This window comes from Microtus oregoni, unplaced genomic scaffold (genome assembly GCF_018167655.1).
Source record: "Microtus oregoni isolate MIOR12 unplaced genomic scaffold, Mior012 000071F_ref0000514, whole genome shotgun sequence".
NCBI lineage: Eukaryota > Metazoa > Chordata > Mammalia > Rodentia > Cricetidae > Microtus > Microtus oregoni.
Genome location: NW_024543978.1, coordinates 1383052 through 1454010, shown reverse-complemented (window position 1 = coordinate 1454010; position 70959 = coordinate 1383052). Strand labels below are relative to the sequence as shown.

Sequence of the window (70959 nt, the reverse complement as noted above, 5' to 3'; positions counted from 1 at the left end):
TCACCCTGACCATGACCAACATCACCATCCTGCTGCAGCAGGTCCTTGAAACCTGTCTCCCACATCACAGCCTGGTTGATGGGCAGCTGACTGGCTGAGTAGTCCAGAAGACATTTTTACTTTGGGAAGTTGCAAAGAAAGTCCCCTCATCTGGAAAGTTACTTTTCACGTTGAACAACAGTTTTTTAAATATAGAAAGTGGCTGTTTGGGCCTCATGGGTAACAACGAGCGTTTCCAGAGGTATCTGATAGAATCTGTACTGAACTAACGGTTCCTTTATTTGCTTTGGGAGGATCTTGTTATGTGGCTCAGACTGGCCTAGAACTTGGGGAACTCCTCTTGTTTCAGCCTCCTGTGTGCTGGGATTTCAGTGTGCACCACCGTATCTGGTTCCCCATTTGATTTTTATGCAGATGTAAGACAAGATCTGAAATCCTAAAAGAAAAAGATGTTGTTGGGTGGGGAGTGAGGCACAAAGAGGAGAGAGAGATTGAAACAGGCAGAAGGTGTGGGGAGAGGGAGGGAAAGAGAGAAAGCCACTGAACTAGCCACTAAGAACACTGTTGAGAATACTGCATAGGAACAGCAGACCACGACAGTCAGCACCTCAGGACTCAGGAGAGTGGTGACATGTGGGTCTTGGTCTTCCAGGGATCCTCCTCCTGCCCCATCTTGAGCTGGGAAGTGCTGGGCTGGGGGCCAGTAAAACACTCTGGTTCTGATAGCGCACTCCGTTTTAACTGGTATTATCTCATCAGCAGTTTTACTCAGCCGATTGGCAGCACCCCAACCCGGCCACCAGCAGATGCCCCAGCTACAGACATGCAAGGCTCTGCCTAAATCTTCCATCTGTATACCCAGCCAGTGTGGTCCCCATTCTGAGCCTCTTCCTTACTAAGTCCTCCAGAACACCCCACCCATCCAGGTTCGGCCCTAGAAAGGACATCAAATAGGCCAACTGTGGACTCTATCCCTGGGAACTTGGGTGCCACTGGCTACAGGTTCAGGTGTCTGACTGGAGGCTGTCCCCAGTGAGGGCTGTGGCCCAAAGCCTGTCTTCTGACAGGAGAGATACTCCAAGCCTGTCAAGTCGAAGACCCCGAGGCCTGTTCTTTGTCTGTCACCATCACCTCATAAGACAAGCCTCTGACGGGGACAGACCTCACATGTACTACACTCCAAATTAAACTGTTAGTGTGCCCCACTCAGAACCCAAACACAGGACCTGCCTGTCCATCAAGGTGACAGGGCCCTCTCTGCTTTATTGTTTCTTACCTGAAAAATGACTGCAGAGTGTAAACGCGGTATAAAACTCTTAGAGACCGGCTAAAGCTAGAACAGCATGTAAACATCAGAAAGGAGCTGCGGTGATTTCTCACAACAGAGGTCTGGGGCCAGGAGGGAGGTGGTGTCTGTTGGGACATTGGTTGGAGGCAGAAGTCCAGATTCTATCTTAGAGGCTATAGACGCTGCTGTTCGTCAGTTCTTGTGTCTGAAAGAGGTGGGCAGGACACAGTGAAGTATCCAGGGTGGAGCCCACGGTCCTGGGGGAGAATGAGACCAGTGTAGTCCACTTTTCCCACCGAGCTGGGAGCCCTGCCAACACCTCCTGAGACTGGAAGGGGCTGGTCTTTGAGGGCAGAGCCCACATAGATCGGGCATCAATAGGACATCTGGTCTTGACAGTATCCTTGTAGTGATAGTTTGTTTATGTTTTAACAAATAAAGCTTGCCTGAGATAAGCGGGCAGAGCTAAGCCACAAGAGGCCAGGGAGTGGTGGCACACACCTTTAATCCCAGGAGACAGGCAGGGGGATCTCTGTGAGTCCAAGGCCACCCTGGGCTCCACGAGATTGAATCTGTGATCCCAGCACTTGGGATCCCTTGTCTTCAATCCCAGCACTAGGGAGGTGGAGACAGGAGTGATGTGGCTGGGTGGAGAGAGGAATATAAGGCAGAGGAGACAGGAGCTCAGTGCAGTCTGAGGTTTGGTGGAGACAGTTGCCGTGTGAGGACACAGTCTGAGGGCAGGATCTCCCCTTGGGTCTGAGCACTGGTAGAGGTCAAAGGTCTCCCTACTGGCTGACTGCTCTGCTTCTCTGATCTCCCAGCTTCCACCCCTAGCATCTGACTCCGTTTTTATTATTAAGACCAATTAGAATTCATGCTACGTATCCTTTTGTTTGATTCAGGCATACTTAGATCAAGTAATGCTCCAGGCTTCTAGTTACAACTCCTCAGGTCCCTCTCTGCCAGGCCAGTTGGGTTTGATTTCCTATCACTTCCAAGGGAAGAAAATTTGCCTGCGTTCAAGTTCCTGGGGTAGTGTGTGGGACAGACCTCAGATGGCTCATGCCAGGAAGTAGGAAAGACACTGTGGCCTTTCTCTAACAAAAAAACAGCAGACACATACAAATTGAGGAGCATTCTATAGAGTACTGACGTGTCCCCAAGACTATCACTTTTTTAAGAGGGACGCCCCATCGACCTTCATAGCCTGGAGGATATGGGGTGTCTGAATGTCGCGTGGGGTCCTGGGACAGAAAAGGACAGCAGAAAGAAGCCAGTGGCACTCAGTTCCCACCATGGTGAGACATGTGTGAACGTGTCACATATAAATGTGAGGGCGACTATGGGCTTGGGGACTCTGCACCCCTAATCTGAAACCATTCTAAGAGTGGAAAGTGTTCTTGAAACGGGAGGGAAGTATGGAACAGATTGCTCCGTCAGCGGTAAGTCTCTATCCTATTCAGGTTCACACTAAGTCCTAAGAGTGAAGAGCTGGGGCAGGTGCCCTCCGATTTCTCACCGCCTCAGGGAGTCTGAGGTAGAGCCTGCAAAATGCTTACATCACTCCACTAGGGGGAGCTACGCGCAACAAATTGCTTCATGAGGGCAAAAGTCGGCTCCGGGAGAATGTCACTAACAAACGCCTTTCTTGGATTTCTCGGATCTCTGCTGCCCATGCATTCCGAGGGTGGGTGGGTGTCAGAGCAGGCCTTCGTCAAAGCCACGGCAGCTATCTGAACGAAACACTGGGAGCGTGAAACCCTCTGCAAGACCGGCAGCCGACTCTTCTTCCTCCAGCCCCCTGCCCCACCTCCCCAGGGTTACAGACGGGCAGAATTCCCAGGCAGCCTAGGGCTCTGTGGGGGTTGAATTTCATCAGGGCCCCCGGTCTGCATTGCTGCAGCCACCCTGTCCCGGTGCCCATTCCCAAGGCTGAGCTGCTGGTTGGCTGTGGCCATCGAGCCTCCTTACAGTAATCGTGATGATGCTAAATGCGTAAAGACTGCTTTCCCGGAAAACTGCTGACATGCTTGTCTCGGAAAGGGAGGGTTGGTGAGAGACGCCTGATGGCTCAGACCTTAATCAATCTCTACTCTCGCAGCTAAAATAGTTGTGATTTATGAAATTCTGCAAGTCGGATCTCTGCTGCCCATGCATTCCGAGCAGCTAAGAGGCACGCTCACTGGATACCGTACTGCCTGGCGTGGTGTATCTGCCTCCTCCCACCTTCTCTGATTTTTTCTGTTTTCCCTGGTCCCTCATTCTCTGGGTTCATTCTGCGTCTCCCCTAGGATCTGCTACACCCTCGCCTGCAGACTCCAAGGGACCTCATCACCTTCACCGTCCAACAGACTCTTGGGCGGTGACACAGATTCTTACAGCTCAGCGGACTCTGGGCCTGACCCCTAGCCTGAGGTCATTCTTTATGCACAATGAGATGTGAATTGAGGGGAAAAGCCATTCTCTCTGACTTCATTTATGGAGGACAAACGCAATTGTATTGGTGTGTTGGTCAGAAATTGACCGGCGACACCAGCTTCTCTCCAGTTTATGTTCTGTAAGGCAGTGCGCATGCGCGCGCAGGAGCATGTTGGCGTGTTGTACATGTGTGGAGGCCACAGGTCAAGTTCAGGGGTTTTCCTCTGTGTTCTCTGCCTCACTGTTTGAGACAGGGTCTCTCACTGAATCTGGAGCTTGTCGAATTGGCAGCGTGCTCCCTTCCAAGTGAGCCGCTTCTCCTGGCGCTTTAACGTGGGTGCTGGGAATAAGGACTCAGATCCTTATTCTTGCAGGGCGAGTACCCAGTGGAGCCATCTTTCCAGCCCAGTGATGCACTTTATTTGAAAGGTAGGCACAGTCACAGAGCAATGGACGAAAGATTGGAGACATGCCTTTCCACACACTACATGCTCATGACAAATGCTGTCTTTAGTGTGAATCTAAGGTACACAGTGAGAGAATGAATTTGCTTCTGACAGAATTTAAATATAAAGCCAGTTCTGGCCACAGAACTGACGAGGGGCCTGCTGGTGAGAAAATCAACTTGACTGTCTTTCTGGGAAGTAAAAGAAAGTTCTAAGGGTTCGTTTTGTCACGGTGCGCCACAGTTTCAATAAAATCCTCAGAGATTGTCCCCAAGGAAGTAAGCTTCTGCCTCAAAATTGGCACATAAGACCAGACACTGAGTTTTTAACATTCAAAACTTGGACTCATCCACACGAGTTAAATAAATTATGGTAAGAAGGTGTGTAGCTACAGTGTTAGGGACAAATATTAACTGATATGAAGAAATATTCAAAACATACCAAACGAGGGGACAAGTGGGGATAGCTCAGTGGATAAAGGTGCTTGCTGAGGAAGCCTGCCAATCTTAGTTCCAGCCCTGAAACCCATGTTCACACTTGTGTGAGATTGTCCTGATTACCATAATTGATTTGAGAAGACCCATCTTAATTATAGGTGGGGCCATTCCCTGGTATTTATAAGTAGAGAAGACACACTAAGAGGCTCATGTGAATTGGTTGCTTCTTCCTTGTGCACAGCTACTTCAGGCTCCCACTGCCTTGACTTCCCGCCACGACAGACTGATCTTGTGTTACCTAGGACTGTGAACCGGAATAAACTCTTTCTCCCTTGAGTTGCTTCTGCTGGGTGTTTTTATCACAGCAGCGGGGAAAGTAACTAAGACTCCAACTAAAGGAGAACAGAATCTCAGCTTTCTCCACACGGGTTCCTTACAGCATTGCTCACAACAGCCCAGAGGCGGGAGCAGCCCAGCGCCCGACAGTGCGTGAACAAGACAACACGGTCTACCATCCACACAGAACATCTCTTGGCTCTGAGAATGAAGGGTGTTTTGACACCTGCTACAACACAAGTGAACACTGAGGGCATGGTGAAGAGGGGAATAAGCAGGGCACAAAAGGACAAAGGATACAGGATCCGTCAACTTGAGGTCCCTGGAGCCACCAGATGCAGAGGCTGAAAGAAGAATGATGGTCCAGGTGCTAGGGAGAGGGAGATGGAGCCTGGCATCCAGGTGCTAGGGAGAGGGTGATGGAGCCTGGCGTCCAGGTGCTAGGGAGAGGGTGATGGAGGCTGGCGTCCAGGCTCTAGGGAAAGGGTGATGGAGCCTGGCGTCCAGGTGCTAGGGAGAGGGTGATGGAGCCTGGCGTCCAGGTGCTAGGGAGAGGGTGATGGAGACTGGCGTCCAGGTGCTAGGGAGAGGGTGATGGAGGCTGGTGTCCAGGTGCTAGGGAGAGGGGGATGGAGCCTGGCGTCCAGGTGCTAGGGAGAGGGTGATGGAGCCTGGCGTCCAGGTGCTAGGGAGAGGGTGATGGAGACTGGCGTCCAGGTGCTAGGGAGAGGGAGAGGGAGACTGGTGTCCAGGCTCTAGGGAGAGGGTGATGGAGACTGGCGTCCAGGTGCTAGGGAGAGGGTGATGGAGACTGGTGTCCAGGTGCTAGGGAGAAGGTGATGGAGCCTGGCGTCCAGGTGCTAGGGAGAGGGAGATGGAGGCTGGCGTCCAGGCTCTAGGGAGAGGGAGATGGAGACTGGCGTCCAGGCTCTAGGGGGAGGGAGATGGAGGCTGGCGTCCAGGTTCTAGGGAGAGGGTGATGGAGCCTGGCGTCCAGGCTCTAGGGAGAGGGTGATGGAGACTGGTGTCCAGGCTCTAGGGGGAGGGGAAGGGAGCCTGGTGTCCAGGCTCTAGGGAGAGGGAGATGGAGGCTGGCGTCCAGGCTCTAGGGAGAGGGAGATGGAGCCTGGCGTCCAGGTGCTAGGGAGAGGGTGATGGAGCCTGGCGTCCAGGTGCTAGGGAGAGGGTGATGGAGCCTGGCGTCCAGGTGCTAGGGAGAGGGTGATGGAGGCTGGTGTCCAGGTGCTAGGGAGAGGGAGATGGAGGCTGGTGTCCAGGCTCTAGGGAGAGGGTGATGGAGCCTGGTGTCCAGGCTCTAGGGAGAGGGTGATGGAGGCTGGTGTCCGGGCTCTAGGGAGAGGGTGATGGAGGCTGGTGTCCAGGCTCTAGGGAGAGGGAGATGGAGGCTGGTGTCCAGGCTCTAGGGAGAGGGTGATGGAGGCTGGTGTCCAGGTGCTAGGGAGAGGGAGATGGAGGCTGGTGTCCAGGCTCTAGGGAGAGGGTGATGGAGACTGGTGTTCAGGCTCTAGGGAGAGGGTGATGGAGCCTGGCTTCCAGGTGCTAGGGAGAGGGTGATGGAGCCTGGCGTACAGGTGCTAGGGAGAGGGTGATGGAGGCTGGTGTCCAGGCTCTAGGAGAAGGTAATGGAGGCTGGTGTCCAGGAGCTGGGGAGAGGGTGATGGAGGCTGGTGTCCAGGCTCTAGGAAGAGGTGATGGACACAGTATCTAATGGGGATAGAGCCTCAGGAGGGAAGGGAATTGCCCTGGAGTTGATGATGGTGAGGGTTTCACAACAGAATTAGCTGAGCACCCTCAGCTGTGCATTTGAAACAGACACATCAGCCTAGCACTATGTATCTTCCCGAATAAAAACCTACAGTAATGGTTTAACCACAACAAAACTCAAGCACAGGCACATGACCGATGCATTTCAGATCCTGATTTGCCTGCGTCCTGGAAGGGATACCGGTACCAAAGCAGAACACCTGGTTACGGGCACAGCAATGGTTCTGGGTCAGATTTCTCCACTCTTGGAGGCCCTGTCATCCATCTGTGTGGAGGAAGAAAGGGCACACACCACAGCTTGCTGTGAAGGTCAAAAACCAGGCTGTACATGCAACGTGCTGAGCCTGGGAGGCCGCAGCTCCCACTGCACAGCTGTTCTCGCTGCGTTCCATGGCCTGTCTGACCCCTGGACATGTGGACTCCAGGCCCTATGGCCTCAGTCTGGCAAGCAGGTAAAAGTCCGCATCTGTGAACTCAGGTCTTAGGGGAAACCAGGGAGACGATTCTAGCATGTGCTTCTCACCTGTCGTAATAGGATTAAGATAGAAGTCACCATCTGTAAAGGAACTTCCACATGAGTCGGAGGGGAGGCCTGGATATCGAGGCCCACAGGCCGGCAGCTGCAAGCATCTCCACAATGTGCTCAGCTAAAGCTGATGAAGCAGAATTCCCACGTGTGGGAAACTTGGGGGCATCTGTTGTCAGTGCTGGGGAAGGCCTGTCCCAAACTCCCCAGCAGAGCGAGAAGCATAAGGGTGAGTGTGGGTGACATGGGGGCCGAACGTAGAGACCCTTGAATGAGAAGTGCTGGGGTCCCTCGAGACTCACACGACTGCTTGGACATGGATGCAGCTCTGGGGTCCACCTAATAGGTCCACCCTGGCAGGCGCGGAATCTGCCTTTAAATTCAGGTTCATCTAACACAGATGCCTGGTGGATGCCAGTTAGCAGAACACTGCCCCAGATTCTAGTTAGAGGATATTTGCCCAAGGGGACACAGCCCCCATTAGCCCGAGGGGAGTAAGGCTCCCAAGGATGCCACAGCATGGATCAGCCAATAGGACGCCGAGGAAGGAGGATCTCATGGGGCTTCTGCAGGACAGTAGAGTTTCTGCCACTCTGGGTCTTGGAGCCTCTCTCTCCACCGGGTGTGCTGAAATTATTCCCTAACCCATCTACGTTATGTTCCCCTTGCTTAGGGTGACCAGTGAGGATCCTGAGGGCCACAGATAATCTAAGACCTTCTCGCTCCTCCTGAGTGATGAAGCTTCAGGAAGAGTCCTGGGAAGGCTCTGGCAGATGACCCAGGATAGCCACACAGTGTAGACACCCTCATTGGCTCCCTCCAGCAAGGTTGGAGTGCCTGGGCTCAGCCAAGACACCTCTGCCCTCTACTGGCTGATATGGGCACTACAGGGAAGGATTAATGAGAAAAGTTGTCTGAAGGAACTGGGGGCAGAGAGCCTCCAGGAGTCTCAGGGTCTTTACCAGGTCTGACAAGGCCCTACTCTGAGGCATTAAGGAGAGACTGGGGAAAGCTTACTGGGTCCCAGAACCAGAAAAGGGAACTAGAGCAGCCTACAGGGCCAGGATTCTCTGTGTCACTAACAGTCCCATTTTCTTAATGAATGACAAGATGGTAAAGCATCATTTTCTAGTTGGGGAAACTGAGGCATTGTAGAACAGGTGCCCTTGTGGGTTCTGGATCGAAGCTCTGAGGCCTGTGACAGGCTTGGCAAGGAATGAGAATAACAATAGCAATAGACCAGGGATGAAGCCAACCCTGGGGCTGCTGCAGTTAGGGGCCATGTTCCATGCCATGCTGGCAGCACAGGCCTAGGATGCCCTGGGCAGGATCTGGCTGACTCTGGAGTCCTTATTGTGAAGACCAAGTGTCACACAAAACATGCAGATTCTAGGGGTCACTGTAGGGTTATGGATGGCAGAGCCGACCCCCACGGAGTTCACTGTAGGCCACGCAGAGCTCTGAGCCTCCACTTGATCAAGACAGAGCCCGTATGAGTCCTCCACTGGCACATCAGAACACAGGGCCCACACTGCACATGGCTATCCGTCCCTCCTCTGTGAACAAAACTGGTTTTAATTCAAGGTTTCCCTGGGTGGCTGGGTAGCTGCTAGGAGGGGCATGGGGCCTACATGTGTTGCCTATCAATGCATTCTCAAAATCCAGGACCCACCATGTTCCCAGCTTACTTCTGGAGCTGCTAGGTACTGCCTTGCTTCCCTTGGCCTCCCTGAAGTCCCAGAGTTCTGAGCATCCTGTATCCTGCAAAGGGAAGTGTTGAGGACCCGTTCCTACTAGCCCCTGGATTTCCAAACTATCAAAACATATCTGGGCCAGAGTCCAGCCTCTCTGGGACACCACCACAGCATCCAGCACCAAACCCCAAACCCCAGCATCCAGGGGTAATGCGAGGCCCATGTGGCCTCCCAGCGCACAGAATCCAGGGGATTTAATTAAAATTGCTTCTTCTCTCACAGTTCTGGGACTAGACCCCAAGGCCTCATGTCTCTAGCACCGAGCCACACCACAGCCCGAAAGACGTTTCTAGCAGACCCCTAAATGTCAGTTTCTACTACCATTCTGCCGGCAGTAGGGTGGAGTCTATGGAGAATGATTGAAACCCAACTTGGAAGGAGAGGTCCTGTCTCACTGGATCCCGGCTGAACCAGGATACAGGGATGATGTCCCTGGGATGGATCTCCAGGGCAAGTCAGCTGTGGATCTACTCCAGACTCCCCTCCTTCATCAGCCCATGAGGCTCGTTCTTGCCCCGGCCTGGAAGGTGACTTGTGTGAACACTGCCCATGTCTGATTTGCCTTTCCTGACCCCTCCCTCTTGGGCAACAGGGATGTACACTATGAGGACGAAAGGGGGGCAGACAATGTCCCTTATTTATGATTTATGGACAGTTAGAGAGAGGGGGCCAGACGGGACCAGGACACCAGTGTTTCCTTTTGTTCTTTCTCAGCTGTCAAAGACACCGTCTTGCATAGGATGTGTGTACTTATGTAGAAGTTTCCAGCACACACTGGGACGAATCAGTGTGGTGTGTGGGGTGGGGGGAAAAGGGAAGAGTCCTACCCCAGGCCACCTGAAGCCAAGGCTGGCAGAATGGAGCTCCTGAGGTGTCAGGTATAAGGCAGGCAGCTCGCGCTGAGCCCAAGGAAGAACTGATATGGGAGTATCAGTAATGGCAGTCACTGAGATGCCCACAATCCGAACTCCTGACGAGCACATGCTAACTGGTCACCACATAACACATCAGGGGGCAACCCATGGGTTCTGAAGTGGATAACAAGAGGCAAGAGGGCCATCCCCACACAAAAGGAGGAGAAGAGGTGTCTCATGGGGAAAGGTGGGATGGGATGAGAATTCACTGAGGGCGAGATGATCAGACAGGCCCTGCTCCCGAGTCCCTGTTGTCCGTTCGGTCAGAGAACCAACACACGTGTATGGAGAAGCCATGCCAAAAAGGCCTCAAGCAGTTGGACCATTACCTTATGAAGTGTTCTGGACAGCGGCCAGGAGACAGCTCAGCCGGGTAACAGGGCTTGCTGCCTTCTCGCTTGCCGATGACCTGAGTTCCACTTACGTGATAGAAAGAGAAAACAGATGCCCAGAAGCGGTCCTCTGGTCTCCACACGCACGCTCTGTGTATGTCTGTGGGTGCAGGTATACATACATATATGTGCAAGAACGGGCCAGAAGTTGCTGCTGGATGGCTTCCTCATTCATTCTCTGCCTGATATACTAAGGCATGGTCTCTAGGCCAGCTAGGCAGTTTGCACTGGGATCCCCTCTTTCTGCCTCCTGGGTACATGAGATTCCAGGTAGGCCACCGTGCCTCCTCCTAGGTGCTGGGGATCAGAACCCAGGTCCTCATCCTTGCCCATCAAGTGCTTTACCCGCCGAGCCGTTTTCCCAGTCTCTGAATTCTCCACTTTAAAGTAGCTAACTGGGCTGGGTTTGGCGACACATTTGTAATCTCAGCAGTTAGCGGGTAGGCGTCTAAGGATCGGGGCCTTCAAGGTCATCCTCAGCTCTATGGCAATTTCAAGCCCAGCCTGGACTATAGGAAACTCCGTTCAAAACAAATACAAACCAAACAAAAAAGCCCCAGCAACAACATACACATGAAATGTTGAACCTGGGCTGGAGGCAATGCATCTCGAATGGAGAAGGGCTGGGCTCCGTCCCCAGCACCAGGTGGAAAAGAAGTGAACGTCTTGACTCTTATCTGTGATGCTGGAAGAGCAAAGCCACCCCTCTGTGGCTGATCTGGTGAGATCTCAAGTCACAGGGCTGTGGAAGGATAACTCATGGATGTGGGGTCAGGACAGGGCCAAGCTTCCTTAGCCCCAGACAAGGAGCTGGCCACAGTCCAAGCCTTGAACTGGTTCAGACACACAGCACCCGTCAAGTGACCTTGGAAGCTTGTAAGCGGCCTGCGCCTTGCGTGAACAGTTCCTGGTGGGTGTGACAGCAGAGCTGTGTTTGTATTTAAAGCATGCAAAAGAGTTGCTCAGAAATGCAGTGGGAATGGATGAGGTCATAGGAACCCAAGATTTGGCCACAAGTAACCTGGGTGGGCTGGGGGCGGGAGCTGCAGAGACTGGTGATGGCCGCGTGTGTTCCATGTGTGGGTGTTTAATGTTTCCAGAACACGATAAGGCAGGAAGCAGTGAGCACCACGCACAAGGGCTCAGGGGTTCTTCCTGGACCCAGGTCAACTCCAGGCTCCAGAGCGACCACGGAGGCATGTCCATCTATTTGTGAGGATTTTGTAAACAACCCCAGGCATCATTCTTAGGATTTGTTTTTTGGAACCACATTCCTGCAGCCCAGAGCATCAGAATCACCCCTTCCATAGTGATATGCTGTCCCTAGCATGGCTTCAGTGGCCTGCACAGCCCAGTTCATCCTCATGATTGCACCAGCAAGAAGAGAATCTCGGAGAGAAACATGAGATCAGGGGACCCGAGCCTCCCAGGACCAGAAAACCAAATGTTTCTCCTGGGACCTGGAATTTTCCGCAGGCATATTTGTCTTCCCATGTGACTCAGCCACATCCTCATCGCTCGGGATGACAGACCTCTTCTTCGGGAACAGGAGGAAGGGGCGGCTCTTTGCTTTATCGTGAACTTTTCCACTGAGGCCCAGGGGCCCTTGGGACCCTGCTCACCACTCCCCACAGACTTCCTGTGGGAGCCCACATGAGCTTCACCACAAGTTTCTGAGATGGCAGCTCTCAGGGACCATTTCCGTGCCCTCACTGGCACCTAGAAAAGGAGGGACGGGGACGTGTTGCACACACAAAGCTGAGACCTGCGTCTCCTTCCCCCCCATCAGAACCGTGGTCCAGATTCAGCCTCATGGAATTCCCATACTCACCCCCAATCCCCGGCTTCCATGCTGAGCCCTGGAGAAATGCCCGGTGCCCTCAGAGGGCAGCAGATGTCACTCAAGACAAGAATGGTGGTTTTCTAAGTGCTTCCTCTGTGACTTTCATGACAGATCATGGTGGCCTCCCAACACCTCCATTTTCCTGAGCAGGACCAGGGCTCTGAGTAATAGCAGAGGCCCCTGTGTAAAGTTTGAACTTCAGCCAGCCCAAACCAGTCCAGTTAGACCAGAGAAGCCGCTGGGACACTGCTAGCCTAACAGAAGGGTAGGGGTGGGAATCACAGTTGCCTCACATGGAGGGGTTGGGGTCATCTTCCTGCTCAAGGCTATATCCCTACACCCTGACCCAGAGATTCCCACACCCGGACCCCAAGAACCCCACTCTTTGATCTCAGGAAGCCCCATATACTCATTCCTCACAACTCTGCATCCTGAACCTGTGAAACCTCCCCCATATCCTTACACGCCAGGGACACCTACACTACTCCATGGATCTCAGACCATAATACCCAGGAAATCCCCCAGGTCCCAGCTAATGTCAGAGTTGAAGAAGGGACTGGAGACCCCAAATCAGAGCCTTATTTCTGTACAGAGCACCACTTTTACCTGGGCTCCTGGTTGCTGAGCAGAGTAGGGGCTGTCCACACTGTCCCCAGACATCAGACATAATGGGGTCTAAAACTTTCTGGTACAAAATAAAACTCCTGGGCACACCAGTCCCTCCATGCCCAACATAGCCAGGCACCCACAGGGACCGCCATCTCCCTATGGAGACAAACACCATGGCCAGATACTGAGCTTTCACGCTTGGTGTGAGTAGTTCTGCTCACACTGTCTGTGTTCCGGTAGCACACTAGGAAGGAGGGGCCTGTGAAGTCTGTCTCTGCTTGTGGCTGTTAGGAAAAAAATCCTGAGGGGCGGCTCCACTGGTACAAAGAAATCCAATTAAGTCACATCAAACCAAATTAAAATGCCCATTGTTTGATTAAGTACGGCACTCTCGGGTGACCAAGCACATGGCGGGGAGACAGGACAGTGGGGAGCACATGCAAACCTGGAACCATGTGTTTCTCCTCTGGGAACCCACTTAAATACCCTGTGAGAGTGGCATGCTGGGATTTGGAGTCCAGAGCAATGCAGCTCCCTGTAGTAATAAGGGCGGCGGGGCTGCGTTCCCAGCACTCCGGCCACCTGCTCAGCTAGCTTATGCCCCGAAATAACAACACACAAACTGTATTCATTTAAACACTGCTTGGCCCATTTCTATCTAGCCTCTTCTAGGCTAATTCTCACATATTAATTTAGCCCATTTCTAATCATCTGTGTTGCGCCCCTAGGTGCGCTTACCGGGAAGATTCTAGCCTATGTCCATCCTGGGTCGGAGCTTCATAGCATGCGTCTGCCCAGGAGCCAGGAGCATGGTGTCTCTCTCAGGCGTCTGCTCCCGAGAGGAGAGCTGTGGAGTCTGAGCTCACTTCCTCTTCCTCCCAGCGTTCTGTTCTGTTTACTCCTCCCACCTATCTTCTAACCAATAAAATGGGCCAAGGCAGTTCCTTTATTAGCCAATGACCTTCCTCCATCATTTCCCCTTTTTCGGTTTAAACAACAACAACAAAAAAGGCTTTAACTTTAACATAGCAAAATTATATATAACAAAACAGTTATCAAGTAAAAGTTACAATAATCTTTATCATAACTAAGGAAAACTATAACTATAACTAACTATTCTTAACTCCATCAAAGACTCCAGAAAGATATGATACTACCTAAGCAAACAAGAAAAAAGCAACTTTTAAAACTCTAGAAATGACAGAGACATCTTGCTGCCTGGACAGTCACCCAAAGTTCCTCTGTACCGTTGGGGCATCCATCTTCAGCCTTCAGGCCCATGGTATCCAGCAGACATTTCCATAAAGCAGGAAAATTCAAAGTCAGTTCAGTCACTATCTGTTGGGTCCTGCAGAATGTCTCGCAGACTCTTTCATGAATCAGGAACCCCGAAAGATCATCTCACCTTAGGCAAGTTCAGCAGTCCTCTCTCTGTGGGTTCTCTTTGTCCAGTTTATGCAATAGTCCAGGCAAGAGCAGTTTCTTGCCCAAATGGCTATCAAACTCCATAAGGTGCCTCTTCGATGCCCATCTTCCTCTTGAAGTACATTGGTGCTGCCAGGAGCAGAGTGTCTCATTGTCATGAAAAGTCCTCAGTTATTAAAACATTAAATGTCCTATTCTGTAATCTTTGAAAGGCATGAAGAATGTCTATCTAAAATATATATATCTATATAGCTAGAAAATCTAACTAACATGACTACAAACTTGACTATTATTAATGATTATCCATTAACAACCTATATACATTACATTTTTAAATGAACTACACAATCACAATACCTTAATCAAAATCAGAAACACTTATACATATAACAAAATTGACCTTAAATCTCTATCAATAAAGCAAAATTTATACTAATGCAAATTATTCATACCTATATCATATCCCCCTTTAAATGTAAAAGAACGTTTATAAACCATATTTGGGAACATGGGTGCAGTTTTTTCTCTCCAAACTGCTTCCTGCTGAATGGGGGCATCGTTAATTAGGTCTTTCACGGTATAACCTGTGTGCTAGTTTCATCTCAGTTGGCAGTTGAGCGAAGCAATTTTCTGAAGGTGTTCACACCAACCCTTCAGGAGGGCGTGGTCCATCATACCAAATCGGAATAGAAGAAATGAACAGCGTCTCATCCTCTGTGAAAACAAAATAAGAAACTCCTTTCCAAAGCATCATGCCCTTAGATCCCAATTTCAAAGTCAAGGCATCAAAATATCTATGTTGGATTAGTTCAACAGCATTTATAAATAAATATCTTTTAGCATCTGTTGCTCCTTCCTCAGCATTTAAATAATTTAAAGAGAGCATAATAGCATACAGTATCAAGATTCTCTGTGTATTTTCCATCTTTGTGCAGCTTTGTTTTAACCTCTATTTTGTTTATTTTTACTTTTAACTCTTTGCTTTTTGAGACAGGTTCTCTATATCTTTGACCTGAAGTAACTCTGTAGACCAGGCTGTCTTTGAACTCTCAGAGATCCGCCTGTCTCTGCCTCCCAGGCATTCAGGATTAAAGGTGTACACTACTACACCTTAAACTCACAGAGATCTGTTTGTCTCTGCCTTCTAGGCACTGGGATTAAAGGCATGTGCTACCACACCTTGAAGTCACAGAGGTCAATCTCCCTCTGCCTTCCAAGTGTTGGGATTAAAGGTGTGTACTACCACACACAACAACTCTCTTCCTTTTTTTTTGTTTTTTACTTTAAGAACTTCAACTTTTAGTCTGCATATATTTTTTTTTTTTTAATTTATTTATTTATTAAGAATTTCTGCCTCGTCCCCACAACCGCTTCCCATTTCCCTCCCCCTCCCCCGATCAAGTCCCCCCCCCCTCATCTGCTCGAAGAGCAATCAGGGTTCCCTGACCTGTGGGAAGCCCAAGGACTGCCCACCTCTATCCAGGTCTCCTAAGGTGAGCATTCAAACTGCCTAGGCTCCCACAAAGCCAGTACGTGCAGTAGGATCAAAAACCCACCGCAATTGTTCTTGAGTTCTCAGTATTCCTCATTGTCCGCTATGTTCAGCTAGTCTGGATTTATCCCATGCTTTTTCAGACCTAGGCCAGCTGACCTTGGTGAGATCCCAATAGAACATCCCCATTGTCTTAGTGTGTGGGTGCACCCCTCGTGGTCCTGAGTTCCTTGCTCGTGCTCCGTCTCCTTCTGCTCCTGATTTGGACCTTGAGATTTCTGTCCGGTGCTCCCGTGTGGGTCTCTGTCTCTGTCTCCTTTCATCGCCTGATGAAGGTTAATATTCCTGAGGATGCCTATGTGTTTGTCTTTGGATTCACCTTATTTAGCTTCTCTAGGAACATGAATTATAGGCTCAATGTCCTTTATTTATGGCTAGAAACCAAATATGAGTGAGTACATCCCATGTTCCTCTTTTTGGGTCTGGCTTACCTCACTCAGGATAGTGTTTTCTATTTCCATCCATTTGTATGCAAAATTCAAGAAGTCCTTGTTTTTTACTGCTGAGTAATACTCTAATATGTATATATTCCATACTTTCTTCATCCATTCTTCCGTTGAAGGGCATCTAGGTTGTTTCCAGGTTCTGGCTATTACAAACAATGCTGCCATGAACATAGTTGAGCATATACTTTTGTTGTATGATAGGGCCTCTCTTGGGTACATTCCCAAGAGTGGTATTGCTGGGTCCAGGGGTAGGTTGATCCCGAATTTCCTGAGAAACCGAAACACTGCTTTCCAGAGTGGTTGCACAAGTTTGCATTCCCACCAGCAATGGGTGAGTGTACCCCTTTCTCCACAACCTCTCCAGCAAAGGCTATCATTGGTGTTTTTGATTTTAGCCATTCTGACAGGTGTAAGGTGGTATCTTAAAGTTGTCTTGATTTGCATTTCCCTGATCGCTAAGGAAGTTGAGCATGACCTTAAGTGTCTTTTGGCCATTTGAAGTTCTTCTGTTGAGAATTCTCTGTTCAGATCAGTGCCCCATTTTATAATTGGGTTGATTAGCCTTTTACGGTCTAGTTTCTTGAGTTCTTTATATATTTTGGAGATCAAACCTTTGTCAGTTGCAGGGTTGGTGAAGATCTTCTCCCAGTCAGTGGGTTGTCTTTTTGTCTTAGTGACAGTGTCCTTTGCTTTACAGAAGCTTCTCAGCCTCAGGAAGTCCCATTTATTCAATGATGCCCTTAGTGTCTGTGCTGCTGGGGTTATACATAGGAAGTGGTCTCCTGTGCCCATGTGCTGTAGAGTACTTCCCACTTTCTCTTCTATCAGGTTCAGTGTGTTCGGACTGATATTGAGGTCTTTAATCCATTTGGATTTGAGTTTTGTGCATGGTGATAGATATGGATCTATTTTCATTCTTCTACATATTGACATCCAGTTTTGCCAGCACCATTTGTTGAAGATGCTCTCTTTTTTCCATTGTATACTTTTAGCTCCTTTATCGAAGATCAGGTGTTCATAGGTTTGTGGGTTAATGTCAGGGTCTTCTATTCGATTCCATTGGTCGACTTCTCTGTTTTTATGCCAATACCAAGCTGTTTTCAATACTGTAGCTCTGTAATAGAGTTTGAAGTCAGGGATGGTAATGCCTCCAGACAATCCTTTATTGTATAAGATTGTTTTGGCTATCCTGGGTTTTTTGTTTTTCCATATAAAGTTGATTATTGTCTTCTCCAGATCTGTGAAGAATTTTGATGGGATTTTGATGGGGATTGCATTGAATCTATAGATTGCTTTTGGTAGAATTGCCATTTTTACTATGTTGGTCCTCCCAATCCAAGAGCAAGGGAGGTCTTTCCATTTTCTGGTGTCTTCTTCAATTTCTTTCTTCAAAGACTTATAGTTCTTGTCAAGTAGATCTTTCACTTCCTTGGTCAGGGTTACCCCAAGGTATTTTATGCTATTTGTGGCTATCGTGAAAGGTGATGCTTCTCTGATTTCCCTCTCTGCTTCCTTATCCTTGGTGTATAGGAAGGCAACTGATTTTTTGGAGTTGATCTTGTATCCTGCCACGTTACTAAAGCTGTTTATCAGCTGTAGGAGTTCTTTGGTAGAATTTTTGGGGTCGCTTATGTACACTATCATATCATCTGCAAATAACGAAAGCTTAACTTCTTCCTTTCCAATACGAATCCCCTTGATCTCCTTATGTTGTCTTATTGCTATTGCTAGAATTTCAAGCACTATATTGAAGAGGTATGGCGAGAGTGGACATCCTTGTCGTGTTCCTGATTTTAGTGGGATGGCTTTGAGTTTTTCTCCGTTCAATTTAATGTTAGCTGTTGGCTTGCTGTAAATAGCTTTTATTATATTTAGGTAGGACCCTTGTATCCCTATTCTCTCCAAGACCTTTATCATAAAGGGGTGTTGAATTTTGTCGAATGCTTTTTCCGCATCTAGTGAAATGATCATATGGTTTTTTTCTTTCAGTTTATTTATATGGTGGATTACATTGATAGATTTGCGTATGTTGAACCAGCCCTGCATCTCTGGGATGAAGCCTACTTGATCATAATGGATAATTTTTCTTATGTGTTCTTGGATTCGGTTTGCCATTATTTTATTGAAGATTTTTGCGTCGATGTTCATGAGTGAGATCGGTCTGTAATTCTCTTTCTTGGTTGGGTCTTTTTGTGGTTTTGGTATCAGGGTAACTGTAGCTTCATAAAAGGAATTTGGCAATGACTCTTCTGATTCTATATTGTGAAATACCTTAAGGAGTATAGGTATTAATTCTTCTTGGAAGTTCTGGTAGAATTCTGCATTGAAACCATCTGGTCCTGGGCTTTTTTTCGAAGGGAGATTTTTGATAACCATTTCTAATTCTTCGCGAGAAACCGGTCTATTTAGATCATTCACCTGGTCTTGGTTTAGCTTTGGTATATGATACTTATTTAAAAAAATGTCCATTTCTTTTGTATTTTCCAGTTTTGTGGCATACAGGCTTTTGTAGTAAGATCTAATGATTCTCTGAATTTCCTCTGTGTCTGTGGTTATGTCCCCCTTTTCATTTCTGATCTTATTTATTTGTGTGTTCTCTCTCTGTCGTTTAATTAGTTTGGATAGGGGTTTGTCGATCTTGTTGATTTTCTCCAAGAACCAGCTTTTTGTTTCATTGATTCTTTGGACTGTTTTCTGTGTTTCTATTTTGTTGATTTCAGCCCTCAGTTTTATTATTTCCAGTCTTCTACTTCTCCTGGGCGCGTCTGCTTCTTTTTTTTCTAGAGCTTTCAGGTGTGTTTTTAAGTCCCCAATGTATGCATTCTCCGTTTTCTTTAAGTGGGCACTTAGTGCTATGAACTTTCCTCTTAGCACTGCTTTCATTGTGTCCCATAGGTTTGAGTATGTTGTCCCTTTATTTTCATTAAATTCAAGGAAGACTTTAATTTCTTTCTTGATTTCTTCCTTGACCCAGGCGTGGTTCAGTAGTTGACTGTTCAGTTTCCATGAGTTTGTCGGTTTTTTGGGGGCAGCGTGGTTGTTGCCTTCTAACTTTAATCCGTGATGATCTGATAAGACACAGGTGGACACTGAGATTTTTTTGTATCTGTGGAGGTTTCCTTTGTTTCCGAGTATGTGGTCAATTTTTGAGAAGGTTCCATGAGCTGCAGAGAAGAAGGTATATTCTTTCCTATTTGGGTGGAATGTTCTATAGATGTCTGTTAAGTCCATTTGCTTCATTACCTCCAATAATTCTCTTAATTCTCTATTAGGTTTCTGTCTGATTGACCTGTCCCTTGGAGAGAGAGGTGTGTTGAAGTCTCCTACTACTAGTGTGTGTGGTTTGATGTCTGCCTTGAGTTCTAGTAATATTTCTTTTACATAAGTAGGTGCTTTTATATTGGGGGCGTATATATTCAGGATTGAGACGTCCTCCTGATGAATTGTTCCTGTTATGAGTATAAAGTGACCGTCTCGGTCTCTTCTGATTGATTTTAGTTTGAAGTCAGTTTTGTTAGAAATTAGTATGGCCACACCTGCTTTTTTCTTAGGACCATTTGCTTGAAACACCTTTTCCCAACCCTTTACTCTGAGTAGGTGCCTGTCTTTGTGGTTGAGATGTGTTTCTTGCAAACAGCAGAATGTTGGATCCTGTTTTCGTATCCAATCTTTTAGCCTGTGCCTTTTTATAGGTGAATTGAGCCCATTAATATTAAGTGATATTAATGACCAGTGGTTGTTTACTCCGGTTATTCTTATTGCTTTTGGTAGTAGAGATTGTGTGTCTCCTTTCTTTGAGATGTGCTCGTGAAGGGCCATTAGATGCCTGGGTTATTGTAGGCAGTGTTGGCAGTGGTGGATTCCTTGGGTTGTGATTTTCCTTCTATTACTTTCTGTAGGGCTGGATTTGTGGCTACGTATTGTTTAAATTTGTTCTTATCCTGGAATGTCTTGTTTTCTCCGTTGATAGTGAACGATAGCTTGGCTGGGTATAGTAGTTTGGGTTTGCATCCATGGTCTCTTAGCTTCTGCAGAACCTCTATCCAGGACCTTCTGGCTTTCATAGTTTCCATCGAGAAGTCAGGTGTAAGTCTGATCGGTTTACCTTTATAAGTTACTTGCCCTTTTTCTTTTGCAGCTCTTAATATTCTTTCTTTAACCTGTATATTTTGTGTTTTGATTATTATATGGCGAGGAGATGTTTTTCTTTGATCCAGTCTGTTTGGTGTTCTGTATGCTTCTTGAATATTTAAATGAATATCTTTCTTTAAGTTGGGAAAGTTTTCTTCCATAATTTTGTTGAAAATATTTTCTGAGCCTTTGAGCTGTGACTCTTCTCCTTCTTCTATTCCTATTATTCTTAGGTTTGGTTTTTTTATTGTGTCCCATAGTTCCTGAATGTTTTGTGTTGAGAATTTGTTGGCTTTGCTGTTTTCTTTGATCTGTTCGTTTATTTTCTCTATGGTGTCCTCAGCATCTGAGAGTCTTTCTTCTAGCTCTTGGATTCTATTGATTATGCTTGTTTCTGTAGACTCAGCTCGTTGGCCTAGATTTTCCATATCCAGCTGGTCCTCAGTTTGTATTTTCTTCTTTGCCTTCATTTCAGTTTTCAATTCTTGAACTGTTTCCATTACCTGTTTGATGGTTTTTTCTTGGTTTCCCAGGGTATCATGTACGTATTTACTCATTTCTTCAAACTTTTTGTTGTACTTCTCATCCATTTCTATAAGGGCATTTTTTACATGTTGTTTAAGGGACTCTATTATCTTCATAAAGTCGATTTTTTCCACTTCTTCTGTGTTAGGTTGTTCAAATACTTCTGTTGTAAGATCATTGGGTTCTGATGTTTTCATGTTGTTTTTCGGATTATTGGGTGAGTTCTTGCCTTGGCGCCTGCCCATCTCCTCCTATTGATCCTATCCAATGGATCCTTTAGAAACCGGATCAGGTTTCCCTGCTGGCCAAGGGCTCCGCTTACAAAATGCCCTCACTCTCTTTTGTGGTTCCTGCTGCAGGCCAAGAACCCTCTCACCCCTCCGAAGGATCTTCAGGACAGGACCAGGCTCCCCTTGTGCCAGTGACCTGGCCAACCAAAGGCCTACCTCTTTGATTCAATTGTAGTAGGGCGATCTGCTCTCCTTATTGCAGCCTGTCCCAGCTGCTTGGGTCTGGCCACCGCTCAGCCGCGTCTGGCGCCGCCGCCGCTGCGCCTCTGTGCGTCTGGCGCCGCCGCCGCTGCGCCTCTGTGCGTCTGGCGCCGCCGCCGCTGCGCCTCTGTGCGTCTGGCGCCGCCGCCGCTGCGCCTCTGTGCGTCTGGCGCCGCCGCCGCTGCGCCTCTGTGCGTCTGGCGCCGCCGCCGCTGCGCCTCTGTGCGTCTGGCGCCGCCGCCGCTGCGCCTCTGTGCGTCTGGCGCCGCCGCCGCTGCGCCTCTGTGCGTCTGGCGCCGCCGCCGCTGCGCCTCTGTGCGTCTGGCGCCGCCGCCGCTGCGCCTCTGTGCGTCTGGCGCCGCCGCCGCTGCGCCTCTGTGCGTCTGGCGCCGCCGCCGCTGCGCCTCTGTGCGTCTGGCGCCGCCGCCGCTGCGCCTCTGTGCGTCTGGCGCCGCCGCCGCTGCGCCTCTGTGCGTCTGGCGCCGCCGCCGCTGCGCCTCTGTGCGTCTGGCGCCGCCGCCGCTGCGCCTCTGTGCGTCTGGCGCCGCCGCCGCTGCGCCTCTGTGCGTCTGGCGCCGCCGCCGCTGCGCCTCTGTGCGTCTGGCGCCGCCGCCGCTGCGCCTCAGTCTGCATATATTTTTAACACACTGTAAACCATTTAAAAATTTTCTTTGTCTTTGAATCTCTCTTTACTGTATATCTTTCTTTTTCTGACCACATGAGTCTTAAATTTACCAAGCAATATCAGTAGGATTAAAGGCATGGCTTTGGCAGCTAGATCCAGTCCATTCCTTAGCTTTCCAGCCTCATGGCGAATATACAGGCTGCAGCCATGTTTATAGCCACAACTCTATGGCGTTTCAAGGTCCCTGCCAGCCAGCGAGCTACAACAGACAACACTCAAGTCCTCTCTCGGTAGCTGGCCCTCCTGCCTCAAATAGTCAGAGTTTGCCCTGGCAGGACAGCCCAGAAAGCTGGCATTTTTAAACGGCACAGCTTTTTTCCTGCTATGGCTGAAAACCGAAAATCATGTGTTCAGCTTTTCGTCAACACCATTTAAGTGTTTCGTGGCAGGACCTTTTTTTTTTTTTTTTTTTTCGAGACAGGGTTTCTCTGTGGTTTTGGAGCCTGTCCTGGAACTAGCTCTTGTAGACCAGGCTGGTCTCGAACTCACAGAGATCTGCCTGCCTCTGCCTCCGATTAAAGGCGTGCGCCACCACCGCCCGGCATGGCAGGACCTCTTAATGAGCTGCAGGGTTTTGCAGCTAAAGCTGAGTCAGGAAGCCTCTATTAAATGAGGTGCTTGCTTGCCTCTAGCAAGCAGAGTAGATCCGAGAAATTGTCACTGTCAAGAAAACATACTTTACTCTTTCCCAAGCTTTTTCAGGCTTTCTTTGGATTCAGTTGTCCACGTGGGCACCATTTGTAGGTTGGGCGCCAATCTGTAGTAATAAGGGTGACGGGGCTGCGTCCCTGGCACCCCAGCCGCCTGGCTCAGCTAGCTTATGCCCCGAAATAACAACACACAAACTGTATTCATTTAAACACTGCTTGGCCCATTTCTATCTAGCCTCTTCTAGGCTAATTCTCACATATTAATTTAGCCCATTTCTAATAATCTGTGTTGCGCCCCTAGGTGCGCTTACCGGGAAGATTCTAGCCTATGTCCATCCTGGGTCGGAGCTTCATAGCGTGCGTCTGCCCAGGAGCCAGGAGCATGGCGTCTCTCTCAGGCGTCTGCTCCCGAGAGGAGAGCTGTGGAGTCTGAGCTCACTTCCTCTTCCTCCCAGCGTTCTGTTCTGTTTACTCCTCCCACCTATCTTCTAACCAATAAAATGGGCCAAGGCAGTTCCTTTATTAGCCAATGACCTTCCTCCATCAGCTCCCAGGCCAGGGGGGCTGGGATGGATGCCAGAGGCTGGGGCTACACTCCAGACTTAACAGTAGCATACAAGGATTGGTCCCTGGGCCTCAAGGCTGCAGAACAAGGGCTCTGCCCCCGAGCTCCACTCCCAGCCTTCGTTTTACGTCTTATTCAGAGTGTCCAGCTTGGTATTTAATTTACAATCCTTCTGCCACAGCCTACCAGGTCGCTGGTATTTTAGGGCTGGGCCACCAGGTCTGGTGTGAAGTTAACCTTGATATCTTTTATTTAAATCTAACAGAGTCATAAAACCACGACTTCAATATGGAAGCAGTACATGGGATGGCAGATATTCTACTCCTTTTAGCTTCTGCATCTTCAAAATAGGTTTGTATTTTACATCCACTGCCTGTGGTCAATTCAGGTACTGAATATTTATCATAAATACTGGACTGAGAGCTGGCAAGTCTGCTCAGGGGGTTAAAGCAATTGCTGCCAAGCCTGAGTACCTAAGTTCAATCCCTAGGACCCACATGGTGGAAGGAGAGAACCAACTCCCACAAGTTTTTCTCTGACCTCTACATGTGCACTGTGGCATTGTGCAAGCCTCCCACTAGATAGACAGACAGACAGATAGAGAGATAGAGAGATAGATGACAGACTAGATAGACAGGCAGATAGATAGACAGACAGACAGATAGATAGATAGACAGATAGAGACAGATAGATGACAGACTAGATAGACAGGCAGATAGATAGACAGACAGACAATAGATAGATGATTGATAGATGATAGATAGATAGATAAATGGATAGTAGATAGATGATAGATAAATGGATAGTAGATAGGTGATAGATAAATGGATAGTAGATAGATGATAGATAGATAGATAGATAGATAGATAGATGATAGATAAAGAGATGTAATGAAATTTAAAAAAAAAGAAATCCTAAATTAGACTTAGAATTCACGAAATTTATCCAACTGAGTACATTCAAACAGGCTAGGAAACAGCTTGGTCAGGAGAACGTTAGCCTTGCAAGCTTGAGGACGTGATCTCAACAGGCAGAACTCACGCTAAAGGTGGGGATGAAGGCTGGGCATAGCGGCTCTAGTTTATAACCCTAGCCCTGAGGAAGCAGAGGCCACACACCTGGGGCTAGCCTAGCTCACTTGGTGTGTTCCAGGCCAGAACCCAAGGCAGACAACCCCAGAGGAATGACACCCAGGGTTGACCTCTGGCCTCCACAAACATTTGCACAGGTGCGTTCCCATACATCAGAATGCACACCCAAGGCACACCCGTGCAATGCATGAAGACATACTTAGATGTTTTTAAAAGTGGAATGATCTTTGTTTTTAAAAAAATGCTGCTGTTTTACAACAGGGTCTCACTCTAGTTTTTGTGACATGTGACTGTGGCTCTGTCATTCCCTAATGCACCACGTCATAGGTTCTATCTATGCCAAACTGGAGTGGTTTCTGGTTGTCCAGGCTTATCTGCTGGTGTCCATGTTTCCCGGTGCTGCCACGTCCACAGTATGTGGATGGAGTCAAAACGTCGGAAGGAAGAAAGGAGGCCCAAAGCCCCTCCTGAGAACTGCTAAGACATGATGTTGACCCCAACCAGGAAGAGGGCATTGACTAGGCTCAGCAGTCTGGAACCCCCACTCCCAGGCCAGTCTGCTGCCAGCCTGAATGGTGGCCCTACCCACTTGGTCCTCATAGGGCTTCAGGGCAGTGGAGCATGGAGAAAGATCGGGTTCCAAGATGGTTGGGTATGAACTGTCTTTCTCCGGGCTGAAATCCTGGGCATGTAAAATGGCTGAGATGTTTTGCCCTCTGGCTATATTCAGGTCTTCCAGGTCATCCACGCCCTTACATGCAAGAATGTGTGCAAAACCCACGTGTGCCTGTGGGGGAGGACTCCACCCACCAGAGGGAACTGGAAGAGACTCAGGTCTTCCTTCCATCAGAGAGGAGCCAGAGAGGATGAGGTCTGTGTGGAAGCCAAGTCAGTAAGGGCTACAGGCCCTAAATGAGCCTGTCACAGTGACTCACGATTTTAATCACGACACCCAGGAGACTGGGACAGGAGAACCTGAGAGAAGAGTTCTTGGCCCCTCTAAGACCCTGTCTCAAGAAGAGGAGTCAATGGTGGCATTACCAGCCAGTTGGGCAATAGTGTCACCTTGCAAGTTGGGGGAGATACAGGGCCTCCATGCAGGCTGGACAATACGACCCTGGCAGGCTGGAACTGGGTATGCTTGGGCCTGCCCCTCCTAGACCTCCAGACCTGTACCAGCAGGTAGACTGGCCAATTATGTCTTGGGCTTTATTGCTTTAGCTGGTACTTAACCCTCCCTCACAGTTACCTGGCTTCCAGGCACTTTGAAAGGAATTTACCCAAGGTGGGAAGGGGAGGGATCTGCTCCCACCTAGGCAGACAGGACCAGGCTGTGCTTTCTAGAAGGAGTTGGTGAGTCTTACAGACACACTGCTTGGAGTCTGCTCCAGACACGAGCGTCCCTGAGGGCCATGTACCCTGACTGTAACACGTGTCACCAGGACAGTCCGGCACAAGTATTCCTGGCTGCCAGAGGCTCCCAGAAATGGTTGTAGTCGAAGTCACCAGAACCAGGAATTCTCCTTGTAGGCTGAGACCAACCCAGGAAAATGATCTCAAACATCTCCCCAGGGCAGAAACTTCCTTAGTTTCCTGGATGTAATTTTCCAGAGTTGAAACTTTCCCCTTAAGTGTGGTGGAAGGACATTCTTATAGCCACTGACAGTGCACACAGAACTATTTCTGTCCAATCAGAAGCCACACCCCATGCCAATCAGCCATGGTGGCACACACATATGATCCCAGCACTAGGGTAGATAGAGACAGGAAGATCAGGAGTTCAAGGCCAGCACGAGACTGTCTCAAAATCAGTAAATAAGTGATCGGCCAGAGCACCCGAAGTTCTGGTGCCGGCTGCGGAGGGAGGCTAAACTCTGAGAGCCAAGGCAGGTTTAGAATGCTGGGTTTGTTTCTCCTGTTTTGAAGGTATAGGTCTGGGGACATGTGTACAGCCCCCACAAGATAAGGAAAGTTCTGGAGGAAGGGGGCCCAAGGGGACAAGGACTCAGGGCGCTGGACACCTGTGGGGGGGGGGTAGCAGGAGAGTCGCACCCAGTCACAGAGGCACCAGGAGCCATAGATGTGAACACCCACAGAAACTTGTCTGAGGATGACTCTTCTCAGCGTGAGGTCCTCGGAATCCAGTACCCAGAGGGACTGGATACATTGTGTCACATAGCAAGCTCCAAATGAAGATTGTGCCAAACCAAAGCCAAGAAGCTGATTATCTTGCTGGACCTGAATGCCTTTTGGAATACAGGTGGCAAGATTTCATGGCAGGAGGCCTGCATGGCTGCCAGCCAACCGCAAGGAACAGAAAGTGCTATGTCTGGGATCTGGCAGAACCTTGGAGGTCAGTCTGCCCAGACTCCATCTGCCCAGACAGCAACCGCCCAGCAATCAGATGGTGCCACAAGGGTAAAGGTGCCACTCCTAATCCTTGGGAACCTGGTCAACACTGCTGATTGTCTTCCTGTCAGATGGGAAGGGGCTAGAGACACCAAGAACTCGGTTCTCTCTTCTCAGCCACTGCAAGGCCATTCTGTTTTAGGAGAAGCTCCTTATGACTATTCAAATACGTCACTATCAGAAAAGGGAAATGACCAACAACACTGCCATTGCCCCCAGAAGGAAGGCAAACCATGCCAAAACAGTGCACGAGAGCAGAACAAACTTTGCTGTCTAGACAGGCAAGAAGGCAGGAGAGAGGACGCTGATGGCCTTGGCAGTTCTCAGGAAGAGAGAGCTGCAACTGACTGAGCCCCCAGCCTGAGGGAAGGCAGGTTGGCGCACAGTTTCTTCTGGAATGGTCAGGTGGAGGCCGCCTTTCCCTCCCCGGAATGGAGGGGAAAGTTCGTGTAAATCCGGAGAGCTCTCTTTGGTTGTGAAAAATGAGCATTTGGGGTGGGGGGAGGTGAACCAAGGTCTGAGGATGTGTGAGCAACAGGGAGCTGGGTCACTCTCCTTGGTCTCAGACAGTTTCCTTCAGAACCTGCAGTGGGATATCCATATCATTAGTCATGATGAAATTCCAAACATTTTCCACCCTTTTGTTTATCAGTTAATGTTGCCTCCAACAAAACCAAAACAACCCCTGCTGAGGAACAGCGTCCAGGGAGGCCGTGTTTCGAAAGGCTCAGGCAGCTTCTGCTGGATCTGGTCCTCCCGTGTGAGGAAGCCATCTGGGGGGTGGGACAGGCAGAAGATGCTAGCAGCACCCAACCCTGACAAGACAGGTACATACAGCACAGAGTAGAGCCCCTGGAGGCGGGGGGGGGGGGGGGGAGATTGCACTGTGAGGCAGGAGGTCAGAAGAGATGAGAGGGCAGGTTTGAGAGTTCTCGGTGGAAAGTCACCAGCCCATGTGACCTGGTGTCCTTTGTGTGTGTACCTCAAGACGCAGCAGAGCTACACAGCTCAGCGCCAGAGGTCTGAGGGGGAACAGGTGCTGGGGATGATGCTGCAAGCCCAGCTGGCCCTCCCCAGCCCTAGAGCTGGCGTGGGCAGGAGACTACTCAGTTCTCCTCCCTTTCACCTGGAGACAGGGCCTGGGTCTGGCTGTCTTGAGGTTGTGGAGTCAGCTGCTCCCTTTTGATGTTAGACTGCGTTAGCTGCCAACCTATGCTTCCAGACTGGAGCACCCGTGAGGCCAACAGCTTCGGGTGGCCCTGAGGACCACATACCATGTGCTGCTGTTTCTCCTCCGTCTCTGCCTGCCTGATGTTTCTCCTCCATTTCCGTCCACCTTCCTCAGTTCCCACCCAGGAGTCCTGGGCTAGATAAAGGTCTCCTAAATGCCCTAGACTCTGCCTCATTTCTCACCTCTAAACTAGGCTGTGCCACAAACCAGTGCCCTGAGTCCACCCCTTCTGGTGCCCAGCAGGTGTCTGAAAGGAGCTATGATGCTCTTGATTTCATCCACTATCTGTGGTCCAAAAGTGAGTTCTGGGCACAACCTTCAACACATTGCTTGGACTTGCGGCTTTCTCTTCACTCCTCCCACCCTGTCATCACCATCATAACCATCTTCACCATCATCATCATCACCATCATCATCACCATCATCACCACCATCATCATCATCATCATCATCACCACCATCACCATCACCATCTTCACCACCATCATCACCACCATCACCATCACCATCTTCACCACCACCATCATCACCACCACCACCACCATCATCACCATCACCATCATCTTCACCATCATCACCATCACCACCACCATCATCATCATCATCACCACCATCACCACCATCATCACCATCATTGTTATTGTCTTCACCATATTTCGCCTACAAAGCACGAGAGGGTCTCTGTTCAGTATAAACAGACTTCAGCAGCAGCCTAAGGTCAGCCCCTGAAAGAGGCTGGGAAGGAGAGACACCCTTACTTCCCTTACCATAAGGGAATTAAGACTTTTCAGGTCATTTAGAGGCGTAGTTAATGAAGGTTGTGATGGAAATATTTATGAACCCTTTTGGGGTTTTTCCATTTCCCTGATTTGACAAGGCCGGCTGTGAGTCATTGGTCACTAGAGCTGAGTTAATCAGGCCGGGGCAGCAGCTCACACTCTCCTCAGTCAAGCATGAAACCTGCTGTCTGGAACCCACCCACCATCACTGACCGGTGTTAATGTCTCAGACAGTCAAGGCCAAGCTCCAAAGCAGGTGGCACCGTCCACGACATCTAAGCCACAGGGCCGCTGCTTTGCCAAAGCTTCCTAGCCCAGATACCTTGGCTATCCAACCACACTCCTGGGCTCTTCCTAAACAGCCCACATCTGCCCTACGCTCCTGCCGTATTTTGCAGTGTGACGTTATCATTGCCTTGAGTTTGTCTGTGTCATGCTCTTTCATCTGCCCGAGCGCTGTGGGAGACCCACATCCCCAGAGCTGAGGACCCAGTCCACAGTGAGGTGTAATGCCTATGGCCGCTATGGTGTACGACCTGGACCTAACCCTGGTGGCAGCAAAGCCCTTTCCATGTGTTATTTCACTTGATTCTCTTGAAACTCTATAAGGCCAACGTTCCTACTCTCTTCATTTTAAATGTGAAAATTCCAAGGGTTAGAGAACTTCAGACAGCAGCCTAGGGAAACACAGTGGGGAATCCCCCAAAGTCAGCACTGCACCATGGACCTGCTCATCCAGACCCTGCGCTCACAGTAGCTGTGCCCACCACCCCGGCCTCTGACGGTCACAATGTCTCCTGTATGCATTTCTCCAAAATCCATTCCCACACTCAGAGACTTCCAGAGAGTGGGGTCACGGGCTGGTGGTCTCTTAGGACAGGACCCTCGAGGGTCAGAGAGATGGCTTGTGGGCAAATGCACTTGCCAAGCAAACCTGATGGCCCAGCTGGACCCCCGGATTCCATAGGAGGAGAAAAGAAAAGCTGTCCTCTGGCTTCACATATACACCGTGGCATACATGCCAGGGCACACACAGCCACCACACGTACGTGGCATTCACTCACACCCACAATGATAATGGTGAATGTAAAAATTAAATATAGAAATCCAAGTTTCCCCCACCTTCGGGTTTGGTCAGGACTGTCTTCATCTCTAGGAGTAACGAATGATCTGTTAAATGGACTGGTTTACTCATCTACTTATCCCGGGAGAAATGCTTGGGCTGCCTTTTCACACTGGCTATTGTAAATATTGCTGTTGTGACCGGAATTGTGCAAATCTTCTTTTGTGCTGATGCCTTCAATGCTCAAACTCCCTGAGATCCGCCTGCCTCTGCCTCCCAAGTGGTGGGATTAAAGGCCTGAGCCACCACCGCCCGGCTGTCTACAGTGCTTTTTGCAGTATGTCCCGAGTGAGATGGGTAGAGGGTACAGGAATACTATTTTTAGCTTCTGAGGAACTGCTGTGCCACTTTCACAGCCGCTTCCCATTTTATCCCAGCGGCACCACAGGTGAATTCTAAGAAGGCCTCAGAGACAAATCTAAAGGTGCAGGCAACAATATCAAGAATAGGGAAATGAGATCGCTCTAAATGAAAAGGTGCCTACAGAGAAGGAGCCCATGAAGGGCGTGAGGAAAGGAGCTGCAGAGAAAGTATCTGCAAGCTGTGCATCTGGCGAGTCCATGTCCGACACACATAAGGAAGTTAAGCAAGACCCAGGCGGGGACACAAACAGATCGGTGAAAATGGGGGAAGGACATCTGTGACCAGTTCCCAGAAAGAAACACAGCCGGGGCAGGAGGGTAACGATAAAAGACTCACCAAGGAAATGCAAACCCAACTGGCAACTTGCCTACACCTGTTAGAATGGCAACCATGAAAAGACACAGAAAACAAGAGTTGGCAAGGACGTACACAAAAGAGAACTCTTGTATGCTCTTGGCTGAATGCAAATTCCTACAGTCATTATGGAAACTTTTATGGAGGTTCCTCAAAACAAAACAAAAAGCTAAAGCTGGTAACTACCATGTGGCCCCACCATTCCTTTCACTGAGTACATATTTGAAGGAAATAAGACCAATATATCAGAGACCTCTGCACTTCCATGCTTGTAGAGGCATTAGTCTCAGTAGCGAGAAATGGGGTCCATTTAAGTGTTCAACAACAGATGACTGGGTAAAGAAAATGTGGTACCTATAACAATGAAGTAGTATTTGACCAGAAAAGAGGAAATCCTGCCATTGCAAAGTGACATAAAATGAGCCCAGAGGCATTATGCAAGAGGAAATAGCCAGATACAGAATAATAAAATGAGTGGTCTCACTTATCTGAGGAATCTATAAAAGGCAAAGTCCTCCTGTGGTAGTTTCCAGAGTCAGAGGAGGGTGGAGCGGGGGTGGAGCTGGAAGGGTACAAATTTCCATTAAAATATGGGGGAAGTTTCTGAGCCTGCTACAACAGTAGCCGGGTCGTTGGTAACAGTGTAGTGTGGGCTTGCCCATTGCTAGGAGACTGGGTTTCCATGTTTCAGATACAGGCAACAAGTGATTCACAGATCTGTGGCGCCTCTTGTTTAGTCCTCTCACGATGTATACATGTATCAAAACACCATCTTCCACACATGTCAATACCTGCAATGTTTGTAAAGTTTTATTTTACTGTTTTATTTAAAGAAAGGAACACATGAAAGGGCAAAGGCTCGGGTTCCGGAAGAAGGCTCTACTTTTTCTGGATTCAATCAGGAAAACCCCCGAGGCCGCCCTGAGACACGGTCCATCCATGCAATACCACGCTGTCTTAGTTATTTTTCTATAGCTGTGATAAAACACCACGACCAAAACCAACTTGAGGAAGAAGGGGTTTATTATCTTACAACTCCCAGGTCACAGTCTATCCCTGGAGGAAGTCAGGGCAGGAACCTGGAGGCAGGAACTGAAGCACAGGCCATGAAAGGAATGCTGCTTGCTGGCTTGCTTCCCTTGGCTCTCTCAACTTTCATTCTTATGCCATTCAGGACCCCCTGCTCAGGGGTGGCACCATCCTCAGTGGAATGGGTCCCATCAGTTGTCAATCAAGAAAATACCCACACAGACTTGCGCACAGGCAATCTAGACGGAGGTACGTCTCAGTTAAGGTTCCTCTTCCCAGTTAGTTTCAGCTGTATCAAATGAGAACAACAAAGCCATCAGGACTGCTATGCTCAGGAGGCCAGCGCTCCTGGGGTAGTAGGGAGAGGGATGGAGCTGGGTTTGGAACAAGGAGGAAGTGCTGCTGCAGGGCTTGGGGAGGGGGCAGAAGCCTGACCTGTGTGTGAGAAGCAGCTCAGGAGGACCACAGACATCAACACCCAAGGTTGACAAGGGCTTCTAACCCCGAGACTGACATGCTGTGTTCTCAACCTCAGTTCCATTCTCTCTCCTGTTCTCCTGGGAGGTGAGGTCCACCCATCCAGAAGTTGCCAGTACCCAGCCCCACCCCTGTGAAATGTCCAGCCCCAGGAAAGGACTGGGGAGGGACTTCAGGTCTGAGATTCAGGGAAGGAAGGTAGTGTCCTCCTGGGGTGTATGGCTGGGCCAGCTTGGTACAAGCCTGGGGATAGCTCAGGGGGATCAACGTGGGGGCTGCAGCCATGGAAGATGAGATAGGCTGGTAACAGACAGGGAGGCACACGACTGTTGCTGGCAGAGGAGGCAGGGGCACAGATCAGGACTGGTAGGAGGCTCTGGGGACCTGTGACTTGAGAAGCCCCTCTCCAGGGGCTGACTGATGGGTGGTGCTGCTCCAGGAGATTGGGCCATGGCTGGTGTCTGACTCTCTCAGAGATGCCCTGAGAGCTGGTTATGGTGGCAATGGCTGGCTTCAGGGGTTACCCTCATACAGTTCAGCACCCCTGCATGGGGGATAAAGCCCACCTCCAAATACCCTTTCTTTCTCAGTGGATTTAAGACAAATTGGTACCAGACTGAGGGGCCAAGTTCGAAGTATTAAGAGACAAGGAACATTGACCTTCCTTCCACTTCTGTGTCCCATCCCCTTACTTCCTCACCTGTTCTTAGAAGACACCAAGTTTACAGCCTCCTAATGTCATTCCCTGGCCTCCCAGTATGGCAGCCTGGCTGTGGCTAGACATGCCTGTCCCTGTGATGAGCTCTGCCTCCCGGGAACCTTCATTACCCCACTGTGTACCCTAGTCCCTGTGTGGCTGCCAGGCCTCGGCACTGTGTGAAGCCCTCTGTAATAGACAATGCCAGGTTATTCTCCCCAAAGGCCATGGAGGTGATTCCCATCCCACCTTTGCTGATGTCTCCTTTACCAGCTCCTTCCGGAGCCCCTGCTCCAAGATAACAGCCCTCAAAAAGGTACCGTCTGCACTGATTGAGAAATCCACCCAACCCGTGTGTCCACACAGGGTCACAGCCATCCATGAGGGCATGGCGATGAATACAGAGAGATGTAGAAATACCAACAAGCTTATGGGGAAACAGCCTGCCTCTCATCATGACTTCAGACCTAAGTGTGGTGTCACAGCTCAGACCAGGGGAAAATATGAAAACTAAGGAAACAGCCCCCATGTTCCAGTCCTGTGCCTCAAGCTGTGTTATTATAGCACCATTGCAATAAATAACATTTATGAGATAAAGGCAGGAGGCAGAGAGGGGGAGAGAACCACAGGACCCAGCTGCTTGCAGGCAGAGGGGGAGGCTTCTGGTGATGGGAAGTGCAGGGCAGCAGAAGAGTGAGACAGATTGGGGCTGTGGCTAAGAAGATAGGATTTCTTGGAGGGGCATTGGGGTCTCCTGGAGATCTGACTGAGACTCTGGAGAAGGCACAGGAGTATGGTGAGGTGTGGCAGTGAGCTGAGGTGGTGGTGAGGGCTCCTGTTGGTCACCCAGGCAGTGGTGACTACCCATTAGACTCTACAAATGCTAATACTGTGAGCAGTGCCTCTCAGTAAGTCTACATCAGCTCTGGGGTAGACACCCATGGAGCTGTATACAGAGAGCTGGGATACTTACAGATATGCAGGTCCTTGCGTAGGCGCAGAGGATGCATGGGTAGGCTGAGCTGGGAGCCCACGGCTGGGCCTAGCCTTGTGAAGAAGCTGTGTACAGACATGAGCACAGAGGCAGAAGGTGGACGGGACAGAATGACTGACAGAGCAGAGGGCATCGTACCTTGGGTTTTAAGTGTAGACCTTAGCAGGGCCTGTGCAGAGGTCTCTCTTTCCAGCTACTCAAGAGGCTGAGGCAGGAAGATTAGAAGTCCAAGGCCAGCCTGGGCTAAAGGATAGGTTCAAGGCTAGTCTGGACAGCGCAGCCAGACCTTGTCTCAAAATAAAATTCAAAAAATATAAGAGGTGGTTCAGTACTTACCTAGCCGTCATGAAGGCCTGGTGTAAGCACCAGCACCAAAACAAAAGGAAAAGGAGAGAGAAGAGAAAGAAAGAAAAGGGAAGGAAGGAGGGAGAGGAGAAAGGAAAGGATCTAGCTTTCACTCTCTCTCTCTCAAGGACAGTGATGACCACAGCCAGTCTGAGAAAGTTCGCCTCTGTATGGTAGTGGACTTTGAACAGGTAGACGAGGCTGGGAGACCTGTTAGGATGGTCAGGCAGAGGCCCTGGGCTGCAATTCAGCACAAAGACAGAGCCCAGACAAGGAAGGACCACAAGCCCTGTAGAAGCTACAAGAAGCAGCCTCTCCACAGACTCCTGCAGGCTGGACAGAGAGAAGGGAGATGCTGGGCTCTGCACTTGAGCTCTAGAGAGAGCGAGAGAGCTGAGGGGGAATCCCTGGGCTGCGGTATGGTTTAGGGCAGATCTGGGACCTGGGACCCTTGACACAGACACAGGTGTCTTTGTGGGCCAGGGTGTGGAACGGACCCTGTTGGTCACATGGAATAAAGACAGCCCTTGGCTGGCCATAGTAGCACCTGCCCTGGAGGCTGTAAGAGAAAGTGCCAGAGACTTTGCTGAGCTGGGTACCTGGAGGGTGGGGCAATGCAGAGGTGGGTAACCAAGGTTATAGGGTTTTAGAAAGAGACCAGAGCCTTGGGAGAACTGGGGCTGGGGTGGGGGATGCAGCTGTATCTTAAGGGGCAATGATGGAGGTCAGCTAGAGGAACAGGTGAAGTGCCCAGGTTAAGGCAAGCTCTTCTTCTGTGGGACAATGGTCTTGTAAACATTTGTCACTTGTATTGATTTAGTAAAACGCTGATTGACCAGTAGCAGGCAGGAAGTATAGGCGGAGTGACCAGAATAGGAGAATTCTGGGAAGACCCAATCTGCAGTTGTCACCCAGACACAGAGAAAGCAAGAAGAGAATGCCTCACTGATAAAAGGTACTCAGGCACATGGTTGACACAGACAAGAATTATGGGTTAAGATGCAAGAGCTAATAAGAAAGCCTGAGATAATAGGTCAACCAATTTATAATTAATGTAGGCCTCTGTGTGTTTCTTTGGGACTGAACGGCTGTGGAACCTGATGGGACAGAAACCTCTGTCAACACTCTCCAACACAGCTGGAGAGCAGAAAACGGAAGAGAGCTATTTCTTGAGCATGGCTGTGGTAGCACGGTGGGGGTGGACAAGTCCCAGGCCTGGGACAAGAGATGAGGGGACATGGGGGAAGAGAGGCTGGCACAGGCACTAACCATATTGAATGCCCAGAGGAGATCCCGTTGTGACCCTCAGATCTAGATCTACCCCTACCACTCTAGAGAAACCAGGAGCCAAGCTCCCTCCTGTGGACAGGAAACTGAGCTAGCTCTTCAGGTCCTGTCTAGAACATCTACCCTCTTGTTTAGCTGGACACCTTTCTGCTCAGGCTAGGAAAATGAAACTTGTGAGTCTCTCTCAGATTGAAAAGATCTGGCCCCACAGGGCGCTAACCACACAGCACTGCCTCAGAGACAGTTTCTAAAGACCCCTGATGGCTAACCCTCAGGCAGCATCTTCTAGCTCAGGTTAAGTTGACGTAAGCTGATGCCGGCTTTCTATGGGGTCCCTGGACCTTGTCCACAGCGCACACTTCTCAAGAAGGACTCTCAGAGGCCAGCAGAATTCTCTCACACGAATCCAAGCAGTTTGCCAGTCAGTCATCTCATTCTGGCTTTGCGAGGCTGATCGACTCTGTGTATAGCGAGGGAGTCCTGTGTGTAGTTAAGGAGCCTGGCACATAGCCAAGGAGCCCTTCATATCCAGGGAGCCTCTAGAAAACAGTGTCCGTCACCCTTCCTCCTTTACACAAGGGAGGTCTCCAGCAGTGGGTGGGCTGGAGAATAGCGGCAATGCCATCATCTTCTGGCACCTCTTGGGCTTACCCTGAGAGGTGGCAGGCATGAGGAGAAGCCACGGGAAGAGCTTGGGTGGCAAGACAAAGACCTACCTGTTGCCATTTGCTTGGACCCCAGCAAAGTATACATGAAGTAATGCCCAAATAGCTGCAAGTAATTGCTGATGATTTGAACATTTCTAGCTGATGTTTTTAAACCTAAGAACACCCCAGTGTTAATATAATCTTGCCTGTCACAAGATTGGTTCAGATAAGTGGGCCAGGGAAGAAAGCCACTGTGCCGGCAAGGAAGGCCTGACAGGACCTGTCAACAGCACACACATTTGGAAGCTAAGGTAATCACTCACTAAATTTGAGGTCCTAGCCACGTGGGTTCTCGCCCACCACTACCCTAGATAGGCAGGGCAAGAGCTGGGCAGGCTCAGACAGTTCCAAATGCCTCCAGCTGGCAAGGACATTTGCCTTTTTGAAAGCTATGCAGTAGACCACACAAGTGGACCAGCAGTGAGATTCAGCAGGAGCAAGGCTTCTAGGGTTCAGGGGACAGAGCAGTTCTCCAGGGCAAGGAGTGCCCACAGCCACCAGTGTGGCATGACCTTCTCCCTTGCCCTGAAGCTTAGGGTACCCCACGTGGCCACTGTGAGTCCTGTCTGTCCGGATAGGAAAGTGAAGATTCCCCCAGTCTCCTCCAAACCTAATCTCTAGCATCAGCTCCCAGCACTGAGCTTATTTTTAATGGGGGGAGGTGTTCATGAGATAGGGTCTCACACTGTAACCTGTGCTAGCCTCGAACTCATGACAATACTCCTGCCTCATTCTTCCCAGTGCTAGAATAACAGACATGAGCCACTGCACCCACCCAGGTCAAATCCTTCATGTCTGTGTATCAGACTAGGGTCTTCCCCAAGGCCTTACATCAGGGAAAGGCACATGTCTAGGTAGGTACCATATGCCTAGGAAGTTACTAAGGCCTGGCTACATGGTGGAATAAGGCAAACCCTGTGTTTGCACATGTTCTGCTGACCACAGCATCCATTACCAGCCCAATAGTCTGGGATGTGTTTCATGAAGTACTGTCTGAGCGGGTCATCTGAACATCTACCTCCTGCGCGAGTCCCAAATGACATCACCAGCCTTTGGGAGGAAGGGCAGTTCCCGGGTGCCAGCTCTGTGCCCCTTGCAGCTGCCTTACGCAGTACAGAGTCTCTGAAACAAAAACGCAATTGAAGCTCATTTCTTGGTCATCTCGCTCCAGGAGACACAGAACAAGGACAGTGGAGGTCTGTTGCCAGGGTGGGCTGCTCCTGACTACCGGTCTCTGTCACCCAGAGCGTTTGTACAGCAGTGTTTGTACAGAGCGGGTGAGACTCTTCGCCCTGCAAGGCAGTATCTCAGTTCACCCTGATTCAACAGAGTAGCAGAGAAAGAAAATAGGAAGATGATGAACAGCTCACACAGACAGCGTGCTGCGGCCTGGCGCGAGGCCAAGCCCCGTGAGAAGACCCAGAAACTGAGGCATTGGGATGCTGGTGGAGGATCTGCAGCCGGGGTTGGCAAGGCAGCGCTTTCTGCTCACACCGCTCCAGTGGGGCTCCGGGATAGAATTAGAGTTTTGAGGGCAGAGCACAGGACTTTTGCCACCAGAGACCTTCATGGTCACCCACAGTGACCCCTCACACAGCAGTATTAATTCCTGAAGTAGTGCCACCGACACGGAAGTTTAGACAACTCTGAGCTGGGTTTTTCTCCAACCTTGAGGGTCTCCTCTCTGGCATGCCCACCTCAGGATTATACTACCCTAGCATCCACTTAACAAACATTCTCAGAGCTGGGTTTCACCTTTGACTCTGGTTTCCTCTAACCTTCAGCAAGACCTCCTTTCTCATTTGAATGTTTGAGTGGAGTCCTGTAGTCTGATGTGGTGCTGCACATGTATAATCCCGACGTGTGGGAAGCCAGAGGATCATGAATTCAAGTTTACCCTCAGTTTTAAAGCAAGTTTAGGGGTGCTTGTCTCAAAAAGCAAAACAAACCGAACAGAAAGCCAGAAAATGACCAAACAAACAAACAAAAACAGTCAAGTCCTAACTCTAGTCATTGTTTTTATTTTGCTTTTTTAAGACAAGGTTTCACGCTGTGTGACCTAGACTACCTTTGAACTCATGATAAATCTCCTGCTTCAACCTCCCAAGTGCTGGGATTGCAAGTGTACCACCCCAAATAATTTAGAAGTCCTAAGTAAACATTTAAGCATAACTATCCCCCAGAGACTCGGGGCATGGCCACAGCCCACAACTCTGCTACCAGTGGGGTTTCATCATTTCCTAGACATGGGGTGACTGTCACTAGGGTGGTGTGGTCTTTTTGTAAACCAGAAAAGGAAAAACTGGGGCACTTAACTGCTTCAGCTAATACAAAGCAGACACCCTGATGAATACCAGTGGGGGGAGTCACACCCTTCCCCCAGAAACAGATGATTTTTGTAGGCTAGCTTGAGACTGGGGCATTAAGACCCAGGGCCTTTGAGGTTGGCCACCACCCTGTCCATGCCCTGCAGGAATGTCCTCTCAGTGACCTGGCCCTTCCCTGCCCTTTTGCTTCTCCTTCTAATTTGGAGATTAATCGTCCTGGCACTGGCAACTTCCACACGACAGCAATGCCCACAGAGTGAGAATCAGCATAACGTGAGTTCACATTCTAGCATTTTGGGATCGCTCCCAACACGATGACAGGGGACAGTGTTTGCCCACAAAAGCATAAACATCTGTTTAGAGTCTCCCCGAGACCCCTGGGCACACAGCAATGCCTGGCTTCAGGACCATGGATGTCCAACAGGACTGGGTTACTTGGATCATTTTCCTTTTAGTTATTTCCTCTCCAAAAACCCTGCTGGGATAGAGCTTACTGAGTGCAGAATGTTCCACGGCTCACAATGTGCCAGTCCTTGTTCCGAGATGCTGTGGTACCCTGGGGTTGACCTCGTGGGGGCTCTGTCCTGGACCTCCCAACTCCTCCCTGGCAAGATGAAGGAGAAAGCATCCCTTTGAAAGAAGGCCACCACTGGACCCCCAGTGCCAAGTCTCTGTCCCTTTTGAGAAAGGTTAGAAAGGCACAGATGGTTCTAGAGATGCAGGCTGTACCACAAGCAAAGGCCAGCTGCAGTCTCAGACAGTCAAAGACCCCCAAAGCTGCCTAGGTCAAACACAGCTGACTGAGAGATGAAAGGAGTGGATGTCCTCAGCCCTAGGTACCGATTAAGATACCTAGCAAAAATGTCCATTATCGTCATTCAGCTGATGCCACGCTACATTCAAGACCCCATACAAAGACAAGAATGGTGAAATTTCAACTCGTTTCTGGAATTCCCCACATCTCCCCCACCTTAACTCATGAGTAATTTTCCCCTTCATTACATTTTGCCCCTGAGACTCTAGGCTTCTGACTGATGTACCTTTCGCAAGAAGCCTGAATTTTCTCTGTAACAAACTTTCTCTCAATTCCTTGGTTTAGTTTGGTGTCTGAATTCTTTTTCTGCTGGAGACAGGAACCTGGACACCTGGATAGAGATCTCAATCTGACCAACCTCTAAGACTTCCTAGTCCTTAATCACAGGAAATACTAAGTGCTCCAAGAAGCCAGGCACAGCCTAAGGAGCTAAGGTCTTCAGATACACAAGTACCTTGAGGGCCCCTGAGGGCCTCCGTACCTGGCTTGGCCTCTGAGGGCAGGACAGGGCCTGTGTCTTCCATTAAAACCTGAATGTTTACCCTGGAATCATCTTTAGATGGTGTCTGAAGAAGGCTAAGAATGTCTGTTTGAGCCTAAGGCTGGCTTAAAGTTCAGACCCCTTAGCAAGCAGTTCTATTTGGCCCTGTTACATTTTATCTATTTTTGCATGACCTCTCTATAGAAACCAACACTGATTACCTTCTTTAAAACAAACTTACCCTTTTCATAAAACATACCAGATGATTAAAGGAAACATATACCAATATTGGTTTCAGAGATGAATCCCAAACCCAAATTAAGTCTTGGAAGCACAGTGTCCAAGCCTGCTCCTGACATTTGGAGCGCCTTCCTGAAGTTCCCCTGTTCATATGTCCTGAAGTGGGGAAGGAACTCACAACCTCTCGAAAGACTCTTCGGCCGGTTCTCTCTGGCTTCAGACCTGGCGGAGGTGTCTTCAGAGAGGGAGCTCTATTTGCTCCAGCAAGGAGAGGTGTGCCACATAGTGCCACAGTTTCTCTTCTTCCTAGGGATCTTCTCTGACCAGAAGTGTCAGATATGGAGGCCAATACCTGGGGCAACTGAACTGAAACTCAGTTTTCTTGAATAGAGGCTCATAATCTTGTCAAGTAGACCCTGGAGCCTGAAGACATCACCAGAAGCTCCCAGGACGTAATGTGAGCAGGTACATGTTGTGGCGTTGCATTTGTATTTTAAAAAATAAAGCTTGCCTGAGGATCAGAAAAGTAAAACAGTCCCACTGGCCAGCCTTACAGACCAGGCAGCAATAACACACACCTTTAGTCCCAGTAGCCACACTAGTTTGCCACAGAAACCAGGCAGTAGTGGAGCATGCCTTTAACCCCAGAACTAGAGAGGATTATAAAACAGGAGGAGACAGCTCTCAGACACAGTCTCATCCTGAGATTCCTGGAGGCAGGATCACCATTTTTGGACTGAGGTAGAGGTAAGAGCCAGTGACTGGTTGCTTTGCTTTTCAGTTCGTCAGGCTGAACCCCAATTTCTATCTCTGAGTTTTTATTAATTCGTGCTTCAGGTACCCATCACACATCCACTGCAGCAAGGAAGACACTTTTATTACTGAGTATGACATGAGGACCTAAGCCTAGCAGCAAGTTCCTTCTCTATATACAAAGGAAGAGGTCTGTCTTAGCCCCTGAGGCTTCATGGGAGCTGGGGTTATGGGGCTGTCAGTGGTTTACCCTTGTGCCTGGTCCTCCCAGAGTTGGCTTTTGAAAACTTTTTTGTTTTTTATTTTTTAGAGACAAACCTGCTGTGTAGCCCAAGCTGGCCACAAGCTGGGTTTTTTTTTTTGCCTTCATTTCCCCAGTTCAGATTGGGGGCAGGGGAAGGTTTTGTTTTATTTTTATTTTTTTATTTCTTGCTTTGTTTTTAATTCAGACAGACTCTCATTAAGTAGCCCAGGTTGGCCTCCCAATAGAGAACCTCCTGCATCAGCCTCCCTAGGGATAGGATTATCTGTGTGTACCACCATGCCTGGCACCTATGTCTTTTCAAAAAAGGGAGAGATTTGTGGAGAGTTTCTGCCATCAGCTGTTGATTCAACCGTGATAGTCAGAGACTGTCAGCTGTTCCTTGGCCAAACTCAGCGGGACTCATTTTACCCTCTGTTTTCCACTTTCTTCAGTGAAGTGTTATAATCACTTTGTTGTTGTTTTCTTTGTTTTTATTTTTTCAAGACAGGGTTTCTCTGTATGGGCTTGCAGATACGAACTTAATTTTACTGATGCAGAAACTGGCCCAGAAGGGTTCAGAAAAATATTCAAGATCGACAACAGAGAACACGTCAGTCTGAAGGTGACTGGTATAGTCCCTCTCCATCTCACATCAACGGTATCTTCAAAACCAAGAGTAGTTCTGGGAAGAGGCCCCGGGGTCAGGAACCCATCTACGGGCTTTCTAAGTGAGGGTGCAGCTTAATTCAGCGCCTAGTTGCCCTGAATCCTCTGGAGGAGCATTCATTGGTTGGCCTGGTTGGGTTTTTTTTTTGGGGGGGCTTTGCGAGGCTGCTGCTGTACCCACGCCTGAGCGAGCTGATGGCCACGCGCGCCCTCCATGGCCTCGGCTCTACGCTAGAGCGCGAACCCGGAAGCAGGTGGAACCTACAACGCAGCAAGGCCTGAGCTCTATCTTCCTAGCCTGACACCGCCAGTGATGCTTGCTCCTCAGGTAAAACTCCGAGCGAGCGGTTGGAGCCCTCTGTCTGGTCCCTGACCCGCCCCGGTCCCGCCCCTTGGTTCGGTTCCGCCCTGGCGCGCTCCTGCCACTGTCACCTCGGGCTCTGCCCCGCCCGAACCGCGCTGCCATTGGCGGCGGTGGCGAAGCCACCCCCGCGGGGGGGGGGGGGGGAGGCTTGGGCGATGAATGAAGCGTGAGTGGGCTGCGCGCGAAGGCCAGAGCACAGGGCGCAGAGCGGCAGCTGGGTTCGCGGGAAGGTGAGTGCTATGGGACATGGACTGCGTTGGGGACTCGGACCAGGATGCGGACAGGGTCTGTCGCCATTGCGGGACGCCTCTCAGAGGTGCCAGACCCCGACCCCAACCTGCTGAGGTCAGCAGCGCGGCAGGTGTTTGCGGAGGCCGGGTTGGCGCGTGGTGCGATGTCTGGCGGGAAGCAGGCCCGGGCACTGGAGAGACATCCTGGGGCCCTTCTGTGGGCACAGGGCGTGACCGAGGGAGCCGGATGCAGAATCCACTCCTTGCTGCCAGCTGCCCGCGACGGAGCTGCGAGTCTGCAGGAAAAGAGGGGTGGTGGTGGTGGTGGGGAGGCAGAGCCGCTGCGCCAGAGCGAGAGGGAAGATGGGAGAGGGTTGGGGCACAGGACTGCATGTGGGGAGCCGTTCGGGCTGCCAGCCTGAGTAAGGAGCCGCAAGCTTACACGGTCGCAAGCCCCTGCTGGTCTGATCAGGAACAGGTTCACCTGCAGCGGCAACGGTTGCTAAGTCAGAGGAAAACGTGAAGCACAAAAGTTGCTCACGTGCGACAGGCTTTGTTCCTCCTAGGAGCGCGGATGACTGGGTCCCTGTGGCCCGGCACCATCCACGCCTCTCACGCGCGTTTCTGAGCGCAGGTGAACGCCAGCGAGGATTCGGGCCGCGTTTGGTGCCTCTTTGGCAGCTTGGCTTCAAACCCCGGACCCCGAGGGCAGTGTACTTCCTTCACTGTGAGAGGTCAGCATCCGCAGATGTACGGAAGTGTGAGATAGAGACACACAGTTGCACCCAGCAGCTTGCTGGGCCCCCAGGCTCAGTGGCCTGAGATTAGCGTGATGAGACAAGGCCATGGGTATTTCTGTCTAGAGGCTTTGAAACCACGGTGGTTTACTCGCAATGGAACCAGTTCTCCATCTGTTTTATGGCGGTGGTTTTTCTAGTTTGGTAAAAACCAACGCAGCTGTCTAGTCAACTGCTGTTAGGCGGCTGGGGCAGGTGGACGGTTGGCAGGGGAGGGAGTACCTGGGGTTTAGCAGAATTATTTATAAATCGTAGCTGTGGTAATGGGGACAGCAGAGGCTGTTTGCTGAGCCTCGCATTTACTGGCTGGAGGCTTTGGACGAGAGCAGTCCCGGTCACCGAGGATCAGGCTGAGGACCAGGATGTTGGAGTACCTAGAATGATATGGGGGATGCTGGAGATTTGTACTCTTGGTCAGCCACTCTCTTCTCAAGAAGAGAGGAAAGCGGGCCAGAGAAAGTTACTGGAACCCCGCTATATCAAGAACCGAAGGAAAACGGGTACCTTGTGCTGCAAAGAGCACAGACCATGTGTAAGACCGAGGGACTCTCTTGGTTGGACCACCTTGATTTGTCTGCCCACTAGGAAAGGCCACCAGGTACTGCCTGGAAAATTCTTCCTGGATGATCTAATTGTGGTTCATTGGGTGTGGCCTCTGAAGCAGACGTGGACAAGTCCCAACCAGAACCTTCCCCAGTACTGCAGAGGGGCCAGGCAGGCGAGAGAAAGGCTTGTGACTGGGCAAAGAGAGGGGCAGGACAGACTTGTGAATGGGCCTAGGACCTGATGCCCATTACAGCCCCTGGTATGAGGAACTTGCTGATGCCTGCCTGCCTTCCAGACCCTCACGTTTTCTCAATCCACTGATAACTGAAGTTTGGGATCGCGTGTTGTAACTGTGAGTCTTACAGAAGTCGCCTGGCTTAACGTATTTCCCACGTGGGGACTGCTACACCGTGTGAATTTATACCTAAACCGGAACAGGTTGAGCTCCTAAACTTGCCCCGGTGGGTCCATTTCAGGATGAAGCATTTGAGACACAGAAGGGCCAATGCTAAGTCTGGCTTTTCGACAGAAAGGAGGGGACACCCCTGCTTCCTCTGGAGATACGGTCAATAGCTTCTGAAGTACAGAGACCAAGTACTTCCTTCCTGATCCCCATGACGGCTGGAAGAGAGAGTGTGGGTTAGTTCTCAGAAGCTCAACACCAAACTTGTTCTGGGATTCCGGTGGAAGTCTGGCCTCGGTGAGGTCTTGATGAACATGAGGGACAGGGAGGTACACCCCTAGTTCTCAGTCACTGTGAGTAATTGGACAGGCCCTCAGGGATTGTGTCCCCATGTGACAGGCGGCCAGAGTTCTGCATGACCAGTGAAGCCTGGAAGCCTTGCTGGAGTAGGGGAAATGGGCCACCATGCTGGACCTGGGTTGCATCATCTTGTGGGTCACTGCAGAGGCAGCAGCTAGACCAGGGAGGTCTGGGCTCTTCCTCCCCTCTGCTCCCTTGATCAGCCTCCAAACCTGCTGCTCTCAGATGGGGGCCCTCTGATTTTCCCCAACACCCTGTGGACAGGTATCTTGACCTCATTTTTGTTAGCATTATAAAGAATTAGAATCAACTGAGTTTCATGGCTCACACCTTTAATCCCAGCACTCAGGTGGCAGAGGCAGTCAAAGCTCTGTGAGTTCAAGGCCAGCCTGGTCTACATAGTGAATTCTAGGATAGCCAGAGCTACATAGTGAGACCCTGTCTTGAAAATACAAAAACAAACAAAAAAGAATTAGAATCCTGGACCACATTTGTAGATGAGAGTGGTACTTCTTTATAAAGCTACTCACAGCCGGGCGATGGTGGCACATAGCACTCAGGAGGCAGAGGCAGGTGGATCTCTGCGAGTTCCGAGGCCAGCCTGGTCTACAAAGTGAGTTCCAGGAGAACCCGTTACACAGAAAACCCTTTCTCAACCCCTCCCCCAAGTACTCACATGTGGATCAGAAACTGGGGGCCGTGGGTAGGGTGAAGTTTACTTACTGCCATCGTCAGGGCTCCCCTTGGCACCAGATACCCAAAACCATGGAAGCTGAGGGACCTCCAACATGCCTCTTCTTCCACACCCAGGTGCTATTCAAGCTCTCCTTCCTTGCGCCCGTCTTTGCCTTTGCCTTGTAACTAACTTTTAGCCTGCAACCTTTGGGGCATGCTTTGGGCATTGCCCCTTCAGACCCAAAGCACAGAGAACATGTAGGATTATTCGAGGATGGTGCTTTCCACCCCACCCATACATCCTTGGGACCCTTGAGTTTTGTACTTGGGGTCCTTTTGGCCAGGATACCCTGCGAGTAAATTTGCACCCTAAGAGGCCACCCGGAGGCAGTGGCTGGCTCAGCCAGGAAGGTCCCTTATCTAGCTAGAGCTGCCCTCTTCTGAATCTAAGACAAACCTGAAAATCACGAAGGTTATCACCAGAGCCCCTCGCTGTCGTCCCCCCCACCAGAATGTAGAAGAGCTGTGGGAGCCATGAGAGCAGCCCCAGGGTCCCCTGTTGCAGTAAAGTGCTGGTTCTGACCTTCACACCCATAGACAGCCACGCAGCAGAGGCAAAGCAAGCTACTTCTGTCCCCAAGTGTCAGGTGAGCTGAGGGATAACAAATGAGGCATGTGGACCTTCTTGGAGTCCGGGAGTAACTGTGCCTCAGAAGTTGGGCACTGTAGATCTGTTTTCCATGAGCCTAGTGGCAGCTTGGCCCATTTGTGCAGAGGGTTGTATCCTTTACCTCACACCACATTGCAGGAGGAAACTGCGAACCAGAGAGGCTTCTGACTTGCCAAAGTGGGGAGCACTTGCCCGCCTTGGCCTCTGCTTCTCAAATACACCTTGATTAGCAAGGCTTCCATTCCTCTCTGTAGCATGGCGCCTGGCAGGGTCCTCTGCATGCTCCAGGAATCCCGGATATAGACAGGGTGGGAAAACCTACCTAGGTTGAGACCGCAGACCTTCTGTGTGGGACGGGTCATTCTGGACCCGTGCTGGCGTCTTGTACTCAGGCTCCCTGTTAATTAGTCCACGGCAGCTTCTGTGAAAAGCAGCTGGTTCCTGATCTTTTACCTGCATGTGGCTACCAGGTGTGCAAATTAGGTGCTTTGGTAGCTGGCCCATATCCTGTCCCCATTGCCTGAGCCTCATTCTGAAGTGAAAACACACCACACTGTGTATAAAAGGAGATACCCAGGAGAAATTAGGGGGCAGAGAAGAGTCCCAAGGTCACAGAGGGGTGGCAGCTGACCAGGCTGTGGTGTCAGCAGGAGTGCCCAGGTGAAAGGTTTGGTGGCCCCAGAGCAGTTCAGTGCAATAAATAGATACCTGCCTTTGTTGTCTTCTCTTTCTGACTGGAGCTTCATGAGGGGTGTTGGGGTTGAGGGCAGAGGAGAAAGAAGAAGAGAGAAGAAGGCAGAAGGGAAGAGAAATGAATCGGGTCTACTGGCTGCCAAGGCCTAAGGAGGGTCTAGGATTTGGGTCTCAAAAGTGTCTCCAAAGCAAGGAGAGAGTAATGCTTGACACCCCAGCTTTGGGGCTTTAGGATGTCCTAGGGATGGCCTGCAGAAACCCAGGTGCAGGGACCCGGGGCAGAGAACCATTCTGAAATCCTGTCTTCCAAATTGCAGTGTGAGCTGAGGCCCAGGGGACAGCTCCAGCTGGGAGTGTAGAAAATGGATGGACAAAGGAAATAAGCAAGCAGGAGGAACATAGCATGCAGCCATGCAAACCAGGCCTTTTCTCACAGATGGGGCTGCCTCTGACCACTGAGAGGAGGAGGCCACGACTGGATTCTTCCAGAACTAAAGACATCATCAGTGAGATGCTCCACTTGCAGCCCTGAAGACAGCGTGGGGGGCTTGCAAGGGAATCTTGGTCATCTGTGGCCTCCTAAGATTGTTCACATGTATTACCTACACCTGTACACATGCCTGCCCTCCCACAGTGCTCAGGTGTGGAGTTGTCAGCTGACAGCAGGAGCCCCAGGGCTTCATCATCCTGGGCTAATCAGTTTGACCTAATCCCACAGGGCTGCGCTGCAGGGCAGTCTGGGTGGAACCAGCCTGGCAGCCTGAGACACAGCACGGGCAAAGTCTGCTTGCTGGAGGGTGGGCTGTGTGAAAGAGCCTGCTCCTCCCCACCTGAGCAGTGGTGGCTCTCAGTAAGACCTTCTCCGACTAAGAAAGTTCCTCCGAGCCTTAGATCTTTTTCTTCCCCCATACACAGCAGCTAGAAGTAGAAGCAGGTGCAGGGGTGGGGCTGGCACGCAGGCAGGCTCCCCTCCAGCAGTGCCCCCACCAACAGCTATTTAGTGGTGGTGGTGGTGGGGTAGTCACATGGCTGGAGTCCCAGTGTGAGAAAGGTCTCTGTCATAGGATAGCTGGAGTACAGGGTGCTTCTGAAGTAGTGCTGGACCTGCCTCCCATATAATTGGAGTCGGTGGGGATGTGTCCAGGATAACCAGGCCCCCCACATTTGTCATGGACACAAGGGTGTTGGATGTTCTGTGAAAGCCTCTTCCCTTGCTTACAGCAATGGGTGAGCAAATCCTAGCTCCGTGTGTTTTGTCCCATAGGAGCCTGGATCCTGCTGATCTGCAGCTACACACGGTTGCAAGGAGCTCCTAAGGACTGTTCATGTATGGTTGCTGTGGGATCCTTGTAATGGGGACGGTATTCTGGGGGTGGATCCCTGAACCCTGGTGCCTAGCAGAGATCCCACCCATAGCAGAGCAGTATCCGTATCAAAGGAACGGATTGACCTTGCATGAGGCAGTGTTCTCCAGAGAAGGACAGGCAATGAGAAATATAAGGGGATTTACTATTAGGGACTGGCTCATGAGATTACAAAGCTAAACATGTACCAAGATAGTGAAGACAGAAATCTGGGGTGCCAGGTTCCCTTGAACTCCACCCTTACACACACAGCCAGGCCCTCCAGAGGGTGGTGCCTATCGACTCCATGGTGACTCCTCCAGAAACCCCTCACTGACATGCTCACCGTGGCATGTGACAAATCCAGGGACACCTGCAGTCTAGCCAGATTGGCACTGAGGCTGCTCCAGCCATAGCAGAATCTAGCAGGTCCTAGGAAGAAACTTGAAAGCTAGCGGCTGGGACAGCTCAGCAGCACGGTCCTCCTGACATCAGAATGGCAGCTGTGGGTGTGGGCAATGGAGGCCCAAGGGTTGATATGTGTGCAATGACACATTTCCCTTTTATTGGTGGTGATGGTGGGGTGTATGTTTGTGCTGCTCATGTGTGTGCAGGTCCACATGGTGTACAGGTATGTGAAGATCTTGCCTTTTGAGGCAGGGTCTCCTGTTGATTTGGCAGGTAGACTAAACTGACTGGCTAGTGAGCCCCAGGAATATGCCTGTCTCCATCTCCTCCTTGCTGGGATTGCAAGCATTGCCCTGTGAAATTCAGCTTTAAAAAACAAGCAAGTCAGGTATGGCACACACCTTTAATCCCAGCACTTGGGAGGCAGAGGCAGGTGGATCTCTGTAAGTTTGAAGCCAGCCTGGTTTACAGAGCTACTTCCACAACAGCTAGAGCCACACAGAGAAACCCTGTCTCGAAAAACCAAAACCAAACAAACAAACAAAAAAAAAAATCATATGAGCTTGGAACTCAGGTGCTCAGGCCTGCGAGACAAACACTTTACCAACTAAGTTTGACCCTGTTTTAAACATTAGCTTTTATTCACATGGCTGTGTGAGTATATACCTTCTGTGTGCAAGTGCCCATAGAGGCCAGAAAAGGGCATCGAACCTCCTGGAGCTAAGGTTATAGGCGGTCGTACAACACCTATGGGTGCTGGGAACAGAACCCGGGTCCTCTAGGAAAGAAACGCTCTTCACTGCTGAGCCATCTTTACCACCCTTTTGTTGAGTGAGAGTCTCTAGCTGAGGTCGGCCTTGAACTTGTGATCCTTCTGTCTCCATCCCACTCCATATGCTGGTACGACCGGTGTAAGCCACACGTCTAATCCACTCTGCCACCCTACAGTGGAGAGGCAGCAAACAGAGCGTCACTTGTTAATGTTTAAAGAAGGATTTCAACCTGCTCATTTCAGTGTAGAATGTAGATAAGTCTGGTTTTAGATTGTGCTTCAAATATTTGCCAGTGTTCTCAGCGCGGGTTAAACCGTGGTGACGCTGGTACACCAACGTCTAGAATGCCACGGCGGTGGCTTTCATTTTTAAGGAAGAAATCCCTCTGCTTCCTACTGCCTACTGCGATCTGAGTTCCATCACATCCTATGAATGCCCATCTGCCTCTCACCTGTGTAGTCCCCGGTGGCAGTGGAGGGACCAAGTGGGCACAAGGCCAGCCTGGATTAAAGGCTAAAACACACAACTCTCTGGTGACCTTGAGTCTGGCAACTTTGAGTCTTTCCCTTCCGACTCTCCCTGTGCCCTAGGAGTCTGCTTTCTGTTTCAACCCCAAGTTCCAAGGCTGGCATGCCGTATGGCTGTTCTCATCTAGTCCTACCCCGCTCCCCTTTGTCCCTCCTCTGTCCTGTTCCGCTGCCGTTTGAGAAAATGATGACTCAGGCGGTAAAGAGTGCGGTGCCCAAACATGAGGGCCTGAGTCAGAACCCCACGATATATGTAAAAAGACAGGCATGGCAACACACACCTGTAATCTCTAATCTCAGAGCAAGGGAAACAGGGACAAAAAGATCTCTAGGACTTGCTGGGCAACTAGCTTAGCCGGATCAGTGAGCTCCGGGTTTCACAAGAGTTCCTGTCATAAAAGATATGGCGGTGAGATAGCTTATCCCGTGGAGACACTTGCCACCGTGTCTGATGACCTGAATTCAATCTCTAGGACGTACTTACTGGAAGGAAGAACTGACTTCAGCAAGCCATCCTGTGACTGCCACAAGCAATCTGTGTGCACCCCCCATAAATAAATAATTGCAATTTTAAAAATAGAAATTAACGGAGGAAGACACCCCGTGTTGGCCTCTGGCCTCTACATGAATGTGCACATATGTGCATAGACACACACATACGTACAAGCTACTCTGCTGTCTCTGTGGGGCCTGGCTACACGGGCTGCCCAAGGAAGGTTTGACTCCCACGGCATGAACCGTCTCTGCCTCAGGTGCTCTCCGTCTTTCTCTGGCAGGGACACCAGCTTGTGGAGAAAGTGTTGGCACAATGAGTAGTCCCCCCAGGCCTGATGGCTGGCACCAACTACACTAGGAATGTTTATGGTAGAATCTCTATTGCTCACAGCCGCAGATTAGAACTCCTGGCTCCTTGGCAGTGCCAGCTTGTTAAAGTCAGCCTGGGCCCAGTGGTGGGTCGCAGTGTCCTCCAGAAGACGGCTGTGTTATACTCTATGAACTCTGGAACCGTGTGGTTCAGATCTGAATTACTGATGGCTGACTCTCAGGCGGTTCTGCTCCTACGGCGGAAGACAGCTCAGGCAGGCAAAGCCGCTGAGTGCAGGTCAGGGCTCTCAGGGTGGCTGCAGGCCTCCTCCGTGTCTCAGCTCTGCTCACTGCTTGGTGGCCCCATCTAATAGCTCTGTCTTCAGCATTTCCAGGCATGGCCACACCTTCAAAGTCTGCTGGAATCCAGTCCCTGGGACCAGGGCAGGTGTAGCTCACTAGCGGCAGGGCTATGAGTGAAGGGCTGGCCAGAGGCCACTCTGGGTCAGAGGAGGCTGATCCCAGTGGTGGACTGTGTGGGCTCTGAGTGTTCATGTAGGAATTTTGACAGATGAGGGAGCAGGTAAAGGTTTTCTAACAAGAAATTCTCTTCACAGAATAGACCCAGCAGCGAGACGTCCTCTCAGCGACCTCTTCTGCTTCTACCTGCTGTGCTGCAAAGCCCTCCGCACCAGGCTGGAGATGCCCCAGCACGGGATGGGGGACAAGCATTTCCTTTCCCTCCCGAAGCACCTCTTGGCCAGTGCGTCCTCTGCCACAGACAGCGGCTGTGACACTCCACCCAGCAGCAGGGCGTCCCCGGCCTCCTTGCGCTCTGCCCACAGCCCCCTGGACTCCTCCAGCCAACTCCTGTTCAAGCCCCAGGCTGAGAAGCGGAATAGCCAGATAGCCCGTGAGGTGAAGTACAAGTCCGCAGGACCAAAGAACACGCTGTGTGGTTGGCGAGCCTTCACCCCCCAGTGCTTGCAGGTCTTCAACACCCCCAAGGGCTTCCTCTTCTTCCTGTGTGCAGCCTCCTTCCTTCAGGGCATGATCGTGAACGGCTTTATCAACACCGTCATCACCTCCATCGAGCAGCGCTTCGACTTGCACAGCTACCAGAGCGGGCTCATCGCCAGCTCCTACGACATCGCCGCCTGCCTCTGCCTCACCTTCGTCAGCTACTTTGGGGGCCAGGGGCACAAGCCACGCTGGCTGGGCTGGGGCGTGCTGGTCCTGGGCATCGGCTCCCTGGTATTTGCACTGCCCCACTTCACCGCTGGCCACTACGAGGTGAAGATGGATGAGAAGGTGGGGACCGGGGCGTGTCTGGGCAACGGGAGTCACGTGGAGTGTATGGACTCGGGCCTGTCCAGCTACCGGCTGGTCTTCATGCTGGGCCAGCTACTGCATGGTGTGGGCGCCACCCCTCTCTACACACTGGGTGTCACTTACCTGGATGAGAATGTCAAGTCAAACTATTCGCCCATCTATATTGGTGAGTGGGGCTCTCCAAGGAATCAGGACGGGTAGGCGGAAGGGACCAGATGGTGACATTGGTGAAATGAAGTGGATACCTTCTGGGAGCCTGGCTAGGTGATCTTATGCCCCTCCCTTGGTCATATGACCCAGGGGCCCCTAACTTGAAGTGGCACAGCCAGCAGGGTTTTATGAGACAGGGGAACAGATGCTGACTTCTCTAAGAAGCACTGCAGGGACTTCAAGCCAGAAATCTCGGCACTGGCCCACACTAGGCAGGGTCTGCTCAGGGACCCCCACATCCTCAGGCAGAGCTAGGGCAGGGCATGCTGGCACTGAGCCTCTGTGTGGTTTGGAAGGAGTCCTGTGCAAAGGTAAATGGGCAGGAATCAAGCCCGGCTCCCTGTGTGTTCTGTGTATACTCTGAGCCCGGCTCCCTAGGTGGTAAATCAGTGGTGAGAATTCAGGAATGCTGAGACTTTGAGGCAAAGCCACAACGCGCAGCTCATAGTTTCTATATCGTGGCCTGTGATCTTCAAGGCAATTGGTGTGATGTAGCTAATCTCGCTGTCTACCCAATTGGCCTCGGCTGAGGCTCCTGTTGGGGGCAGATGCAACAGGGAGCTCAGCATTCATTGCAGGCTCCGCTCTTTCCTGCAAACAGCCCTCGCTTCTGGCTGTGCCCACTTATGCCCGCCTTTCCAGTTCCTCCTTCATGGACACTGCCCTCCCTCACCATGCAAAGCGGAGTCATGGTATATCTGCTTTCGTATGAGTGCAAACGACATCCAAAGTGCACTTCTGGGGACGTTTTAAGAGCCGATGACTAAATGTCATTCCCAGCTGGAGGCTGCACAGACACACTCTGACCTAAAGGGGTTCACGGTGGAGCTGTAGACACGGGAGCATGGTGGGGGCATCTCTTAGGAGGGCCCACCGCGTGGTGTGTGACGGCTGCACACTCCCTTTGCCTTTTAGCCATCTTTTACACGGCGGCCATCCTTGGACCTGCGGCGGGCTATCTGATTGGAGGAGCCATGCTAAACATTTACACGGACCTGAGCCAACGGTGAGTAACGGGGTATATTCGCCTGCCTTCCTCAGCACCCAGGATGCTGTGGGCCCCAAAGGATGTCTGATATACAATAGGAGGCTAGAGCAGGGAAAATCTGGGCTAATCTTGGCTACAGGGGCTGGGGGTGTGCAGGGGCTTTGAGGACATAACCCTGAGAGGTGGGAAACATAGAGGGGGGTGGGTTCAAGTTGACATGATTCTGAAGCCCTGACCTGACCGTGTGTCTTCAGGCTCTTAAAGTGACAGGCACTGCGTCTATATCTTCAGTATCTAATTTTTGTAAACATAAATGGGAGAGTGAGGAGTGAGAAGGATGGAGGGAGGCAGAGCGGGGAGGCTGGGGTGGCCCTGCTGGCTACTGTTCAGCAAGGCTGTGCAGGTGGCCTGGCCCTGTGTCCTGTCACGGAAGGGCAGCTCTTGCTGAGTTTTCCTGGTGGCTGTGCTGGGTCTTGGGCACCACTCCACCTTGGGACTTTCTCTGCAGATGGCGCCAGCGAGGTTTCTAGTGCTCTGCCCCCTCACAATGCCGCCTCTAGCGCTGGGTTGATTCTGTGGGGTCAAGGGTGCGTGTTCTATGCAGAGCCTGAGGTAGGTCAAGGCTCGTGTCCCCGGATCTGGATGTCTCGTGCCCCGTGGGCTCTGGGTTCTGAGTCACTCTGCACATGGGGGTGGGAGCATGAGCCAGGCACCGGGGCAGCTTCCTGTTATACCAGCGCATAGGGGTTTACACTGTTGCCCTGGCCTTGCTGCCTAGTCCTTCATCCATCCTTCCTCTGCCCCTGAGCCTGCCATCCCTCCACCCCTGCTTCCCCTGCACCCTTCCCTTCCCAGGTATGAAATCCCACTGGCCAGTTGCTCCCCTCCCATCACTTTTTCTCTTTAATTTGAGAGCCCCTCTCTCTCCTGCTATGCAGATGGCAGTTGGACGCCTAATGGTTCCTGTGTGGGTAGCTCAGTGAACTCCAGCTGAGCCCTCTGTCCCCTGAGCTCTGTGGCCCTGAGGATGACAGCTGGCTGGGGAGGGACACCAGCTGTTACTTGAAGCTCCTGTCCCCAATGGGCTTGGCCCCCAGGGTCTCAGTTTGAGGCCCAGATGCAGCTTCCCTGGGTTCAGGAGTCAGGATCTGAGGAGCTGCTCTCTTAGTGAGTGGCCATTATCAGAGGGCCTCTCCAGTCTGAGGGAGAGGTGAACACAGGACTGTAGCTCCATGGGCCTCTGTTGCCCTCTGCACAGAGATCCTAGGGGGAGTGAGCACCCCATGCATGTGCTGGAAAGGGCATGGGTGACCGGTCAGTAATCCAAGGACCATGGCTTCTCCCAACAGGACAGAGCTGACCACTGACAGCCCACTGTGGGTTGGCGCCTGGTGGATTGGCTTCGTGGGAGCCGGGATCATTGCCTTCCTCATCGCCATCCCCATCCTTGGCTATCCCCGACAGCTGCCAGGTGAGTTCTCCGCCCTGGTACACGGGTCCCAACCAGGAGGCAGGATATGTATTCTGTCCTGTCCTGTCCCCTTCTCCCTGCCATTTCCACTAAGGGGAAGTGGAATCTTCGAACACGGTCTCCCCTCTATGTGGAGAGCAAGGTTGGCAAAACCAGCCTGCTACCCCCTCCTGTGTCTCCTCCAGAAATGACCCCCTCGCTTCCCTTCTACTGAGCCCACAGGGCCCTCTACTCTCATATCTGCAATCCTGTCCCGTGACAACCTTGCCTTCAGGCCTTAGATTGCAATGCTGCATACGTGTCTGCATGCCATGTTCTCAGGTCCTGAGGGGGTGGAGGAGCCAGTGTGGGGGCAGCCTCCATGGAATACGCGATGTCTTCTAGAAGCTGTAGCTCTCTACCAACTCTGTCCCTGCAGGCTCCCAGCGCTACGTCGTTATGAGAACAACTGAGACCCAGCAGCTGAAAGACCATGGCCACAGAGCAGTGAGCAACCCGGCTTTCGGCAAGACAGTCAGAGACCTGCCCCTGTAAGGAGTGTGCGTGTGTGTTTGTGTGTGTGCGCGTGCGTGTATGTGTGTGTGAGGCCTCTGAGGCCCTCCCCAAAGAGCCCCTCAGGCAGAGTTGGCCACTCTTGCCTTTTCACTGGGTATCACATGTGCATTCACTACCAGAAGCTTCGAGGAGCTGCAGTTCTGAACCAGACACAGGACAGAGAACCACAGAGGCAGAGGCCTCTCCCAACTCCTGCCTCTCTCACTGACCAGTCCCTCCCTCCCCTGGGGTGGTCTTTTCCAGGCTTTCTCTCTTATTCTATCCCCCTTTCCTGTCTGTCTGTCTGTCTGTCTGACCCGGCTCTGCTCTCTGTATGTATCAAGCAAGGTACAGTCTCTGAACTACTGGGGTCTTAGAGAATGATGCGGATTCATATGTCCTGATCTACCAGTTGGGAGCTGAGGGCTATTGTGGGCGGGGCTGAGTTTCACAGCCTGCTCTAACACGGGGAGGGCAAGGGTACCCCCTCCCCCAGAGATCCCAGAGGAACAAGGTGAGGCTGGAGAAGGTGGTGGTGCAAGACCTCACAGGCTTTGATCTTATTACTGCTCACCTAGGAGCTAGTAGGGGCTGCCTACTTAAGGGGCCTGAGTGTTGTCAAAGGCTGCTAGTTCATTTCCCAGTCACTCAGACTCAAATAATCACACAGAAACTATATTAATTGCAATACTGTTTGGTCAATAGCTTAAATATATTTCTGGCTAGCTCTTTTATCTTAAATTAACCCATTTCTATTAATCTTTGTATCACCACATGGCTGTGGCTTACTGCGTAAAGTTTCCTCCTGTGTCTGGCATGTCTCAGGCAGGCCTACATAGCTTCTCTCTGACTCTGCCTACTTTCTATATATATATATATATATATATATATATATATATATATATATATATATCTTTCAGCCTGGCTTTACTCTGATAAGCTATTGCTGAAAGAAGCTTCTTAATTAGCCAATGGCAATAAAACATATTCACAGCATACATCACCTTCCCTTTCCTGTCTAAATAAAAGGAAAAGTTTTAACTTTAACAAAGCAAGATTACATATAGCAAAACAGGTATCAAGCAAGAATTATAGTTACAACATTTATATCTACTTTATCTTTTATCACAACTAAGGAAAACTATAACTATCTATTCTTCAATCCCACCAAAGACTTCAGAAGGATATAATATTACCTAAGTTGGCAGGAAGTGCATTGTTAGCCACTTACAAAACTCTAGAATTGACAGAGACATCTCGCTGCCTGGACAGTCACCCAAAGTTCTTCTGTATCATTGGGGCATCCATCTTCAGCCTACAGGCCCATAGTTCCTGGAAGACTTTTCCATGAAGCAGGAAATTTGAAGATCTGTTTGGCTTTGTAATGTCAAAGTCCAGCAGTTACTTTCTTCTGTGTCCTTCAGAATGTCTGGCAGACTCTTTCACATAGCAGAAACCCTGAAGGACTGTCTCGCCTTCTTTAGGCAAGTTCAGTCATTTTTCTGTAGGTCCTGTATGTCCAGTTCATACAGCATAGCATCAAACAGTCCAGGCAAGAACAGTTTCTTGCCCAAATGTCTGACCAATTCCATAACAAGTTTCTTTGATGCCCATTATTCTCTTGAAGCAGCTTGGTGCTGCCAGGAGCAGATGTGTCTCATTGACATGAAAAGTCTAAGTTCTTAAAACATTTTTAAATGCCATATTCTGAAGGTCTCTGAAAGATTTGAAGAATACCTCTCTAACTGAAATATATCTCTATATATCTAGAAAACCTAACTAATACGACTACAAACTTGACTATTAAAGATGGCTATCTATTAACCTGTATTTCTTAATTATACATTACATTTTTAATTGAACTGTACAAACACAATACCTTAATAAAGAGAAGAAATGTGTATATATATATAAGATATATATATATATATAAGATATATATATCTTAAATTTGTACCAATAAACCAAGATTCATACCAAAGTAAATCTCTATAGCATATCCCCCTTTAAATGTAAACAATATTTGGAAATTTGGCCATAGTTCTCTCCAAACTGCTTTCTGCTTTTGTTGGGTGAAGTAATTTTGAAGGATGTTCACAATGACCTTTGCGGGGGGAATCTTGGTCCATCAAACCACATTAGTCTAGAAGAATTCCACAGATTTTTATCCTCTGTGGAAACAAAAGAAGAACCTCTTTTCCAAAGCAACAAATCCTTAGACCTAAATTTTAAAGTCAAGATACCTTTAAAATATATATGCTTGTTTAGCTTAACAGCCCATACTATGAAATATCTCTACACTTAGCTCATTCACAGTCAAAAAATCAAAGAAAACACAATAATATACATAATCCAGATGCTCTGTGTATATTCCATCTTTATGTGGCTTATTTTCCTTTACTTCTTTAATCTATGACGGTCTGTAATCTGTCTCTAAGTATTTTGGTTTAAAATTATTTGCTTCTTTTTATGACTCTCTATACTTATTTTCTTCTCTCTCCCAAGCCTACCTACATTTATGCAACTCTGTGATCCATTTAGAGAACTTTTTATCTGAATCTATCTTTATTGTGTATCTGTAATTATTTTCTGATCAGAAGTGCCTTTTTTATTGCTAAGAAGGCATGGCTAGGACCACCTCCATGGTCTTGGCTGTTGGCTCTGCCTAGTCCAACATGGCAGAGGCCTATTCACTACCTCTGAGACTACGGGGTGGGAGCTGCGCTCACCACCACAACTCTGGCAAACAGTTGGCCCATGCTGCCACTGAGTAACTTGCATCACGCTGCTCACAAACCCCATTCAAGTGCTTGGCCTCCTGAAAGAGCCAGAGTATGTGTTGGCAGCATGGCCCGGGAAGCCGCTGTTCTGAAACCATGTGTTTTGTTTTGTTTTTTTCTGCTACCACTGAATCAGGAAGACTTCTTTTAAAGGAGCTATGGCATGCCACCAGCAAACAGAGCCCATCCAGAAAAAAAAGTGGCTAAACTTCATTTTTTTGTGTGCCTAGAATTCCTTTCCAAGCTCTCTCAGGTTTTACATGGATTTAGCTAGCACATGTTGGCGCCAGTTTGTTGTCGGAGGCCGCTTGTTTGTTTCCCAGCCACTCAGACCCAAATAATCACACAAAAACTATATTGATTGCAATGCTGCTCAGCCAATAGCTTAAGCATTTCTGGCTAACTCTTATATCTTAAATTAACCCATTTCTACTAATCTGTGTATCACCACGTGGCTGTGGAAACCGGTAGAGTTCCCTCCTGTGTCAGGCATGTCTCGGGCAGGCCTACATAGCTTCTCTCTGACTCTGCCTACTCTCTTTATATATCTCTTTCAGCCTGGCTTTACTCTGTTAAGCTACTGGCCGAAAGCAGCTTCTTTATTACCAATGGTAATAAAACATATTCACAGCATACATCACCTCCCACATCTGCGGAGCCCCAGGCATGACTGGACTGGCTGAAGGCCTGCTAACCATGGTCTTAAAATTGGCCTCTCCTCACCCCAATAGCAGAGCTGTCTGGGGAAGCAGAACATGGCATGAGCTTTGCCCAACTCTCCCCATGGATCTCTTACCAAGTACTATACAGTAAGAGGTTCATGCCCAGGGCTAGTGTTTGAAGCCAGGTGCTGGAACTAACAAGTACAGGAATGTGTGCCTCCTTCACAGTCATGAAAGGCATGACCAGTTCTCAGGGCACACTCCAGAATCTCAGCCAACCAGCCGGCAGTGGGATTAGACACCTTGTGTAACATGTTCTGCATGACAGAGCCACCCTTATCCTCAGCCAACAGCCTGAAGCTAAGCAGGTCCAGGCAATATCTTCGGAACGGACCAGCCTGTGCATGGCTCTCCAACACCAGATGTACCCCAGGTGGGAAGGGGCCGTGAGGAGTCAGCACCCTGAGCCTGTAAGTCCCTGATGGGGCCAGGGTTCCTCCACACCTGCTTTCCTTTGTCAGGACACAGAGTTGAGCAAATGCCTGGAAAGCCCTTTCAACCTTCAAGTTAAGAAGTAAAATTTAAAAGAGTTGGGTGCGCTCTACTTTAGAAGGAATCCTCTGAGCCTCTCCCTGGGGCCAGTCTGATCTCCCAATGCTCTGGTCAGTGTCTAGGAAGCAGTGGGTATGTACTCCCTCAGGGAGCCTGCTGACCAGGGCTGAGCTGATCCTGGCTTCTCTTCAGATCCTCCTCATGCGGAGCTTGAGTACGAAGCTGTGTGCAGCTCCCTGGCTGATGTCCAGGACTGTTATCTCTTAGGTCTAGATCTGTCAGAGAGACTGGCTCTCATGGGGGCAGCGATGTGTGCTGGCCGCTCACACAGGAGGCAGGGAGCAGGTACCAGCTCGCCAAGCCTTGGTAAATAAAAGGAGCAGGATAGACAGACATAGCAAGCAAGGAGTGGCGTTCATCCTCTCCCTAAGAGCCAGGCTTCTAGAAGCAGCTTCACTGCAGAAGACGGTGTAGCTACTGCACCATGAGCTGACTTCAGGGAATACCCTGCTCCTGTGTGACCTGTGCCTGAGATAGGTGACCGTGGGGCCCTGTAATCGCTTGCATGATGGCCACCTGGGTCCCCAGGCTCCGTTCCCAGGGGCTCTGTAGTGTTTCACACCAACCGGTCTTCTGTTCGATGCCACAGCCAGCACATAGCCCTCACCCAGGGTAGCTGACTCCCAGCCAGCAGGTAGGCAGGGCCTTTAGAATCACTGCTCGGATGAGTGGTCTCTCTTGGCCAGGGTCTGTGCTGCCACACCCTGGCTGTTCTGCCGTGTGGTCCTGGGAAGGCAAGTCAGGCACCTTCGCAGCTGTGTGGCTGCAGGTGTAGCTGATGCCTTTCACATCCCAGAAAGGACAGCGGCAGGAGGGAACCCAGGGGCTGCAGTGCTGGGCCCTTAGAGTCTCAGGACCCCAGGCCAAAGTCACCGTGGGATTAGCAGGCTGCATCTGACGGCCAGTCCTACTGTCAACTCTAGTGTCCTATAACCACTGCCCCCAAAGTACAGGCCAAGAGAAGGGGAGCTAGCCAAGTCCACTAGGGACTCACTCCTTGAAGGTCCCTGTTTCCAAATACATATGCCTGCCTCTTCTCCCCGGAGTTTGTGGTTGGGAGCTTGAACCTCTCTTGCTAACTCCTTTGCTTTCTAGATCCCTATACCTTGGTGACCTCTTAGCCCTTGGTGGCCCCCACCCCTTGTCCCAGCCTTGGTGGTCACCCTCCCCCCAGAGCTTCTGCTACTTTGTCACAATAGCTACCAGGGGTGATTACTGTCTTCATTCACTTGGGATCTGTCTCCTTGTCCCTACACAGAAACTGGAGCTCAGCCACAGCTGTGACTGGTCTCTGGAACTGGTTTTAGTATTGAGGACAGGTGTACCAAAGGCTTACAGTGGGGCCATTGATTCACTACCTGCCAAGCCCGGCATTTCACCCGCCCCAGGTGTGTCCCTGGGATAGCTACGGGCACCACTTCACTGCCTTCTCAAAACCAGGGCCCTTTGTATCGATAGCCTCAGGAACGGCAGGTTCCTGGCGCACAAACTCTGGCCCATCCTGACCCTCTGTCTTTTTCTGCCCTCTGTTCCCCTTTCACCCAGCTCTATCTGGCTCCTCCTAAGAAATCCCACTTTCATCCTGCTCTGCCTGGCAGGGGCCACCGAAGCCACGCTCATCGCTGGCATGTCCACGTTCGGCCCCAAGTTCTTTGAAGCCCAGTTCAGCTTGAGTGCGTCCGAGGCCGCCACGTTGTTTGGTAAGGAGACTGAGCATTGACATACACTGTGGAGAGGGCTATGACTCCTGCACATGCTAGCCATAGTCTTCAAATTCCAAGTGGACAGTGCTCCCAGGGGGAGGGCGGGGCCGACTCCTACACACATTACCACCATTCATTGTAGAAATGGTCTGAGCCCAGATGTCCCCATGAGCCATGCAGCTGGTGCCCCGGAGTCTTGGGGTCTAAGTTTGAATCCCTGTACCTACCTGACAGGATTCTGTGGCAGGCTGACCTTGCATGGACTGCAAGAGTGGACACTATCTAGAACCCTTACTCAACCAGCACCCACGTCCTCCCTGTGCGGAGGGCAGGGCTGCAGCCTTGCTGATCACACTTTTGCCCCATGCACTGGTCAGCGCTGGGCTCAGCCTAGGGACTGACCAGTGTGGGTAGAGGTCAGCGCTGGGCTCAGCCTAGGGACTGACCTGTGTGGGTGGAGGTCAGCGCTGGGCTCAGTCTAAGGTACTGACCAGTGTGGATGGAAAGCATCAGCTACAGCCCACCCTGCAGATCTCATTGTCTGGGTCGTGAGAGGGTATCATTTGTGACCCCACTTTTCCTGGACACATCCTTACCTGGCCCAGACGTCCATACCTGATGGCTCCCTCTCTTATCACTTTCCCGTGCTGACACACCCTCCCCCGCCCCTTGTATACCCACGATGGACCTTAGTCATTGAGATCTGGGCTTCCAGGTGGCCTGAGAGAACCCACCCTACTCCCACGGCTCTCATTCTCCCCGTTCCTCAGTGTCCACAGTAGTGCCGCAGCAATGACAGGCCTAGAGTTTCTGGGCCCTTACCGAGTTCCTTCCTCAGGATACCTGGTGGTGCCAGCAGGCGGTGGCGGCACGCTCCTGGGTGGCTTCCTGATGAACAGGTTCAAGCTCCGTGGCTCTGGGATCATCAGATTCTGTCTGTTCTGCACCTTGACCAGCCTACTGGCCTTCTTTGTCTTCCTCATGCACTGTCCCAACATGCCCATGGCAGGTGTGACCACTAGCTACGTTGGGAGGTGAGCCTGGAAAAGACCCCACCTTCCTGAGGGCTGTCACTGGTAGGGAGGCGTTGGTCGCAGCAACCTGCAGGCAGGGAAGTATACCGGAATGTCTGCCCGGCTGCTAACACACATCCAACGGCCCATTTCTGCAGTCCCCTGCCTAAAGGCCACTTGGACCTGAGGGCGGCTTGCAATGCCATCTACTGTTGCCAGCCGGAGAACTACAGCCCCCTGTGTGGCTCAGATGGCATCGTGTACTACTCGGCCTGCTTTGCGGGCTGCCCCGCGGGTGCTGAGACGGGCCCGGATGGCCAGAAGGTGAGTGTGGTCACCGCCCACTGCCCTGCTCTGGCCGGGACCGGGAAGCATCTGCCTTCCTTATATGATCAGCATTGTTGTTGGGCTCCCCAGATATTCCGAGGCTGTAGCTGTGTCCTTGAGAAGGTTTCCTCTGGCTTGGGCAATGCTACCGCAGGGAAGTGCACTTCCACCTGTCAGAGAAAGCCCCTCCTTCTGGCTCTCGTGTTCGTTGTAATTATCTTTACCTTCCTCAGCAGCATTCCAGCTCTGACCGCCACGCTACGGTAAGAAGCTCTCACCATGTTTTTCTCTCGTAGTACCAGCAGGTGGCGCTCTGCAGATGCTGGTGGGCCCTGGGGTACCCGCAGGCCCAGGAAATGGGCCTCGGTCTAGGGGCATCGGAGTTGACTGTCTCTGGTACCCAACGAGGTGTTTGGCACCTAGGGAGGTGGTGATGTGGCCAGGACTCTTGCTGGCAGAGGGGTCTGAGGTGCGCAGCCAGCTTCCCATGGGCTCTGACGATGCGATTTTCCTTGCAGGTGTGTTTGTGATCAGCAAAGATCCTTCGCCCTGGGGATCCAGTGGATTGTCGTGAGAACACTAGGTACTTTGGGGGGTGAGGAAGCCATGGACAGGTGATCATAAATAAGGCACCTAGAGGTGTCCTATCACCAAGCTGTGTGTTACTATGCAGGCGTTCGGCCATGATGGGCCTTTCCCCTAAATGCCCACTAGAGGGACCCATTGTCATTTATTTACCCAGTAGGTGGCCTTGCCTCAACACAAAAGGGCCCTCTTGAGGAACCATGGCACTCCTTGCCCAATGCCAACTCTTCAGGAAAAGGAGTGAAGTCCCCTTTCTACCCCCGAGCACACGAATGGACAATATGGCCTTGCAAAGGTCTCTCCCTGTGCCCCCCCTTTCCTTCCCCCATCAGGGCCCTAACCGAACTCTCTCCTTTGGCAGGCAGTATTCCGGGGCCCATTGCCTTTGGCTGGGTGATTGACAAGGCCTGCCTGCTGTGGCAGGACCAGTGTGGGCACCAGGGCTCCTGCTTTGTATACCAGAATGAAGCCATGAGCCGCTACATGCTCATTGCAGGGCTCACATTCAAGGTGAGATGGCCTTCTGGGGTCTGGCTGCACTGTTTCTGCCCTCTCTTTAGCCTCCTGCCTTATCCTGTATAAAGGCGCAGCTATGGGCTTATAACCACCCTAAATCCAGGTCCGTCCACCCTCCGAGGATGAGCAGTCCTTTAGTTTCCAGGGACAGGGCAAGTGCATGTCTTTCAGGGGACAGTGCCAGGTCCTTCCGCCTTCTGTTGGCGTCTGCTTTTAACCAAAAGGTAGTTTTCGTTCCCGAACTGAAGCACCGGTTCCCCATGAGGGACTAGTTATGCAGGAAAGGCGTGTCTTTCTTCCCCAAGAGCAGAGGGAGTTCTACAAAAGCAGTCTCAGACTGGGCACGGAGCCCCCAGGCTGGCGAGGGCCAACATCTCCTCCTGTCTCCCCAGGTGTTGGGTTTCCTCTTCTTTGTCACTGCCTACTTCCTGTACAAGTCCCCGTCGGTGTCCTCGGATGCCCTGGAGGCCTCCCTGCCCAGCCAGTCCTCAGCCTTCGACAACCCCACAGAACAGCTCCAGAGCAATGTCTGACAACCACGGGCCCCTCTGCGTTTCCGGAGGACTCTTCCTGGGTACCCTAACCCCATCCTCACGGGGGGGGGGAGGGGGGCAACACTGAGGACCTTGCAAAACCTCACACTGTATTCTGGGGCCTCGCCCTGCCCCGTACTGTGACCGAGCGGCCTCTGAGACACTGAGGAGGGAGGAGTGTGTCATGTATGAACCAGACACGTCCCCGACCCCCGCAATCTTGGAGGTATCACTACATTTCGTGGCTGTCACGGGTCCTGACTTCCTGCCCGACACAGGGCAGCAGTGGAACCAGCCACCTAACATTTGCTTGAATCTGCTTGTACTGCCTGTCCTCGAAGCCTGGCGGCCTCTGGCTGGGCAGGAGCAACTTGAATCATTATGTCTGGACTGAACAGTGTTTATGGAATCAGATTTGTACCTGATCATGTGACTCATGTCCAAGCAAACTGCAGAGAGGGTGAGATCCCATCTGTAGTGCCACACAGATTCCGCGGGCAGTGTGCTTCTATGTTTTGGTTACGGCTATGTACATAATATATTTTAATATTTAAAGCAATTATTTTTGTGTGGCGTTTTATTTATTTCTATGGTGTCTATGATTTGGCAGGTCAGTCTGCCCATCTTTGATGTAGGTTACCATAGCAATAGGCTGTCCCAGAAATTGGTTGGGCACACAACACTTCCCAGGGAACACCCCTATTGCCTTTGTGACCAGGAGCAAAGCAACAGTGGTGCAGGCTCCTGTCTCCTGGCCCCTAGGAGACAGGCTTTGTCCCAGACCTCTGGACCTTCCCCACTTCCTGAATGAATCAGGCCACATCTGTGAGCCTTGGGGTGGGCACAGGGTGGCCACACACTGCTATCAGTAAGGTATGAGGTACGCAACCATGTGTACTCTGTGTAGATACAAGTACATGCAACATGAGCTGAGAGACACGCACACACAGAATGCCTGCACTGCTAAGAACCCAACTCCAGGGAAATGAAGGTTGCAGGGCCTCTATCCCAACTCATAGCCAAGCCCCTCACAGCTGCGGAGAAAATACAACCAACGTGCTGTTTTGGGTCTCACACCATCACTGTGTGTTGGGGGGCAGCCAGAGAGGAGGTGTGTGTGTGTATGCATGCATACAGAGGTCAGAGGACCACCTCCATTGCCCTTCCTCACGCACCATCCACCTTGGTTTTTGAGACAAGGTCTCTCACTGGCTAGGAGCTCACAAAGCCAACTAGGTTCTCTGGTTGGGGGATCCGCCTGCCTCTCTTTCCCTAGTATTGAGATTACAAGTGTGTGCTGTCGTGTCTGGCTCTTTGCCTGGGTATCGGGGATCCATCTCATGTCCTCTTGCTTTCACGGCAAGCACTGTCTCCCTAGCCCATGAGCCTCATTTTGAAAGTTCCCTCCACTTCCCTTCTTATCAAACCATACATGCAGGTCACAGGATCTAAGCCCATATCCCTTGGGGCTGGAGTTCAGACTCTCAGAATTCCTGTCCAGAGAAGTGATGGGTCCTCAGGAAGACGAAAGGTACCACACTGTCACACAGACACACAGTCACACAGACACACACACATGTGCACATACACACAGCCCCCCTGACATCCCAACTCAACCTGCATGACCAGCAGGGCTCCCAAGGCCATCTCTCTAGCAGGATTATGAGTGATGAAGGCAGGGAGGCTCTGCATAGGCCGATGCCCTGGTGAGCCAGCCTGACTTTCCTCCCTGGAACCTGCTGGCTTCCATCAGCTGAGCAGTGAAACCTTGGCTTCTCTGATCACAGCCTTGCCCTTTGAACACACGGCAGCCCCGTCCACTGACTGTGTGACCCCAAACGACATGCTGGGTTTTTCTGTGCCTTGATTCTCCTTTCTGCAGAAGACTTCACGACTCCTGTCTCAGCAAGGCAGGCTGCTGCTCTTATCGGCTCCTGCATCAGGTTCAGATCCCTGCCTGTTTCTCACAGTGGGGTCTGAATACTGTTTCTCGCCAGACTTCACACCTGACGACCCCTGCATGCCCCACTGAGGAGCTGGCCACATTCATAGCAGCTTTTTCTGACCATGTCTGGATGCCCCACTGAGGAGCTGGCCACGTTCACAGCAGGTTTTTCTGACCATGTCTGGATGCCTCACTCTGTTTTCTGGGCATCTTGATACCTCCTGTGCATTTTTAGCTGGGACACGGACATTCAGTGTACCCCACCTAGAGAAGAGACATTGCAGAAATCCCATCAGATGGACAAGCGGCCCTTTCATGAGACATAAGCTACAGTGTTCTTACTGGAGATTCCAGTTAACTGGGTATATTTCTATCTGTTATATCTGGTTACCCAGGTACAGAGTGGCCTCAGCTCAGAAAATGTATCTTCTGAGGCCCCTGGGAATAGAACCTAAGAGTGGACTCAAGAATCACCAATCCAGGGACTGAGGCCAGGCCCCGCCAGTGTCCTCCCAACCGCGCCCAAGCTACCAGGACTCGGGCTATTCCATCTTTGTCACTCACAGTTTCCTCCCTGAGACAAGGCCCCAGGATCTAGCCCGTGAGGGCACCAGGACCTCAGGGATTTGACTTTCAGTGACTCATGCTATGCAAAGCCCCATGTGCTAGCGCCTAGAGAACACCTGTGGAATATGATGAGTCATGTGACCCCTGGAGGTGACCATGTGCCTTGCCCTGCCAGTCATCCAAGGGAAGGAAATTCACACACACACACACCAGGACAGAAACCTCCGGGGCCCCACCTGAGAGGCAGCTCTGAAGAGAGACTTGGCTTTTCTTTTGGGGTCTCTGGGCACACTCAGACTTCCCTGGGATTCTCAGATTCCTCTGTAACCAGAGATCCCCCGCAGGTGGTAACACTTTGGCTTGGCGAAGGAAAGAGACAAGGCCCAGATGAGAATCCTCCACAGCGCTCTGGCCACAAGTGGGCTAGGCTGAGAGGGTGTCAGAAAGGGCTGCACTATGAGGGCTGCAGCTTCTGGACCCGGCGTCTCTTGAGCTGTGCAAGGTTGGAGGCTCATGTCTGACAGCAGATCTCTTCAGAGACCGGTGCTTGCCCAGGCTGGACTGGCAAAGCCGTGGTGCCCAGCTGGCTTTCCTCTGCTGCTCACACACATGGCTGCAGACAGGCTCCAGGGTCATAGTCCTGCTGAGTGGTACAGGCCGTCTATCCCACACCTGGCTACCCTCCATCCCAGGGATCAACCAGGCTGCCTGTGAGGAGAATCCCAGCATTCGGTGGCGCTGTCAGGAGCCCGCAACGCCCTCTTGGTTTTCTGTGAAGGGAGCTTCTGCTAGCTGGGACAGTGAGATATACTAAGCTCTGGGTAATGCTTCTGGCTTTACGTCTGGGGCTCTTTTCAAGTACCAAGTGCCAGTAAAGGGCCAACAGCTGTCAGGTCATATTCCTTTTCTTCCTATATTTAGTTAAAAATAATCAAGCAATTGCAGAACTGCGTTAAGACTCAGACAATGCCGCCCCTTTTCTGGTTAGCAGACATCTTGTGGGACCACTGTCTCCTTAGCTCCCCAGATGGAGAGGAGGGGTTCCTAGGCCTCCACAGGGGCTGTATACCTGGAGAGCTGCGTGCTAAGGGGTTGCACACCTGGTAACTGGATACCTGGAGGCCACATGCCTACCTGTGCACACTATGGACCTAGGCTGTCAGGCCCGTATCAAATGCCTAGCTAATATCCCGACATCCCACGTCTTTACCTTGGTCCCAGCTCCCAGGGCACAGAACCCTCTGTGCCCTGTGCCAACCCAGTGGAGACCAAGGGCAGCTATCAAGCTTAAGCATCATCTTCCCATTCCCGAGCTGGCCAGTCCCTACTCCTCCAGCAGAGGCCTGGCATGGAACTCACCATTTATAGGATGGCTGGGCCTATGCTCTGCCCCAAGACTCTGCTCCATGAAGCTGGAAGCTTGCATTTCACCTTCCTGAGGAGTTGCTTAGGTATACATTTTAGAACCTCTGACTCAGGGGGGGAAAAACATACACACACACACACACACACTCACACACAAAGCATTGATTCCCAGAAGCCTCTGAGCAGATATGGCAAAGGCCATCATGGTTAGTGCTGAGAGGGACAGGAGGGTACCCAGAACCACCACAACCCAAGACATTGCCTATGGCTCTGCAGTGTCCACATGTATTTAGGGTGGCCCAGACCGGAGGGGTCTGGGTGGCCTCACTGGCAAGGGTGAGGCCCGAGAGGCCCTCAAAGGCCCACTGTGACTGCTGGGAGGTCCTCGGGTCACTGGCAGCATTAGGCTGAGCTCCTGCAACCCTTGACGGTTTCACGTGAGTTGCTGTGAAAGAAACAAGCCTCATGCCCCCACGCTCTGTTCCCTAGAGAAGTAACCAGCATGGCACTTGCTCAAACTCACGCTCCTCCCATTCCAAACTGCTGTCCATGATGACGCCTTCATCGGGATCTTGACCCTCCAGACTGTGAGCTAATAAACCTTTGGTATTTCGTTGTAGCGGTGAAAAGACTTCTGGTTTCAAACTAAGAGGAATGTACAGAAAGGCCGCAGTTAGGGCTGAGGCAATGACCTTACTCAAACCTGGAAAACAGGATGTTTTACATATACAGGAAACGGTGGGCATAGAGGACGAAGTGACACCACAAACAGAATGTGAACGGATAGGCAGAGAACTCCCAGGCACTCAAGCCAGATATTAAAGGCTTCGGAACATCAAAATGAGCTAGGAGAATGTCACCCGGCCACCAGCTCTGCAGTCTCAGCCGGTCCTGCTGTGGATAAGCCTGCCACACACCAGCCTGTGAGGCCATCTGTTGAGAAGAACCGGATATAGGCAGAGGGCTGGTTTGAAAAGAGGCAGGTACTGCAGGCACTCCAAGCAATTGAGACTCCTGGAGAACAAGAGCTCAGAGTGAGGAATCCCTGGGAAACGGAGGCCACCTGAGTGTCAGGCAAGCCCAGCTGAGTGGCTTCCTGGTTCCACTTCCAAGGCTATGACTTAGAATTGTATGGTAAGACAATAGCATTCTACCTACCACCCGGGCTCTGCCACAGCCAGTGGGGGGTGGGGGAGGGGCTGTTTAAGAAATCATGTCACACTTGTTCCTTGCTGAAGTGACCGCCAAGCCTGATGTAAACACATTCCGTTGTCTTCCAAGTCACACCCAACCTCTCCTCCAGGATCACTCTGCTCTGGCCACACACACACACACACACACACACACGCACACAGGTGTACATACACAAATGTGTGTCCATGCACACAGATACAGAGGTGTGTGCATACAAATATCTAAACACACATACACATCCATGTACACCTGAATGCCTTACCCGTGTGCATTGTGCCCAGAGCCAGGATGGCTGTAATCTTTTGTTTTTATCTGCCGCAGTGCCTGATACGCAGTAGGTGCTCAGTGACTGTTTACTGGATGCTGTATGGGACCAGGAGCCATCAGCTAAGCCACCGCGGTCAGCACTGCAGAGGAACCATTGGCGAGCAGGGCTGTCCACCCCAACATCTCACACAGAGCTCTGAGGCTATGCAGCCATGGCCTACTCGGTCCTAGGACCACTAGGTGGCTCTCCGTGGGTAGGAGCTGGAGGCCCACGGTCCCCAGAGGCCACACATGAATCAGGCCAGAGAGGATTTCATGCCACAGGAGCTCTGTGAGGACCCAGGATGAGCGGAGGGCAACCCCATGAGATGATCATTTGTGCCAGGATTGGCTTTAATCAGTAACACATTAGAAGGGCTCATGTGATAACGGCTTAATGACTATTACAGGGATAATCTATTTTATTCTCAGCTGGTTCCCGTGGTAATTACATTTCTGTTGTGTTTAATTCATAACTTGATCATTTATTCCAAGTTGTGTTGGCCTTAGATCACAGGCTCTTGGGAACTTCCTCAGAAGGAGTCCAGACTGTGCGCTTTCTCCTCTGCCTGGACTGAGGAGGCCTCCTCCCTGTGTCTCTCCCCATCCCTTTCTGTCTCCTTCCCTTCCCCTCCTCTCTGATGGTGGTGGCTGAGGATGGCAGTCCCAGATCAGGGCACATCCTCTCTCAAGCCTGAGTGCTTCCTGTACCCCCCCTCCCCCAATCATGCAAGGGCCTCATAGTCTCTGGGCAGACCATGGGATTGTGGGTGTTTTACTAAAGCCTCAGTTTCCCTTCTTCCAGAAGAGGGTGATGCCTTCACTGGGGTAGAACACAGTTGCCTAGTTTCTAATGGATGCAGATTTCACTAAATAACCAAAGACATCTTCATCCTCGTTTGATAGAGAAAGAAGTGGTACAGAAAGTGGGGAGCCTGTGGCAGCCACGCTAGCATCAGGTGATACCTAGCATCAGGTGATACCTAGGATCAGGTGATACCTAGCATCAGGTGATACCTAGGATCAGGTGATACCTAGCATCAGGTGATACCTAGCATCAGGTGATACCCAGGGCCAGGCACGGAGCCTCTTCTTGGAGTTTCAATCTCCCCGAACTCTCTGTCCACTGTGTTAGTGTCTTCAAGGTTTGGCACCAACATTTCCAAGCAGATTGAGAATGGCTTGCCTCTGACGTAAGTAACTAGCCACCCTCATGCCTCCACCTCAGGAAAGTTCAGGTATCCAGGTCCCCAGACTGTCACTGAAGCTGAGGGCTCTGATGTACACCTCCACATTGTCCCCAGATCCACCCCCATCATTTAATCCCAGGAGAGCGGTTGAGGAGCCCTTGGTAATTAACAGCCCAACTGCTGGGCAATTACCACACCTGGAAGTCACTAATTAGGAGCCTGATTAGCCCCAGGCCCCTTCCTCACCCCATGACCATCTAGGAAGCACAAGAAGCAAAATTGCCATTAATTTCTCACAAATAGTGGCAGGCAGACCAGTGGGCAGCCAAGGACAGGAGCCTTTTTGGTTTCAGTCATGATCTTCATACAAACTAAGACTTGTCAGAACAGGGAGTGGGGTGCAGTGGGGGGTGAGAGGAGAGGGGGATTGGAGGGGAGAAGGGGCTATCAGGAAAAGGAGATAAGCGGGGAGGGAGTGTGGCAGGAGTGTGCAGTGGGGTGGGCAGCGGCCCAGAAGGGCTCTGGGGCAGTTCAGAGGAAGCTCCTTTGTTTTCACGCGTCTGCAGTGGTTTGTTTTCTTGTTCTGTCTGGATTGCTCTTAGGAAGCAGAGGATGAATTTGGAAAGATGTACCATGCAGTGTAGGCCTAGCAAATAGTTCTCCTCTAATTAGATTTTGGCCAGGGTCATGATGGATGCCCAGAACACACATGGCCACCGAGGCTCTGCTTTGGAGGAAGTGCAATTCCTTACCTAGGAAGCACCTAGGTTCAACAAGGATGCATCTTCACTCAGACGCTAGGCTTTCATTCTCTCCAGTTCTGAGTCACCTGCGAGGGGCTCTCCAGACTCCTCCAAGAGTTGGAGCTGAGCCCCCTCTCCTCCCTCCTTCCCTTTCTCCC

General features: G+C 50.8%; 1 protein-coding gene across 2 annotated transcripts; it reads left to right on the top strand.

Moving 5' to 3' along the window:
• Nucleotides 1–42136: 42136 nt before the first annotated feature.
• Nucleotides 42137–64044, top strand: Slco4a1 (solute carrier organic anion transporter family member 4A1). Of its 2 annotated transcripts, none has more exons than XM_041641807.1 (12): nt 42137–42226; nt 50843–51723; nt 52683–52773; nt 54105–54226; nt 54645–54756; nt 60360–60514; nt 61356–61551; nt 61689–61854; nt 61948–62120; nt 62376–62440; nt 62804–62952; nt 63351–64044. In XM_041641807.1, exons 1-12 carry the CDS (start codon nt 42156–42158, stop codon nt 63489–63491), a joined length of 2322 nt encoding a protein of 773 aa, XP_041497741.1. In that variant the 5' UTR covers nt 42137–42155; the 3' UTR covers nt 63492–64044. The 2 variants fall into 2 exon arrangements, with proteins under 2 accessions (XP_041497741.1, XP_041497742.1); XM_041641808.1 differs by having other exon boundaries at nt 42142–42226; nt 50848–51723.
• The last annotated feature ends 6915 nt before the right edge of the window (nt 64045–70959 follow it).

Bases quoted from the DNA above. Each gene is read 5' to 3' on its own strand.
- Slco4a1 (XM_041641807.1), top strand. From the start codon at position 42,156: ATGAAGCGTGAGTGGGCTGCGCGCGAAGGCCAGAGCACAGGGCGCAGA. The intron at 51,724-52,682 runs GTGAGTGGGGCT...TTTGCCTTTTAG, and splicing joins CTATTCGCCCATCTATATTG to CCATCTTTTACACGGCGGCC. The intron at 61,855-61,947 runs GTGAGTGTGGTC...TGGGCTCCCCAG, and splicing joins CGGGCCCGGATGGCCAGAAG to ATATTCCGAGGCTGTAGCTG.